The sequence below is a fragment of the Peromyscus leucopus genome, chromosome 14 (genome assembly GCF_004664715.2).
Source record: "Peromyscus leucopus breed LL Stock chromosome 14, UCI_PerLeu_2.1, whole genome shotgun sequence".
In the NCBI taxonomy this organism is placed as follows: domain Eukaryota; kingdom Metazoa; phylum Chordata; class Mammalia; order Rodentia; family Cricetidae; genus Peromyscus; species Peromyscus leucopus.
Genome location: NC_051075.1, coordinates 59,657,593 through 59,729,681, shown reverse-complemented (window position 1 = coordinate 59,729,681; position 72,089 = coordinate 59,657,593).

Genomic DNA, 72,089 nt, shown 5'->3' with positions numbered 1-72,089 from the left:
TGAAGGAGACTGTTTACTCATGAGAGAGTGTGTTAGAGTTTCTGAGAGGTGGGAATATATCTCATTATTTTTGATCTCCCATATGATCGAAGAAAAGCTACTTAATAGATTGTGTAGCACGTACATGGTAATTCATGATCGTGTCAACACCAAGGTAGTTGCATGACATGAGAAAATGTGAGGCATGACATGATAATTGCGTAGATGCCTCGCCTTACCTAAACACGCTCCCATTTTCCTTGGTGTGTGTGTTTGTGTGCTGTGTAATGATTGAAGTTTGTTGACTCTAGAGTAACCGTGAGAAAAAAATCCTAGCACACAAAATTAGCCAGATGAAATTAATCTCTATAACTACATTGGTATCAGAACAAAGTCCATGCTGCTAAATGAATAGCAGCCTATTAAAAACATAACATCAGAGAGCATCTTGAAAAAAATAACGATACCAGCTGTGTCTAGATCGCTAAGATAAAGATATACAGTTAAGTGATTTGACCCAACAACTATATATTAAGAAGGAGCCATGCAATAGAGAACAAAATGAGTAGTACTTCGAGTCTCGATATGTAAGTAGTCTGTTATCTATGCACTATCCTACCATTGAGATCTGAGATTTACACATTATTATTATCTCTGTAGCTAATTGTGAAGATGATGCGTGCTTAGAGGGATATGTTGGTAGTTGCTCTTTATTTGCGATATGCTCTTTATTCTTTTACTTTGTCACTAGTTGTTTAAAAAATCCTTAACACGTACACTCGTGATGTTATATATAAAATTCTACTATAGATTATAGATTTTATAATTCAATAGAATCCCATTCTTTTATCTTCTTCTCCAGGTATTGTCAACATGTTATGTCTGTTAGTCTCTCAAGGGTGTTATCTGGAATAGTTTTTCTTTCCACACCCCCTCTCTGCACCCTTATGATCCATAAGGTTCTTGTCTGATCGCTGCTGATTGAGAGCCAGCCTTCTGTTACAGGACTCGCCTATGAGTGGCAGCAGTATAACAAACGAGTGAACCGTTACAGCAAATGAACCGCAATTTTCTTGATCCTGAGCCCTCTCCCAGGTGAGTGCGAGGCCCACAATGACTTAAGTTTCACCTTTGAGAACGGTCATGCTTTTTGTTGAATTGTAGAAATTGTATAAGAAGCTATGTAGCAAGATCGATTATGTGAGCCCATTCTGGGACATAAATCGCTACGTTCTTGTGAGAACAGGTTGTCGTAATTGGTTCTGACATCATTCAATACTCCAGAGTGGTGCGTAACACACAGGATTGTCCTCCTCATATCTTCTCCACTTAATACCTCAGAACCTAACCTCCTATTGACACATGTTCATACTTTTAACAAGTAATCACTTAATCCGAACAATAAAAAGTATAAACCCTCTTGTTGTTGTGTGATCATATTATTTTCTCATATCGATGATGAAACATATTTGTCAGTATATGAGAAAGTTGTATACTAGTGTATGGAGACAAAATTAGCATTTGGGAAAAACAATTAGTGCTGATGATTTCTCTCAGCTAGCCCATAAAATCTCCTTAACATAAAAATAGTGCATGTGGCAGACCATGATATATTAAGGCAAAATCTAAACAGTTATATCACCGTATCTACGCGTGTCTTCTTGAGTGTGAGAGTGGGATGATTCACCTCCGTCAGATTAGAAGAGTAGAGAGATCCAGAATGTGTAAATGATGTAGCAAATGTGGTTTTTCTTCCTTTGATCTAAATTAAGATGTATGACAAATAGCTATCAATAGATATAATTATTCTCTCAAAATCCACCATCTCGAGTTGCCAGAGTACTAGACAATATGCATGCCTCAATATTTATAATGCCAAAAGACAGAGTATACTGTTTACTACCAATTCCATATGCGCATGTATCCTAGAAGTAGTTTCATGGTGAGTATATTAACGATCTTCGATCCCACCACGTGATTGATCATAAACTAACTAGTCCTAGACATAGTGCAGCACGTGTGCTTTAATACTCAGCTTATGTTAGGCAAAACTGTCGAGTGCCTCACAACTTGAGAGCTAATGAGGAACTATGGATAGCCCAGCCGTCCTCTCCATAGCTATCCTTATCTCACTCCAAGCTATCCCTCCCGAGTTTTGCTCAACATCCTAACTCACAACTTTCTAAGTGACAATTGACCTGCATGTCTCAAATGAACTGAATTAAATTGTCAGAATGTTATTCGTTTGAGCTATTATCATCTGCTATTAGAGAACATGCAGTAATAAAACCAAGTATGCTACTGACAGTGCCTATGATATTCTCTCAGCCATAGATAAATATCGATGTAAACAGGGAATGACTTCATGCTGCGATTAACTAAGCAATATGATGCATACAAATACTGATTCTTCGTAATAGATTATAACAGAAAAACAAACCAACATAAAATGGATTAAACTCGACATCTGTTGTTAGTGTGATAATATTTATCTAGAGCATATCATAAATATATATAAACTGGTGAAATAATGAGTTTCTCTTGTGCGAATGATAATGATATCGAATGGCAAATATTCCCACATACTTACAATTACTGTCTATAGCTAGTTGAAAAGAGAACTAGAGGCTGGTCTCGATTATTATTTAAGTACATTGTTTCTGTGTGAGCAGATTCTTCATACTAATACTAATACATCTAATGAATGAACGTTAATTCTAATTTACCCAGAAATAGTAGGACAATCGAGCGTGTATTAGGATAGGAGAGCTCACATCCTCCGCCTGACCATTTACAAGCACCTCTTCTGTAGCAAAGGAGAATTAATATGACTCATTCTGATACATATCCACAGCAAGAGAGCCTATGGCTCATAGACTCATATATAGGTCTGAGTAAAGTAATGATGATTGATATTATGGAATAGGTAGTCATGAAGGCATCAGACGTGAGTGGATAAGAAGAGTCTCTGACTATGTGAGACAAATAACGAATTAGTTTATGAGAAAGAGTTGTTTATATGAATGATTGTCAGAGCATACTGTCCCAGATAGTTCATTTATTTCGCAATTGAAACAATGTATAGAATTACTTAAGTAACACATCAATCAATTATTAGCACTAGTGTGTCACGTCTGTTTCAAAGCAATATATTTATAATATAGCTTCTTTATCTCTTCTTATATAATCACTTACAAAGATCAGCCTTAACATCTAGTGTGTTAGAAACACCTACGCATTACTGCAAATCATTGCTGTACTGATAATATATCAGAGCATCATGTGTCTAAGTCTTTAAACCTCACTAGCCCTTACATGGCCAACGTAGTGACGCTCATTAATTGAAATAGATATGTAGGTACACAAGCTGACAGAATACACAACTCGTGTCTTCCTGGTACTGATGTTGTTTTGTGCGTTACAACATGGCGTACAGATACATCGCAGTATGGCCAAGGCTCATCCGTAAGTGCTTGTCGCCTAAGAAGAGCTGATATGGCCAGAGAGTCGTCTATGTTTTTTCCTTCAGGTGTCTTATCGGAAATTTGAGATCCTGACCTTTGCAATTACCATGATCCGTAATCAGATCATGCGAATACGTCTAAGTGTTGACAAAATTAACCCGTTTATACTCGTCCAGGTTCTTTGCGTCGCTAATATAGAAGTTCAGATATGGTAACTACAAATAGCCTAGTAGAAATAACAAACCTCTGCAATCAGACACTCATATACTAATATACATCCTTGTGTTATCCCTTCTTCATTCATCCAGTATATTTCTCAATGATATGCTCTCTATGTCCTCTCTGTGTATATCGACTTGCATACTAATGGTCTCACTAAGACTTAGACACATCTGCTCCTATATCATGCGAAAGAAATCAGCAATACTCCCAATCGCAATATCTCTATCATATAGTGTGCAAGTATAAATGCTAATATATCGAATGATTTGTATCACATAATATCCTCTCAGATGTATAGTGAAATAAATGTTAACAAGCAGAGATGTTATGCATTATCGCTTTAAAAGCATGCGCGAACTATATACTAACAGAGATGAAGACTCTCACACATACATTAATATTAGCATCAATTCCTTATTGTTACCACCTCTTATGTTCGATTTCTCTCTCCTCGTTGCTCTCAAATATCTCTTTATATTTATTACACGCACTTCAAAAATCATAACTCGAGTTATTGATCAGGTAACTCATATTCTATAACTGTCCATCAAGATTTTGCAATTCAATATCTCTAGTCACACATTGCTTATTATCCCTGTTGGTGTACTAATCGACAGTCACACAACAAGTATTGAGTCGTGTCCCGAATTACATCCATCTGATAGTAAAGGGCGTCAGAACTAATAAAAAATCTTCTTCTTTTCCACTACTCAAGTAAAGAGATACCCTTCGCAGACAGTAGATGATGCTAAGCTGACTTCATTCAACTTACCTAAGACTCTCTCTATGTAGAATCAATTTGAGATATTGCAAATCTTTCAGGGTACTATGAAACGTGTCTGGTAATTCCTGCCTTTTATTGTTTACACTCGCCATAGACAGAGCTTACTGAACTAACATGGTTTTCTTACATTTAGAATTTGCTGTGACAATATTTTGTTACACTATACAATAGCGCTCATTTACTATGTACTAAATACTAGCACTTACGATCCGATTCTATTGTTTGTGTTAATTTTCTATTAACTCTTCTTGTATGTTTTAACAAGTATTTGTCTTGCCACACCACCAATTTCCGAATGCAGATATTCTATAGAAATTCTCTTGTTATCATTAGAATGGATTTGATTGCCACTCTATATACAGTTGCGAATTGCGCCCATTATATCTACTCGATTGTTATAGATCATTGTACCCTGTTTTCAACTATTTGTTGATCGTATATTCAAGATCTGTTATCATTGCGTCTTTCTGCATGTTTCATCTCAAGATACTTCTTAAAGCATGACCAACGTGAGCGTGTTGTCACACCAGAATAGTCCTTCACAATATATTTCATGACAAGCCCATTCCGACTGCACGTAATGCTATCAAATTTTATACACAGAAAAAATAATTAACTATAACTAACCCTGTTTACTTCCTTGAATTTTGAATTTTCTTGAGTCCAGGCCATACTAATTGAAGTAGAAAGCGGACCCTCATCAGCTCACATGCAGCACGTATCGCAGTATGTTTGAAATAAGGTGAAACATGAGACAAAAAAGTCGTGGCACATGCCTGTATTAAGCAGTCACCTTAAGGCCACCCAGAAGTGTGCGCTATTGACAGATTAATGAGTTTCGAGAGATCTACGGACTCAATTGTAGTGCCTCATCATTGCAAATTTAAGAGAATTCACGCGTCATTTGAACTGATTCTCTTATTTGAATGAACCACTTTGTTATCTGAACAAATAAACATGAGATCGCCAAACTAATATCGATGTAATATCACAGCCATCTTTTGAGTTTTGAACAAATCATTACATCAGCTAGATGGGAACATCACAGCGTATCAACCTCTCATCTCTGGCACTTCTCCCTAATTCCAGCTTGTTATGATGATGGCCCCTGACAGTCCTGTGTTATCAAAGCCATTTCCACATACATCCTCCAGCTTTGAATAGCTTAAAATCAGCAGGGCCTCACATCCATTTCCAAGCAAATGAGACTTTTATAATCTAGATAGTTGGGCTGAGAACTTTTGGGAGTCTACTTAAACTAGATAGCTTAACTTTCTTATAATATTATAGCAACCTTTAACTTTTTCTTATACTTTCTCACATTTTGACACTTTAGTGCTCTATAATTAAAGAAGCCCCAGGTCTAGTCTCAAATCTGCTACCAAATCTGGGCATGTAGCATGTTATTCACTGTCACTGGGACTTAACACAATACTCTGTAAAATAGACTCACTATCATCCCCAGTTTCTTTTATTAAATTTAATATATACACAGGTCAATCCCATGACCACATGAATCTAATTAGCCAACTGTTCTAAATTATTCTTCCTGTCTCCTTTCTTCTCCAATGTATCATCTCTTCAGGACATGGAAATATATGCAGTCAGTTAGTTCTAGAACTTGGAATGCATTTTCCTGTGCCTTGAAAAGGATCCTTTCACAACAGTTTTCCAGAATCTCTTAAGATACTATAAACAACATTTGTAGGTTCCCAATGTGCACAATGCCAGTTATGACATACTCAGCTCTTAAAGCCACATTCTGAGGCCTTTTGACTTCTACTATGGTCCAATTCAAATATTGCCTTGGTGGTTTCAAAAGATTTCCCATTCCTTGCCAGTAATATTTTTTTTTTCTGCACTGTGTGGTCTGTGGTCTATTCCTGTTTAAGTCAAGGGCAAGACTTATACGAATTCTTTAGAAATATTCTGGACATTTTTCTCTGAGAAAGAAGCAACCAAGTGATACAGTGAAAGTACATCTAATCTCTCAGAGCCACACAGCAGACCACAGCCATAATGAGCAACAGAACTGCTTTCCAGGTGCCTCATTTTTACCTTCTATGGCAAAGGCACCACTTTTATGGTACAAAATCACCTATTCAATTTCAAGCACTAATAATTGGAAATGAAATATCCATTCCATACAATCATTGCTGAACCCACTGTACTGTGTCCTGGAGCATAGACCAAAAATGAGTGTATTCTAGCTAGAAACCAATATTCACCTACTGCTTTCCCTATTCATATCTACACAGGCACACAGATCACACACACAGAACACACACACACACACACACACACACACACACACACGAACACGCACACGCACAGGTACACACAAATTCTACATGCATAACACTGGAAAAAATATTTTAATCTTTGTTTTTAAACAGGTGGGTAGAAAGGTTGCTTTTAATTTTGTGCCCATCCAATGACTGAAGTAGAGTATTATATTTCCAGGATAGGTGTTTCTTAAACATATGCTGATCTCAGCTAGCAGAAATGGGGTTAAACAATTTAAAAGCCTGGAGGGTAACTGATAACACCACATGGCATCATTGGATCAGTTCTGAAGTTAGAGACAGGTTCTTGCTTTTGATGTTACAATGTTTTTTAAGTGACTCAAGATAAAATTTTAAGGTTTAGACCCAGATCACCCATTGGGGCTTCTTGCAGGGACAGCATGTTTAGCTTCAGATTAGATAAAAATGATTTTCTAAGAAACATCCTTATTTGCCCACTCATCTAAAATCTGTCTTTTATATTGGAATGTACATAGACACAGATAGGACTCCAGTAACATTGACTGAACAGGTCCAGCCTAGGGCCTGAGATTCTGTGCTTCTAAGAAGTTTCCAAATGACTCAGTTGATGCAGTCTCATGGACCACACTTAGGATGAAGCAGAGCTTACTAACCATCCCTCTCACTCTGATGACTTTGTTTCCTCCATGCAGAAGAAGAAATGGTTTGGTCCGTATAAACACTTTCTATTCCATGAAAATAAACTCTTCATAGAGTGATTTCTGTGTAATTGCCATCTTCCTTTAGGTACAGGCATCAAAACATTGTTTGGGAGATAAATCATGGGCTCTGTGATTATAACATTAAAATACATGATGGATCAATTAAGACCAGACACATGTAGAGACACAAAACTTCACAACAAGAAAGGCCTTCACTTGTTAGATTATGAACAAGGCAGCTGTAGAGAGATGGAAGGTAGAAAAAAAAAGGAGACGTGGTCTGACCTTGTTTATTCACAGCAAGGGGGCAGCTTTGTCACCTACCTGTGTGGATGGACAAAATACCTAGAGACAATGATGAGAGTCGGCCTCTTATAGTGGTAGAAGTGACTTTCTAGTTCACAAGGAAACCTGGGAAATACAATCTTTGAGTAGGCGATGATCACTTGTAATATGTTAAATCACAACTGCCCTCATCAAAGTTCCCAGAAAGAAAAATGACCCAAAGTCTCACTCAGTGGTAGAGCCAAGTCTGAACCCAGTGTTCCTTGGGTCTGCCAAGAAGTGCATGGCTTACTTTCATTCTTGTTTGTTATTAACTAAAAGCAGATAAGGGTACCATAGCAATTTAGTTATTTCCCATCTTCTCACTGTAACTATCTCTGCTCGGAATTCCCTGGGATATGCTCTCACTAAATATACTCCCCTCCCCCATTTTAAAAACTGAGGGGGATGGCAAGGTGGCTCAGCAATTAAGAGCACTTCCCCCTCTTCTTGCAGAAGACCAAGGTCAATTCCTAACATCCACTGTCAGGTAGCTCACAACCACCTATAACTCTAGCTCCAGGGAATCTGGAGAGATGGCTCAGAGGTTAAGAGCACTGCTGTTCTTCCAGAGGTCCTGAGTTCAATTCCCAGCAACCACATGGAGGCTCACAACCATCTGTAATGAGATCTGGTGCCCTCTCCTGGCCTGCAGGGATACATGCAGGCACCACACTGTATACATAATAAGTACATAAATCTTTAAAAAAAAAAAAAGAAAGAAAGAAAGAAAGAAAGAAAGAAAGAAAGAAAGAAAGAAAGAAAGAAAGAAAGAAAGAAAGAAAGAAAGAAAGAAAGAAAGAAAAAAACTGAGGAAACTGGAACTGTAATAGAAAAAAACAAGTGACTTGCTTGGGAACACAGGTACAAAGAGAAGGAAACAGAGGCAGAGAATTACTGAACAAGTATCGTTCATCACTAAGCTAAGTTGGCTCCTAGTATTATGTTTCATATCAACAAAACGTGAAGCAAAGCTCTGTGCTGCGTTTTTCTTTTTGTTTTCTTCCTTTCTAAGTGGGCCAGCATGGAAGCATTGATCTTCTGATACAGTGTTACATTCTTTTTTGTTTGTTTTAATCAAAACAATTACTTGCAGCTCAGAAGATAACAATTTCAGCTGCATATCGCAGAACTGTTTCCTGTCGGTGCTAATGAAGCCAGGCATTGTGGGAAGCTATGACATCAGGGAGAAAGTACATGTTGTAAAGTATAATTGCTTTCAACGAAAAAAAGACCTTCCCCTCTTAATCCATTCTAGGTTAAATGTTGTAGAATGCTCTCTGGTTTTGTTTCTTGACCATTCTTGAAGGATATCACGTGATGTGCATGGCCCACACTTAGATACCAGGCTTAAAGCTATCTTTGTGGATGTTAAGACTGACTGAGGTCAAGAATTAATCTTTGACCTTTTGTTCTTTATCCCAAAGACCATTTTTATATTTCATTTTTTACAGTGTCCTTATCCAGCTCTGACATTCAGCCACTCACCTCCAAATATGCTCAGAGCTTTCCTTCTGTTTCCTGCACACCTTCCTGCTCCACTGCTCTTCCCATGGACCCTTCTCACTCCTGCCAATCATGCTGTGCTTTCGGCCCAAAGAACTCTTCCACCTAACCCCTGCACAATTAATGGAAATATGCCACTTTCTGTTACCCACTAGCTAGCGGGGGGCTTTTTATTCTAATTGGGAAGAAATCCTGAGTATTTGAGGAATCATTTGTCTAGTGTTGGAAGTCCTGAGTCCTTGAGAGCCAACAGTTTATGGACAAGGCTGAAAAATCAGAAGCCTGGAGTTCCAAGTCGTGAAAACTTATAGCCCTAGGCCTTACAAGCTAGAGACATATAGTTCTAGGCACTCTTGTTCGAGACTGCAGGCAGTGGCCCACTACTCAGGAGTCAATGAAATCCTCAGCCTTGGCAGAAACCAATGACAGGAGCAGCCAGCACCAGGCAGCACTCAGTGCTTTGGATGCTGGAATCCTTGGCCTTTGAGACTTAAGAGGGCTCACAGTCTCTCTTGCTGTGTTCATCACAGCTGTCCATCACCAGCAGTCTTGGCTCTCTCTTTGATAGACTTTAACAGCCCTTCACTGGTTCTTCATCCCCCGCTCGGTGCCATTTCTGCCACTTGTCATTCTCTGGAACTGTTCCAGGCATCCTTTCACCGTTGCTGAATCTGCTCTATGGCAGCCGTTACTCCCGTTCATGTTACCAGTACTGCTCACTCTGCTTGTGATTTTAAAAGTCATAAGCAAGAAAAGGCCACTCAGAAGAAGAAGGCTTTTGTTGCAATACCGACAAGGTGCAACACAGAAGGAAAATTTGAAAATGATCGCAGAGAAACTGCAGGTTGATGTAACTTGACTACTTAATATTATGGAAATATAAAATAAATTCAGGAGAGGTGAAGGAGAGATTTTGGAGACACCAAGGGCCAGAGATGTCTAGGAGATATCTGTCAATGTTCAGCAGTCCAGTGCCAGGCAACCTAGGTTCTTAAGAATTAAATGATAGGAAAGCTAAGCATGCATGGGCATTCCATTTGCCATCGTGGAATTTAGGATGCAATGTGGGAGAGAAGTAAAGGAGGAATTAAGATTAGGTTGCTTTTGAGAACTTTACCCATATTTCTCACCCTACTCAGTGAAATAACGGAAACAATGCCACTAAGTCTCTGAAACAAAGACAATTATAGAACTACCTAAAATATAGAAGTATTATGGAACTAAAAGATGAGTGTTATCTTAGTATATTTTACTTTTTTACTATTCCTTAGAAGTCTATTTGTTTTCTAATAATAGACCAAAGGGGAGTGGTTCCAGATGGGAGGGAAGAGGGAGAGTAGTCGGGGAAGGGAAGCCATGATCAGGATTCATTACGTAAGAAGAAAATCTATTTTCAATAAAAGCAAAAAAAAAGAAATCCTCAAAGAATCAATAAAAAAATATAAAATAAAAAGGGAGTCTCAATTACGAAATGTATATATTTACTCATGACTTTGGAAAAACTCAATGCCGGGAAACGTGAAATGAAAATCAGTTTTCTCTGCCATCTCTTGGTGGAGTGTCTCACTGCCATGCCTGAGTGGTCCTCCTTCACTTGGGACACACTAGGATCATGATTGCCCCAGAATTCATAAGGGCCAGATGAAAAAAACCCCAATCTGCAAGATAAACAGCTCAGGCTAGGATTTTATTCTTTCAAAAATGATTGTTAAGGGGCTCCTAGGGAAAAGAAGATAAACCTAACTATGTCAAAGAAAAGTTTTATCACTAAGAAGGCCCAGCAAGCCCTCAGTCAGCACTATGGAAGTGACAAATTTCTAGGGACCCACGTATAAAAAGTATTATGCAATAGATAATTACACTCTAGTGGATGTAACTTAATCATAACATAATTAGAGGCAGAAAAATAAAAAAATATTTCACACCAGCATTAAAATCTGCCAACTTAAACAAATATTGCTCACTGGCACATATCACAAGCAGACACTTAATCATAATACAGTCTTGATTTTGGTCCCCCTAGGAAGCCACAAGTACAGCCTCTTAATTATTATCAATGACCCAGGAGGATTTAGTGGGCAGGTTTGGCTGCAATCCTACCAAAAGTCACATATTTATGATGGCTGATCTCGATTGCTCTGAACAAATGTGCTTGGATTTTGCTGAAGCGATAGAGAAAGAAAAGAACATTCCTGTATTTTAGTTACCCAAATCTTGCGAGAGTTTCCTTTCTTTCCTGAAGTACTGAAAATATTTCATCCACCTTATAAATCCAAGAGTCACTAGCCATGGTTTAGGGAGCTAACAATCCAAAATAAACAACAAAAAAAATGAACAATTTATCCTTTCTGGCTGTGTCTGAGTAATACCAAATTCACTGTAGCCTCAAAAGTCCTCAGTCCATTGTAAGAACCAGCCAAGGTACTTTCCATTCAGAAGACCTAAGACATGGAAATTGAGCGAAGCTTTCTCTCATCTGCTGTTGTTAGGCAAAGGATACAGTTTCCATACCGCTCCTATTGACTTCAGAAGTCTGAATGAAAACTTCAGAGTCCAACTCTGAACAAAGCAAGCATGCTTTATGTTCCTAGAAGCCTTCTCTGTTTGGTGTACTAAAGTTCTTTGGCCTTTCTGTTGTTTACTACAAAGAACAGCAACTGTGACACAGAGGACTACACAGGAAACAGTTGAAACCTTCAGGCAAGGTTAATCTCTGCTACATACTATTCTCTGTTTTGTTTTATTACAGCTATTTAAAATGCAAAAAAAAAAAAATTCTTAGCTTATAAGCCTTATGAAAACATGCCTGAGTCACCCAAGCTCTGACTTATACCCAACAGTGGAATATTTACATTCAAACCAATGTCTCTTGTGGAAGACATCTCAATCCCTGTAAAGAAAATTTACTTCACTACTGAAGCAAAGGTAATAGTTTTAAACATATATTTCTATTATAGTTGTTTGTCTCTGAGCTTGACATAACCATGGCTATTTTGAAGCAGAGGCCATGGCCTACCTACAGAGGTCCTTCATCCAGAGTCAATTATGACAAAATAAACACAATGGAATGACAGTTATCTAAGTCTTAAGTAGTGGTAACACAGGTGATAATACTCCCCTTAGAAGCAGGTGTCTCAACAGATCATCTTTTGCCTCCTCTTCCTCTATTACAACTCCATGGAGTACAGGAAGCTAAAATACTGTCTGAGACATGCAGTAGTATAGCTGCACTGAGTCACCCATGCTCCTGTAAGTTAGTCTAAATAAATGCATCTACTTGTCAATCTGGACTTGACAGGATCTTTGATTGGTCTTTTGGCTCCTCCCCTATTTGTGGTGAATGGCATTTCTTGTCTATTCCCCAGGAAATTCATGAGACAATAGGGTACCAATGTCCCTTCCATCTTGCTTTTGTATTTGATGTAGCCCTAACTCCTATCACTCTGCTTTACACCTAACAGAAACACCTTCAAGGATCATCCTCTACTTATAGGTGTGTCAAGGAACCCAAGTTGAAAAAGGAACAACCAGAAGTAAAACTGGATCCCAAGTTTACCAGTGAAGTTAAGATTCATTTGTGGACTCAGAAAAAAATACACTCATATTAACTGTGTTAATCTGAAATTGACATATAATATTCTTTAAATGTTCATTTTTATATCAGCATATGAATACACTTATATGCAAGGGTAAGCAAGAAATAGCACAGGAGGATTGGTAATTCATTTTCCAGCGAAAACTCTAAACTTAAGCAGGTTAACAAAGACTCAATAGAGCTAGAGTTCTCTGTCATTCCTGGAACTCTTAATTGTTACCAATTGTCCCAAGGATTGCTACCATTCAACAAATTATAGGCAAGGCATTTGTAATTGCTTCCAGGGCTGGATAAGCATGCCAAGAATAAGGGAGCCATTACTAAGGTTTTTGTTTCATCAAAGTACATTTCCATAGACCCATAATTAAACAATACTCCTGAAAGCAAGTCTTCTCATAAAACAGAAAATAGTTTCCTGAAAACTCAGAACACTGGATTAGTTTTACCTAATGAAATCAAAGAAACAAGAAATGGACCTAGAATACCTTCAGAGTATGAAGTAGGCATCTAAGACAAGCACACTAGAGAAGAGGAAGTCTTAAAAAAAAAAATGAGTCAAGGGTTAAATGCTATTTTTGTACTTCACTAACTCTGAGTCCCCTGACCTTGGGAACGGGGAGCCAGGAGGAATATCAATCCAATGCAAACTGCAAGGAACTGAGAAGGTTAGGGGATGATAAGACAAAGACAGAGGCTGAGAGCGTCTCTATTCTTCCACTGGCTGGCTCAAGGAGCTCATCATGGCTTGCAGCAAATCCAGTAGTTCCCACAGACCCTGATGAGAGATAAAGAAAGCCAAACATCATTGAATTGCACATGCAGTAGTATCTTAGTTTATTTTTCTATTGCTGTCATAAAATACCATAACAAAAGCAACTGAAAGGAGGGGGAAGCAACGTAACCTACAGGTGATTTATTCTACCCACTCAAGTTTCACACTAGGAAGGTCAGAGTGACAGGAGCTGGAAGCAGCTGGTCACACAGGAAACAGAGAGAGATGTGTGCATGCTAGTAGCACTCAGCACACTTTCTCCGTTTTCTAAAGTTCAGGATCCTCTGCCCAGGAAATGGCTCCACACACAGTTAAGATGGTTCTTTTCCCATCTATTAATGCAATTAAGATCATGCCCCATAGGCATAGCAAGAGGCCCCTCTCCTAAGGGATTCTAGATTCAGTCAAGTTGATAATTAATAGTAACCATAATAAGTAAGAAAAAAGATAATGCAGTTCATGAAGCTTGTTTGTCCACAGCAGACAGAATATTATAATAGAAGTCAAGTAAGAGGGATTTCCTTACTAATAAAGACCAGCAAGGACCAGAGGTTACCACACTGGCCAAAGATGTCTCTCTCCTCTGTGGCTAAGAGTTACAGCTTCTCCAAGAAACAACGGCACCCAGAAGAAAAGTGTTGAAAAAAAGTGATGTATCAGCAACTTTTAGAACTCAACTTCTCCCTCAACAGAACATAACTGTTAAAATAGAGCTGCTTAGATCTGACTGCAAATTGAACTAGTTAGGACTGAGTATACCAGAACTCCATAAAATACATTGTCTGATCTAGGTTGCTTGGGGGAACTTGAGAACAAAATGGAATTGAGAAAAGTAAAATGTTATGTTTCTATGCCGCGAGTGGTAATGCCTAAGTTTATATGTGATGCACTGAGTGTATTTTCCTTAAGCTGTGTTTGTTCCCCCTCAAGCTGAAGGCATATGTCAAAACACTTTTACCTACTACAGTAAGGAGTACTTGAAATGTTGTCTCAAGATGGAAGAGCTCTTCATAGCAATGTTAGATTCGTTCAGTTATAAACCCAAGCTTTAAAATCAAAGAACTAGAATTCAAGCCATGTGTCAGCTACAGGATCTTGACTCACTTACTACCTACTGAGCTCCACTCAACCTTTATGAAACAGAAATAACACGTACTTTGCAAGTTGGCTGTCAGTTTAACGTGGAAAGATATGCAATATGTTTGCCACAAGGTCTGGCACGTTATAAATCTTGTAAATATATATATAGTAGCTAGAACCATTGCAGAGCCTCATGTTTTTCAGATAAGGCAATACTTGAACCAAACATTTCTGTGGTCCATCTGAAGATATCCAACTTTATTAATGTGAGTTGGATTTTTAGATGTTTAGAATACGTATATAATCAGAGCATTCATTGGTTTTCAGAAAATAGGTCAGAGCTCTGCCATTTTCACTTTTTGTTTTATTTTCATTATCAAGACCACCTCCATCGACAGGAAATCCAACTCATAACCAATAACTAAAAAAGACAGTCAGTTATAGAATACATGTCCTGTGAATATACTCCTTAAGGCCAAGATAAAGACAAAATACTCCACTTTCTATGGAACAATTTTTAGTGACTTTTGTTGAAATTTGGAAATTCTGTTGTTGCTTACACTAATGTAGGCTAAGTTGAATCTCTAGTGTCAAACAGACCTTTAGCCTTTGTCAAGAACAGTAGACCTCCTGAGGACACAGGAGCAGGGGCTACATGGTAGCAACTGTAGTGGCTAACCTGTGTTAACTGTACCTTCTATATAAGATACCATGGTAATCACTTCATCATGCACAAGCTAAACTAAATATAGGCAGACAGACATATAGTAGATAAATAGATTAGGTCTATGAAAGGTGTTTTTGCATCATTTCCATTTTACAACAAAGAGACTCTTAAAGGTAGCTGACTTCTATGGCTACTTTGATATCAAACAAGACTTAGCTCAACGTTGGTCTCAATACCCTTTATGTTCAGATCCTAGGTAATTTTCTGAGAATTTTCTAAGTGCATCAAATGATGACAGCCTTTCTTGTCTTCAAGTCTTTGCTTTTCAGAAGCAATCTGTGTCCTCTTCTCCATGACATCCCATACTGTGTTTCCTATAAATGTTCATGGGTGGATAAATAAAGATGGGCTATAATTTTCTTTAAACAAGAAAAAAAAAAACACAAAACACAGCTACCCTTGACTAGGGCACTGCCAGTTGCAGACTCCTTGAGGTAAGGCTGTTGTAACCACATAGCCTGGAGATGGCAAGGAAGACTGGCGACTAAGTAGCTATTTGCTTTCAAAGACGGACATTTGGCGGGTATTTCTTGCTTGTTTTAGAAGCTATGGGAGCAGAGGGGCAGGAGTGATGGTGAGAGAACTCACAGAACTCCAACCTCTCATCCTTACCTGCAGTTAGATAGCCCTTAGCAAGATGTTCCATTTGCTCATCTGTAAAACGGGCTGGAGAACCTGGGATACTGTATGTTATAAACATGCAGCAGAGTAATGTTTACGGAACAGTATGGCCCCAAATGGATGGATATCCCCAAATGCTCAGAAAATCATCAAAGTGGTTATCATAGGTTGCCAGATTTGTCATTGTGAAGAAATACTATTTTCTAATGTAGGATTTCATTCCAAACAAATGACAAACCATATGTGTGTGTGTGTGTGTGTGTGTGTATCCATATATATATATATATATGGCTAGATACTCAATGGAATTAGCTCTCAAAGCACTTGGCCATCAGTTCTGTTTTCAAATCCTAGATAATTTTTTTAGGATTTTTTTTTTAAGAGTGGTATTGGGGGTTGAACATGGGGCTTCACAAAAGTTAGGCAAGCCACTTCACTACTGAAATCTAGCCCCTATTACCCTTTATATGTTTTATTTTGAAGCAGGGTCCCATTAATTTGCACAGGCGGCCCTTGAGCTAGCTCACCGTGTAATTCCTTCTGGCTTTGAACTTGTCAGCCCCCTGCCTTGGCCTCTTGCAGAGCTGTGATTGCAGACCTGTGACACCAGGCCCTGATCAATCCTGGGGAAGCTGCCTTAGATCAAGCCTAGATAATGGTGATGACATTCTCTGTATTCCTTCAGAAACTTTGTTTTGAGGTGTTTTTTTTTCCCTCTTCTCTAACAATATCATTTTTCTTCTTTTGTTTTTTTTTTCCTATTAGGTCTCGTTGATGCATAATGAACTCTTGACAGAGATGAATGATGCATTGGTACTTATTAGTCATGAAAGAAACACTACTCCTTGTGAGCCAATCTCTCATCCTCTAGATCATTTTCTTCTCAGCATCTTTCAACTTTCTCCTTTTTTAGGATAGATGTCTGTCACACTATGGCTGAGTAGGGAGAAACTGATGAATAGATTCACGGGCCGGGAGAACTAGAAGGAATTTTAGCTGTTGTGGTCTTCACCACTGCTTAAGTCACAATGAGCTTTTAGTCAGCACCAAGCTAGTAGTTTTACTGGCCAATTCATTTAATGGCGTATAACCCTCATAACAATCATGCAAAATACTTTCATCTCCATTTTAGACACAATGGAGCAAACACTTGGGGAGGCTTTTTGCTTGCCAACATGGTGCATACACTGAAGGACCCTCATAGTCAATTAGAGAACCAGAGCAGCTGAGGTACAAAGCACACTGGCCCAGATAAAAGAGCCACGAATATACTGAAAATCAAATAAATATTAACAAAAATATTAGATGTTTAGGCCAATGTTCTTCGAAAAGAAAATTCTAATGTAAAGTAAAAGTGTCTCTTGGTGCACTTGGTTTTTGACACATTTGGGCTTCATTACTAACACACTGAGGGTGGAAAGAAATGTTTCTAGCCAGATATCCTTACAAGAGAATTCACCCGAAGTTGGGTTTTTGCTTGTTTCAATAGTGGGGACAGATCAGATAGGCAAGAGAGGCTAAGAAATAATTTATGAAGAACACTGCTTCGCTGATCAGATTTGGTGATGGAAAAAAAAAGTTCTTTGAAAAACCCATGAGGAACATCCTTAATAGAAATGATCTGCACTTCTCCCGGGTCGCCATTTATTTATTTATTTATTTATTTATTTTTCCTGCTGTTAGTTTGATTCAGGCAGTCTCCGTCCCGCACAAACGCAGCAACAAACGCAAAGGAAAGGCTTTCTACATGATTATTTTCTAAAGTAATAAGACGTGGGGGAGCTGGAAAATCAGCCCCTCTGTCCTGTCAGGGAAGGAGGCAGCTGATGATACTTTAAAAGCTGGCTTGGGCTTCCCGGTGCCGCTCAGCAGCTGGTGCCGGGGTCAAGGGCGGGCCTTTGCTGCCATCTACTGGTCAGCGTCGTAAGAAAATTGCACACTTCTGAACCATCTCCACGGCAAAGGAGAGAACTGAACAGCGAGGTGGGGTGGGGGTGGGGGAAATTCTTTTTACTTTGTATGAAAATCCAAATCCTGTGAAGAGGAATTTTATGGAGAGTCACAGAGCCATCTTGTGCTAGAGAACGTTTGATAGCGACCCTCTTGTGCCATCCAGGAAAGAGCTTTTCTTCCTCATTCCTTGGACCAGTGTTTGAATGCCTCTATATTCATATGCCAGTCTCCTGAAGCTCGAACGGGAGGAGGGACATAAGTAGCAATTTGATTACACAGATTGTTAATATTACTCCTAACTCTTCTTGGCTGCATGAAATTTTGGGCAGATGCTTTAACCCCTTTTCCCCTGTGCAAAATAGGAAACTATGACATTTCTTCATAGCATCATTATTCACATATTTATCCACACACTCACTGAATGCTGCCATGCAGATGAAATGGGGTAGGTGCTTAACTGTTTCTTGCAAGTGCACATGAGCTTTTAATAAAGACCAGCTGTTACCACTTTTGAATGTCATCACTGCTTACTTCCTTTCACATGACAATGACTTTAACAATAACAACAACAATAACAATAATAATTTAAAGTTGTGGCATTGAAGGACAAAACTACCCAGAACAATGATACTATTGAAATGAGCTCCCGTCACATATCAGAATTCCCCTTTGTGGTCCTCCGGGAAAGCCCTGACAGGAAGGAAGATTGGCAGTGACAGATGAGAAAGTTGGATACGTAGATTCACATACTTCTGCACTGGTTTATCTAGAAGAACACTAGAAAAGACTCAGTTACAGCCCAATTATCACAATGGTCTGAAAGACGGGAAATGGATGCCTATGGGTCTGAATAAATGAATACATGTAAAGATTCTAGAGGATTAGACTCAGATCATTGATTCGGTCACACATAGCTGTTCTTTGATTTGAGCAGATGCAGAGAAAACTGAAGACTTCTGTGTTGGAAGGAAAAGAGCAGTAGAAATAGGAGGAATACCCACTAGTGTGTTTCAGCACATGATATGTGTAAGCATGCAAAGGTTTTTAAGCACTTACTTTACAGTCTGCATACAACCACCACTCTTGATTTGGGAAAATGGCTATGCCATATTTTTGAGTCCACGATAAATGCATCTCAACATGCATTTCCAGGAATCTGAGGATAAAAACAACACTTATGCAAGATGCTCAGTTGAGCAGTCATACAATTTAATTTCAAAATCCATAGCAAGTCTGTAACTCTTCAGAGTTTCCTTTAAATCAAAGGCTATTCCACTGCTCAAAAAACACACCGCTAGCAGGGACCGGATACCACATGTCACATTGCAGAGGAACATACAAGATGGGGGAAAAAAAGGACAGTTTCTGAATGTAGACTGCAGGAGTTCAAATCCCAGCTTTCAAAACTCTCTCATCCTCTACCTCCTTGCCTTCAAAGTAGAGGCTAACAATTATGTGAGAGGTTTGGTGGTGTTTTAAGGATCAGTAAACTGGACATGTGCAGGTGATTTAGAACGGTATCCAATTTGTAGTAAGCATCAAGAGCAAGGTATCATTATGGAAACACAGAACCTTTGGAATAAAAATAGTTTTTCTAAAAGGAGGCGAAGGGGTCTGAGGAGGTGATGAGGTAGGTAATAAAGCTTGCTGTGCAGACATAAGGACACAAGCTCAGACCCCAGCACCCAGACAGAGTGCTGGGTGTGGTCATGGAGAATCCATTAAGCAGCCACTGGAAGATGAGAATAGACAACGAAACAGACTTGTGGCCACAGATTAGCCCCAAATGCTGTCAAGACAGTGAGAGACCCTACCTCAAGGGAGTAAGACTCACAAATGAAGGACTCCTTGAGAAACTTCTGTACATAGACCAGTGATTTCCCAAGATTCACTTCCTTTTCAAATTACAAGTCTTTTAAAAAGTGAAATGGTCCCAATTCCTGATGTTTAAGAGACAAGAAGAGTTGAGTTAGCTGAAGCAGGAAGAGAAGTCAGAGCAACTATGACGTCTCCTAGAAGGGTCTTGCTGCACTGTAGATGAACAAAGGCGACCTAGAAAACTGACAGAGCCATGAGAAAACCATTGATTAATTTTACCTCTTTGTTTTTCCATCACAAACTGTTCTGGGAATGAGTTTGGCCCTCCACCAAAGAAAAACCAGTGGGGAAAAAAAGCATAACAAAATAACCAATACCCCAGTGATCATCTCACCTTGTCAGCAATTGGTTATCAAGCCATGGGTGATGAAAAGACTCAGTGCATAAGGTAGTTGCAAGCACTGAGGACATTTGTTATGCTTGACTTTCTACTTCTCAGGCTGTTCATCTAATGGATCCTCCAACCACCAGTGCAGAATGTCCTGTGCACTTATTGAACACTGCAAGATTATTGAGCACTGCAAGATGGCGTAATGAAGCAAAGCCATCCAATTCAGCACAGGTGTTGTGGTAATTGGGACACATTCCACAAGTCTTAGAGTTCAATGGTCCTTAGACCATAAAGTCCTAGCTATGTGAATATAAATTGAGTCAAATAGCTAACCAACAATATATGCCTTAGACTGACAGGCTCAGTCCCTAATGTCCTTCCATGTGCAGACCTGTCTTTACAAGGTGGAGAACATGATACTTGCACTCATTCTGAAGTTAAGGTTGACGGTACTGCTGATGAACTGAAGCCAGAAGCACGGACATTGCTTTAAAAAAAAATACCTATTCAAAGAAATATTTCTTCTAGAATTATTTCTGCATTTGGCAAAAAAAAAGTACTTTTGCATCAGCACTTATAAAGTAGTAACTCATTCTGAGATAGTAGTAAAGTATTAAATGGTATGACATATATGGAAGATTACTCCATAATCTTCTACTGGTCAAAAAGTATTTTTCTTATTGTGTCTGTGGAGGTTCCATCCCAACCTTATATGTTTATTTTTGTGGCTTTTTCAATACAGAAACTATACAAAGTTTGTGGAACATACCACAAGTTATATTTCTGCTTACACTGGGATCCCTTATTTCTAATTTTGTGTGCCTACTTATATTCCTTAATACTGACATGCTTCCCTAAAATATTTTAAATATTCTTCCTTTTTCATGTTATCCAAAAAGTTCAAATATTTTAAATTACCATTTTGACTAGAATATATGAAGCTTTTTAGAATATTTTCTCATCTGCTAGAATGTTTTCCACATTAAATATGAAAATCGTCAAAAGATTAGTATTTATTCAGTGAAAATATTCAGTCCAATATTTCTTTTTGTCTTCTGATGAAGAAAATTGTACATGAAATAATTGGTACTCTTCAAATCGAAATATGGGATATAAAAATTTAGTATGATTAGCTAGATAAAAAACATCCTTATAAATAATATACCAGACATATGAGGCATGTAAATTTTACCATGCCTAACATATGAAGATAGGCATCCATAAACATAAACAAAGTATTTAGACTCTTACAGTTGTAATTCACCTTTTGAGCTTCTCAACTACCAGTATAAGACTTCAGTGGACAGCAAATGACACTTTTAGAAAATGAAACTGCCATTTTTTTCTGTCAGGAATCAGACACTGACCAAAATTCTTCCCATCAGATAAGCACAACACTGGACATGTATTTATGAAATAAAAGAAAATAGACAAGGCATTCTCTTTGCTTGTGACAGCAGATTTTATAGCAGATCAGAATCCATATGAATGAAAAATGCTAGAACTTAGTGTTTCACAGTGTTTACTCAGATATGTTAGAGGCACATTGAAAGACTTTCAGACTGCTTGATCTAGGCTGCTTTCCTCTACTCTCCAAAATCGCTGTGAGCTGCCCATTACACTTGAAATCAACTCCATTTTTACTTAGTGATTCAGGATTCGTTGGTTTCAGTAAAGAGATATAAATTAATTCCCCACTGTCTTTGAACCACAGGGTTGGCATTTACTACATACTCAAGATTTTTCGAATGGTTTTAGTTTTTTCTGTCCCTCATCACCCAGCTCCTAAATATCTTAGAATTTAATCTTCCCTTTTAAAGCAACTAATATCATTTAATTTAATGCCATCTATATAATAGATGTGCCAAATCAAAACTGTCAATTTATCAAAGACAAAAAGTGGAAAATAATTTTCTGAGCACTCTTTGTCATGTCACTCATGAGGACATTTCTTTTCAACACACTGGAGCTGCACAGCAGGTGAATAAAATGAGGTTAACTCAGTCTACATCTACAGTTTTGCCACATATCAAGATGATACACATAAAAGCCAGAGTTACCTCCAGTTCTGCAGTGAGGTCCAACACTGTCACGGAACAGTGTAAGGCAATGGGGTGCCATCACTTCAAACCCCCACACCTAGTAGTCAGCAGTGGTTATCAGTTCTCTTTAGAGGTTTTAACATAAAAAGCAAGTGTTTGATAGGAAACTAGCACAGTAAATTTTATACAAAATGGTGTTGCCTGGGATACCAGCAAGAAAGTTAAAAAAAAAAAAAAAAAAAAAAAAAAAAAAAAAAAAAAAAAAAAAAAAACGGGATAATCAATGACCAGGGCACCATGCAAACAGAAAGGAAAGGAAAGGTCCCAGACAAAACATCTTAATAAAATCAAACTTAGCATGAAGGATGATGTTAATGGTTTGTTTAAACCCAACAGATCTTGAGTCAATAATCTGAGAAGTAAAGGGATTTTGGGGAGGTATTCATGAGTATCTTCTGAATAAATTAATTTTGAACTATTCCATGAGTGACAGTGTTATGATGGCAGATGAACAGATAATCTTTCCCTATACCCTTGAAACTCTATTAGCTGCTTCTGTCCTTCTAAGCTGGTATTCATACCTCTTCTTTCTCATCCCCATATACATAGTCACATGTGATACTGTAGTTGACACACAAATCTCCTAACTTTGAAACAGACACCTTGCAGAAGGTAGATTATGTAGTACTCTATTTGAAATGGATTATCCTAGCATTGCTCTACATTTCAAATAATGACATTCAAGTCTCTCTCCAGTGCTGTGATTCTCCAGGGTGGGATAGTAGCAACAGTTTTAAATGAGGGGTTCTGCAAGGCTCTGCTGTGTGAACCAATGAGGTCAAAGCAGAGAGCAAACTCCACTTCACACATTCAACTGAACAATGATAAACACTGTGTTTTAATTCCCAAAGCATCATCTTTCAAGTAAGCATCCAAAAAAGTAAAAATTGGATATCTCAGCATAAATAATATTCTACTCCACCTGTCACTGATACTTGCTGCTGACAAATTGGTATAAACATTTGAGATGCTGAAAAAAAATTTAAAAAGTGTTGAAGTCATCATGTAGAAATAAGCCAAAACATTTTTGAGGAGAAGAAATGGAGTTTATTTTAACCTGGGGACAGACATGTGGATGCAGAGATTGAGGACAGGACTATTTCTCTCTATGTCTAATCTCCATCAGAAGAAAATAGAAAATTAACACACACATACACACACACACACACACACACACACACACACACACACACACACACACACTGAAACAGGATGAGCATCCTAAAAGAGAAGGTAATGTTTTTGTCTTCTCCTAAGAGCAAATTTCTTCTAAATTATTTGTTTGGACGAATCTTTATGCATCTCAAAAACAGGTTTGATTTTTATTTAGTCTATACACAAAGGGTGCTGTACCCAATATTATTTAACAAATAACAGCCTCATAATGGAATAACTATTTAATGGTGCCCTTTGATGTTCTCAAGTTGGGTGACAGTAATAACAAGCCACGGGATTGTGGGTACAGAAAAAAAATTAAAGAAACTTCACTTTTAGAACCTCTGCCAGAGGAGTCCCAGCATCCTTTCCTTGAGGCTAATATCAAGCACTCACACAGTCCCAGCATCCTTCTTTTCTTGAGGCTAATATTCTGCACTCACACGCGCCTACCTGGGGATGGGATTTTCTTTGTATCCTTTTCGTGACATTTTTGGCAAGAATATTTCAGCAAATAAAAGAACCCATGCATCCAAAAGACCTTCAGTTTTCACACTTAGATAAAGAGGCAACCCCTGGACTCCATTTTCTCATCAGACAGACATCACAAGACCTACTGCAAAAGTTATTTCAGAAATACAGAAAAGAAAACAAAGGCAAAGTAGAGGACAAATACTACAGCATAAAGCATTTGTTCTTGGTAGTACTTTTCTTATTTCCCCTAAACTTATGCCAGTCTGTTTCAGGGTTGGTTTGCTACTGATCAAGATCTGAGTCATGATGCAATGTGACTCTAAGTCAGCTACATTTCCTAAATTAACCGTGTTATGTAATTAGTATCTCTTGATGTATGTATCTGAGGTATTTTTCCCATAATTATCTTTTCCTTCCTCTCTTCAACAACACTACCACCCACATAGTTTTCAAATTATAGCTTTCATAGGCCTAGTTTATACAACTACTCAAGTGTACAGCCTTTTTTTTTTCTTTCTTTTTTTCTACCTAACCACAGTAGCTATGATATGCAATGCATATAAAAAAAAAAAAAATCCTTGGAGACACAACTCTGTTCTTCAATCACAAAGTTACAACCCAGGGCAAAAAGAAGAAAAGAACCACAGTGGTACTTGCCTTGCAACACAGTGAAATATCCTATTTCATCCTCATGCCCAGCTGCTGACTCATCTGTCTTCACTCCACAGGGATGGGTAGATAGTGAAGTGTACCCAAGCCATACTGGCCTTTGAACGAAATGAAAGAGAGCCGCTATGCAGCCAAGCCATGCCCACCACTCACCCCACCAATTCTCCAACCTCACGGACACTCCAGCCCCAGATACTCTGTCAGATTTAGGAAACAAATTCAGTTACAAGTCATGAGAAGCCGGACAACTCAGAAATGAATATAGCTTGCTCTCTCTTCTATGACTATTTGGTTCCTGCCAAGTTCATCAAGGGAAGTAGTGCATAAGGGAAAGCAGAGACTTTTTCTTCATGCCAGCAATGTACCCATTTTTTTTAAAATTTGTTTTTATTATTTTTAGTTACACTTTCACATGTGGGGTGGGTATGTGCACCTAAGTACAGAACCTGTGGAGGTCAGAGGTATTGGTTCCCTCATTCCCCCTGAAGCTGCAATTACAGGCTGCTGTAAGCCACCAGACATGGTGCTAGGAACCAAATTCGGATCCATACTCTCAACAACTGTAGCCATCTCTCCAGCCCAGAAATGTATACTTCCAGCAAGTTACAGAGAGCAGAGGGTGAGCACAGAAGTACTGATATTTGTTATTACTTTGGCTTTTGCAGTGTTCTTTTTCAACTTTGCTTTTTCAATTCTGCTTAAATCTAACTTTACTACAATGAAACCGTCTTACTGAAATTTACCAAGAATATCTATGTCATTGTGAATGAAACTTGTGAGGTTTCTGGTTCTTTCATAAATGCTCATATATATTACTGGATGATGGATTTAATTGATGATGAAGAAATATTTTTGCAGATAGATTATTGCTGTGGGATGTTCTGTATGGCAAATGTGTTGCTCTGATTGGTCAATAAATAAAACACTGATTGGCCAGTGGCTAGGCAGGAAGTATAGGCGGGACTAACAGAGAGGAGAAAAGAAAGAACAGGAAGGCGGAAGGAGTCACTGCCAGCTGCTTCCAGGACAAACAGCATGTGAAGATGCCGGTAAACCATAAACCACGTGGCAAGGTATAGATTTTTGGAAATGGATTAATTTAAGCTATAAGAACAGTTAGCAAGAAGCCTGCCACGGCCATACAGTTTGTAAGCAATATAAGTCTCTGTGTTTACATGGTTGGGTCTAAGTGGCTGTGGGACTGGCGGGTAACAAAGACTTGTCCTGACTGTGGGCAAGGCAGAAAAACCTGGCTACAGATTATCCTAAAGCATTGCTGCCATCAAGAGTGCATTGATATAAATTGTTCTTTCTGTGGACCTGATGCGGGGCTGTAGGGTATGCTGATTCTGTTTTACTTAAGATGGCCTATAAGAGCCGGACGGTGGTGGCGCACGCCTTTAATCCCAGCACTCGGGAGGCAGAGCCAAGCAGATCTCTGTGAGTTCGAGGCCAACCTGGCTACAAGTGAACTCAGAAAGGCAAAGCTACACAGAGAAACCCTGTCTCGAAAAAAAAAAAAAAAAAAAAAAAAAAAAAAAAAAAAGATGCCTATAAGAAAACTCAGTACATAGTTGATCCTTCTCTTCTGTGTAGTGTTGAGGATTTTCAATGCAGAAGTGATTGCTTTCCAAAGAGAGAGAGGGCAGAAGTGAGGGATGGAGAGAGGAAGAGAGGAGGGAGAGGAGAAGAGATCTCCTCAATCTTTTAGACATTGAATGACCATCAACTTTGATGAACTCAATAGTCATGAATGTCAAAATTTCCTTCTCTGTGATGCTACTTTAAAGAAGCACTGAAGACTCACAACTGCATAAGATTAGGAAATTTTAAGTATTCCAGTTATAATAAATTAAAATAGTTCTACAAAACTCTTAATGAACACTTGAATATATTAACTGGGACTGACTAATCATGACAGAGTAATTTTACTTCATGAGCCCAGAGTCCTTGGGAAAGGGTAAAATTGTTTTCTTCATATTTTAGCTGAGGCATCCTCTGAGTTCTGACATGCCCCAGTGTTCGGCAGTATTTCCTAGAATAAACAGAGGAAACTAATCAGGTTCAATTCTTAATCCCTTTACTTAACCATTGGGTTTGTCTTGTTGTCAGTTAAAAAAGCATATCAGTACAAATCACTGACTAATATTTCTAAGGCAGAAACACCCAGGCAAAAATTAATGTAGAAAGGAAGTGATGGAAATGTGAAAAAATAACATCAGACAATGATGAAGTCTATATATCAACTGCCTTTATCCCCTTTCAGTATGAAAAATAACCATGCTGAGAACAGAATAAAGGGCTCTTTGTTTCCGTATGCAGAAGACAAAGCGCAGGCATCTGAGGCTGAGTGTTGTAGCTGCCACCCTCTTCCTGTTTCCCTGCTTGAGGGTCCAATTAAAATAGAAAAGGATGGAGTTTGTGTTTATCTGTTACCAAGAGCTATATATTATTCCCTTTGATTTCTCTAGGCATAAAGACAGTTGGGCTCGTAGGAGGGAAGAAGCAAAGAGACCAGTGACAGCCATCTGCTCAGATCATAAAGGGCAGCCTGTCAACAGCATGCTTAATAAAGCCATTTCTTCCCAGGAATGCTTATCAGCTGTAGAGGTGGAAGGTCACTGAACCCTATGCAGTCAATATGGCCAGAGTTTCAACGATATGCTTTTACATACTGCCTTCTCTGCTGCTATCAGAGTCACAGCTGCCAGTGTTATCTACCAGATATCAAACACCACTCTTATTAAAAGCAGTTCCCTAAAAACAAAAGAAGACAGTACGATATCTAAGTGCTAAATGAATATGCAATGAGCCAACATTTGTATCATGCACTGATTATACAATGCTCATCAAATGGAAGGTACTGTTAAAGTGTGGGTTGTTCTCACGTATACTGTAATACTGAACCACTCTGGGGAAGTTGGCTATATTGAATCTTCAGATAGTGTGGTGTTCCAGGTATTTTCTCACAGCTCTGAGGTCTACAGTGTAACAGCTTGAACTCATATTGTTTTCCTTCTAAGTCTAGCAGGTTTTCTATCATATAAAAGCCAATAAGTATGGAATTTTGCTGTTAGGTAAATGCTTAAAAACAGAGTTGTGCTTATGGTTTGTATAAGCCAGTTTCATGGATGTATTGGTCTAGTGTTGGTTTATTAATCAAATAAGAATAACAGTCAGTGGGCTAGAGAGATGGGTCAGGGGTTAGGAGTGCTTGAGGACCAGAGTTTTGATCCCAGCACACACTTAATATGCCTCCAGTTCCAGGAATCCAAAAATGTCATCTAGCCCATGAGCATACAGGTATGTGCACCTGTATATGAGTGCTTGTGCGCGCGCGCGCGCGCGCGCACGAGTGTGCACGTGTACACACACACACACACACACACACACACACACACACACACACACAAATGAATGAATAAATTTTACTTGTGTCACCATAGAGGTGAAATTCAACATATGGTACTCATGGTGACTTTTTGTTCATGTCATTTTTATACCACCTAGTCAAGAATTTCTTCATATCTGCATAGAACAATCTACTAAAAGCCCCTTATCCTCTGAACTCTTGAAGATACTCTAATGAAAACAACTCTGACATAGTAGAGCATAGTTAATATTGATGGAAGACACTATTTGATTTTCTTTAACCATAGCCTGCTGTCTTGAATCTGCTGCTTTATGATCCTATGCTAATCTGACTGTATTAAAAACTGTCTAGAGTCTGTGTACTTTATTAAAGCCAAGGCCTTCTGGTCTACCTTTTCTTTCCAGGTGAGAATTGACACTTCTGAAATTGGAACAACCACAATGCTAAACCCAGAACTGCCTTGCTTTCCAAATGACTCGCATGTGTTCCAAACTGTTGGTGATCTGGTGCTGAGTGGCTTTTGGATGTCCTTGGGTGGTTAGTCACTGCACTCACAGCTATTGACTTATGGGCAATGTGGTGTGAAGCTTACTTTTCCAATTGGAGTGCTTTCCTCAATTCCAACCGTAGCCAGTGCTGATGGAATGTCATCACCTATAGATTGATTTTTGAACCTACAACGCCACCAAAAAAAAATTTCATCTCAAAGTTTTTCCAAGGAGGTGACCGTCTAGTCTCAAAACCCACTACCAGCAGCGTGGTTCATCAATCAATATGTGCAGCGTTTTCTTTTAAATTTGAAACAAATCCAAGTTCTTTCAATCCCAAATCCAAGACCAGATGCATGGAAAATATTACTGAACCTTCCCCCGACAATTGACTCTATTTTATATACACTTTGTAAAGATTATCGTTTCAGACAAACAAGGTACATGCAGAGATTTCATTTGGTAGCAACCCAAAAACAAAGGAAAATGGCTAGATTTTCTTTTCCTTCCAAAGATCTGTTAGATCTAGATGACTCTGGATAATGACTTTTTTTTGTCGGAGTAAATAAAAGTGAAAACATCCAGAGGCATCTAGCATTAGTGAAATTTAGACAACTTGTATGAAAAGCTATTGCATAGGAAGTGAACTGGGTAACTGATCTCTAGCAAGGGGTGTCTGCCTTTGGAACAAAGATTGCTAACCAAACAATGAACCTACAAACTGAGCTAGGATCTAAGACCACAAAGAGGAGTAGCAGTTGGAAAGGGAGGTTTGCACTTTACATATTCATTTTCAAGTAAAAGCTGTTTAAACAGTGGTATAAGCAACTCTACAGTGTCTATGGAGAATGAAGGAATTTTTTATCATGCTATCAAATTTATGGATCTGCATTTGAAAATGGTTTTAATTCAATTAACTGCAAATATTGGTTGAAGACAATCACAAAGCAAATGCAGAAATTAAGCACTTTATTTACCTTAAATGGATAATAAGAATTTTTGAATAATATTTTATAGAAGCTCATCTTTTTGTTGTTGTTTGCTATTTGGAGTTTGGGGTTTGGGGCTTTTCAAGATTGCACTATGCTATACTATCTAGGCTCATCCCAAATTCACAATCCTTCTGCCTCAGCTTCCACAATTTGATATTATAGAAATATACCACTGTGCATGAGTAGCTAAATTTTCTGGCATGAAACCACATATATTACATCATCCAAGACTCTCAGTTCTAATTTTCTAATAAAAATAATCAGAGCTTAAAAAATCAACAAAGCAATAGCAACAAAACATCTTTCTAGGTATTTTTTTCCCTTCAGTCTCACAAAACCCTAATTTGATTTTATTTTCAGCAATTTATGTTTATTAAATCTTTTACAAATTGTTCAACTTCATAACAAACTTAGACAAGTTTTTTACTGGCTTATATAACATTAAATACATTGCATAATTAGAATGATGGGTAGCACATTAGAATTAGAATGATGGGCAGGATACATAGGAATGTGACTAAAGATAAGTAACTTTCTTTTTTATGTAAAACACAACTATTGAGACAAGACCAGTGAGAGTCAACCAAACACATTTTATACCTTCACTTGTGTCAATTCTACTAGGATCACATTGGTTTAAAAAAAAAAAAAAGTCATATGGCCAATTCTAACCCCATGCACTTGGAAAATAATAGGACATTCCCTTCACCTTGGGCCATGTCAAGGATGTAACTGAAGAATCCATAACATGGGAAGAATTAGGAACAGTAACTCTATCTACTGAAGTCTTTAAACATAATGGAAAAGTAAGATAGTTCATCCAAGGATAATATAATGTCAAGAGAGATTTGGTTATACTTGGGTTAAAATGAAGGAATGAAGATAATGATCTGTGCATTAATTTCTTTTATACTTCATTCACTAATCAGTTCAGTCAGTAAGGCATATTGTTTATTTTATGTTATCTGAAGGAGTCTTATGAAAAAAATAAATTTTAATCAAACTTTCCTGATTCTTGCCTGTTCAACACATTTTCAATGCTAAAGAGTGAAGAAGAATGGTCCAACTAAACAGTTAAGAAGAGAAGTTGTAAATGCCTATACTAAAAACAAATTTATATAAATTTACTAAAAATAGCTCTTCGTGAACAAATATATTATTGGTTATCAACAAAATGCTTGACTATTGTTAACGCAAATAATAAAATTCCATACTGTTTTTTGTTCTCATCCCTTCGTGCTCATAGCAGATACACTAAGTGTGAGAAACTAAAGAAAGGTTAATGCACTCCCAGAGACTAAGATACTCTGATGTACTCTTCAGGAGAATATAAACAACACAAAATCAACAAATTACTATGTGAGTCGCCTTGCCATCATTGTGACAACACACCCAAGAAAAGAGTTTAAGGAAGGAAGGATGTATTTTGGCTCCATGGCTGGCTGCTCCATTGTACTTAGGCCAGTGGCAAGACAGAAATAACAATAGCAGAAGAACAGCCAGGAATCAAGGGTGGGGTTGGGGAAAGGTAATAGGGATAAGATAAGATATACCTTTCAAGGAAAAGCCACCATTTCCTAATAGCTCATTCCAGTATGGAATTATCAATAGATTGGTCCATTGGATAGATTAATGTCTGCATGATCCTATCACTTCTCTGCCACCAGGAACAGGGACCAAGGCTTCAATGCATGAGCCATTGAGGCCACTTATGTCTCAGTCACAATAATATGCATTTAAAATGGAAAAGTTTTGGCAATACAGTAAGAGCACAATTAATGGCAGTCTATAAATATTTACGTGTATCTTACTACCAACAGCCAAATGCAAAGAATATACAGAGAGTTTATATTGGGGAAAAGAAAGAATAATGTGACATCTAGTATTCTTCTATTCTAAATGTTTAAAGTGGGGTGAGAACTTAGCCACTCAGGTGAGAGGCTGACTATGGAATCATAAGGCTTTCTCTGCTGTTAGCTTGTGGTGTCCTGTTGGGCAAATCGCTCAACTCCAGTAAGCATTGTTTCTCTATAAAGCATCCTTGCTTTACCCCTTCCAGTACGGATGCGACTCCCTGATTCTTTTGTATCTTTCACCTATGGCTATGACTTTGTCTGTGGAATTATGTTACAGTTCCTAGGTCTGTATGTACCCCTTATTCTGCTGTGGAATTTGGGGTCAGATTCAGTACCTCTTGTCTTTGACAGAGTGAATCTAGGAACGAAAATAAGACTTTTGAAGTTTGGCTTACAATACAGTTCTACTATAGGCTCCTCAGGCATTGTATGGGAAACTGTTAAATTCATTTTGGCTGAGGAAATTCCAGCATTTCTCTGAACACAAGCTCTACTCTCTGCCCTTAAAGCGTGATAATGTCTACTGTGAGACCTGAATCTAATTGAACAACAGTGCCTTGATACTTTCACATTAAACTTAAATCCTCTCCTAGTTATAAGAATTTGAGAACAGAATGCAAAGCCTTTTATGTGTCATCTTCTGCTCATTAACAATTAATAAGATTCAGGAAGATGAAACCTGGAGATTTCCTGGACTCAGAATAACACCCTTATGAATACATCGGCCTTGTAAGAAGTCACCAGGATGTCCTAGAGAAAATAATCGAGTCTTCATTTAATCCAGGAATCTGTGTTCTGAAGTAGAACAATTTGAGATCCTGGGAAGGAAATTTTCTGTACAAGATATGTATGAGTCTCAAAAATGACATACCCAAGACTAATACCAGAGCTAATGTATATTTTAATGGGATAAATAGTTCAAAAACACTCTATTTCTTACAAATTTGCATGTCAAGCACACCATCTTTTATTTGTTGTGTTGACAAACCTAGCAAATATTTGTCACTCCAGGGCTCTACCTTTATTGATGAAAAGCTGTGGGGGTAATGGGAAAGTCATTTGCCCTCTCTGGTTTCAATTCTAATACAGGATGTGGCTTATACATCTCTCAAGATCTCTTCTATAGACTCCCTGGAAAATAGAAGAAAAAATGGATTGAGTGACATTTGCTAGAAAAAAAAAAAAAAGATAACTATAACGCCAAGATCTTAGACATTGCTGTGGAGATTTATTGTGATGATACTACACTTTGGGTATCAGGACAGACATTCCTATTGCACTTAGACTTTACTGGTGGTGTCTGTCACTGATGCTCACAAAAGAATGACCAAATTCTGTAACCTTGTGCACAAAGAGTAAAAGGACTGAAAGTTACAAGGGTAAAGAGTAAGAAATAAAGAAAGAAAGGGGAAAAGAAGTCACAAATGAGTTTGTGTTTGTGGTATTCATATGTGAGAAGGAGCACATACAAATTAGTCACAGAAAAATTAACAAGCTATGGACTAATGCTTTAATTCATTTAAGTTTTTTTAAAAGCATGAATTTCTGTTGTTGTTAATTCACTTTTGAATTCCTATTGATGATAGTTTACTTTTGTTATAATTCTCATTTGATATTACAATACCAAATATACAATGAAATGAAAAAAATTATATAAGGTGCAATGGTCAGTGGTCTTTTCCTAGTAACACAATAAAATGTTGGTAGATCAATGTCTCTAATCTATTAATCTAATGATAGGAACTTATTCCAAAGACTTATACTCATGCACAAAAGTGGTCAGCATAGCACTCAGTTAAAGGAAGTGCTCAGCTAGACAGGATAGCTCCGTAGCAAAACATTTGCCTAGAATGTGCAAGTCCCTTGCAAAGGGAAGTGTCTTCAATGTCTAAAACAATGGCACAAATGCATGGCCTAAGCACAACTGTCACCTGGCCCCAAGTCCTTAACAGCGGTTTGTCCTTTATTCCAAGCTGCATCCTATCATATGTGTTCTACTCTTTTGCCAATGCCATTTTGAGCTCATCTCCATTTCCTCTCTCTACATTCACTCAGTTTGACCCATTCCAGATGTCCTGGCATGATTGTTACATAATAGAGAAGCTATTCCTCAAATGGCATAGAGGGAAGTCATAGCAAAGATCTTTACTGGATCAACCTACACCTCAGAGCCCTTTGTAGTCACAGCAGACTCAGGAATGGCAGGTCTCACTCCTCCTTGCCTAATTTTATTTTACCATTTTCTTACCAAGCTTTATTACTTTTCAAATTTTTACTGGAAACATTTTCCCTATTAGGACAGTTCCCAGAAGGAAAAACCATCTCACCAATTCAAGATCACATTACAATAGTGCATTCAAACAGATTCTCACAAGCTTGTGGTGGTCAAGGAAATCTGAACTCAGTCTGGGTTTATTTACTTTTTAATCTCTGCATTTTCTCACAAAACAAAGCACAAAGCTTTTCTCAGTTCTGTCTTCTATCTAGCTCCTGGTTCAAGACCAAGCATGCCTTTGAGTAGCTGACATAAACTACTCACTCATGAAGACCTGTTCCATACTTCAACTTCTGAGCAATCATATTTTCTAAGATATTGTCCCACAGAGGGTTAAAGTAAGTATTTTGCATGGCACTCACAGTCTTTTGCAAAGACCAGAAATCATTTCAGGGAATGAGAAAATAATGGAGGACACTCTGGAACTAAGCCACTAAAAGCCATCTTTTGAGGCTAACATGTGCAAATGGGTTGGCTGGGATCTACTGCTTTTAAGGCATAGTAATTTAGAAGCTTGTTTAAATCCTTTTAACTGCATTGGTATTTAAACTGCATTTGTATATCTGAAGACCAGAGGCCCTATTACAAATCTCTTGGAAACCTTCTGCTAATTTATTAAGTAAGAAGTAATAACTGTAGTGGCTGTAAGAATCCACAATATATACGAGCCTGAGAACAGACAAGCAAAATCATCAGAAGCCTAGAGCAGCCTAAAACTAGCCATTCTCACTCTGTAAGAACTTAAAATAAAAACTATCAGCCCTGGAAGCAAGTGATTCCACTTCCTTAAAAGGATGAGTGGTGCAACCCACTCATCTGTCTAAAGTTCTTCCTCCCTGAGTCTTCTTTTATATGTTCTAAACCAGGTTAAGGCCTCTGGGTTATGTACAATCTATAGTGTAACCTGACAGCAACTTAATAAGTGCTCATCACCCGAAAGTCCTCACAATTATCCTGCTTGTTTCTCCAAAGCACCACTATCCATATGGACAGGTGTTTCATAACCCTTCACTGCTTATTACTTCTTCCCAGTATTAAAATATAAAAGCATCCAAAAGGGATGCTTTCTTGGCCATGATAGCTCATTTGAAATGCACTCCATAATTAACAACTTTCAAAGCAAAGAGGTAAATTTTGTCACATGTATTATTAAAGCAGATTTAAGTCCCCCAGGACCAAATTAAGCACTTGATTAAAAATGTCCATGTTAAAAGAAACAAGTAGATAGGGAGTTGAGCTCTCAGCAATTCCAAATTAGTGCACTGATTGAAGTGCCTGTTCAAGCCATGTAGAAAGACATAGATCGTGGACTGCCTTCACTATGAGAACTCAAGTGCCCCAACATGAATGCCAGTCAGCCAGAGTCAAGTTTAATGGTGTCCCTTGAAGAGATAAAAGATGAGGGGTTGTAATGAGAAATCTCACGGGCAGATAATCATAACAAAATAGAAAAATAATAATTGGAAATTTGTAAACTTGGGCTCATTCATTCCTGAATAATTTAACTTTATTTTCAAATACTGGGTTTTATACTAGATTGCAAGTTTATAGTTATCTTTATCTCTCTCATTCCTGACACTGTTTGTCTACACTTGTGACATCTCTGCTCCCATTTGTGTAAATTGAGAAGATAGAAAGAAATGATTCCCCAAATCTCATATGACTCTAGGAAAAATGGGAATACAAACTGTACCTAAACTTTTGTTATGCATCCTGAGAGTGGTATTTTCCTTTTAAAATATTCAAATTGTTTTTTTAGCATTTATAGTCATTGTTTGATAATTTAGTACATCCATATAGTATGTTTGGATCAAGTTTACCCCTCATTCGCATCCCCGTTCCTCCCTTGTCCCTCCCACAACTATTTTCTCCCCGCTTCAAGTGAATTTTTTTGTTCACAAAGTCCCAGTCCTAGAAGAGGAACTGATGGCATGTGGTGGTCTCTGGGGTAGGGAGGCTCAGTGTTCACTAAGGATGTGACTCCTAAGAGGCTACACAAGATTTAATATAAAACCTGACACTCAACACACACTGGCAACACTAAGTGCACTCAGTGGGTTTTTTAAAAAATGAACAAATTGATTTCATACAGGTTTTTTTTTTCAAATTATTCCTTGGCAAACTTCTATAAATATTTGCAATTGTCTCTAAGAAGTACTACATAACCATGAATAGCCAAGCGACCACGACATTGTAGGAGTGATTTAGGATGCAGAAGGCATATAAGATCGCTATCATTTCCAGATCCTTGGGTCCTAGAAAAGGACCAAGGGTACATGGAAAGTGGGAAATATAGAGACTGTTGGCTAAGGAAGCAGTCCCCAAATCAGAAACAAGTCAGAGAGGTGGAAAGATCAGGGTTTCAAAGGCCCTGAACCAAAACAGTTGTGACCCTTAAGGGTTGTTTCCATAGCACTGCCTTCTACCATATTTGCACATCATGTGTGTTCTGTTACTTCCATGCCAGCCTAGTCTGTTGGGGAAGACAGTCAGTCTTCCTGTCAACTGGCTTCTCCCATATGTTCGTCCTGAGCCTCTCTCTCCATCATATTCCTAAGCCACACTGGTACAGTAAGATAGGAATGCCAGCATGTTTTCTTTTTTTCAACAAAAGAAAAAAGCATCAAGTGATACAATAGATGAGGACTGGTGTAGAACACCCTTTAACTTGGTGTTTGCTGCAGACAAGAGAGAATTTGCCAAGCTTGGCAAAGCAGCTCAATGTCATTGTTTCCATTTGAACCTTTGTTGAAGCAGACCTGATGTCAGCTACTTTGCACTTCCTGCTTTTCTTCTAAGCCAGTATCTTTGGTTGAGAGGAAAACGTTCTTCCCTCAATATGTGCAACTACCAAGCTTATACACAATCTACAATTCAATTTATCTTCTTTAAATCTAAAAACAGAATGCATCCACGCTAATGAATTATTCTGCAAACTCTGTCAGAATGACAATGTGGACTGTGGCCAAAACAAAACAGTTGTGTGAATCATAACTCAGAATTTCCTGCTCTGTTTAAAAATCCCCCAGGGCAGAACAGCCACAAAGATCTTTCTTATGCTAGAATTACATTTTTCCAGAGATGAAAGAACAGCTTACCTGTGTGCCCTACCTTAAAGAGAATTAGGAGTCCTTGAACGTGTTGTTTTATCCTTCTGAATCTCTTCAGCTACAGGATGGGTTTTGTTTCTCTTATCTCTATTCTAGCATTGACACTATATGATTCTATTGCAAAAGTGTGACCCAGGAATTAAGCATTATAATAAAATCACACAAGAGGGAGAGAGATACTAGACCACTAAGTAAAGAAAGACACACACACACCTCAGCTGCCCTCCAAAATGTTAAACAATAGGTAGTTTCCTTTGGCTGAATGTACTTTGAGTGGTCAATACCTAATTGTGCTTCTCCCATTGCATTTTTGAAAATAAATTTAAAATGGTTTTAAATTATCCAAATTCTAAACAATGACTTGAAACTCAAGAGGTTAAAATCTGCTTGTGAATAAAAGGTAAAATAAAAAAAAAATGTTGTGCCTTAAAGAATGCAGACTCTGTGGGTACAAAAACACAACTCTCACCTCAAAGAGAATGAGATAGTTTATTCTGAAGCCAAATATGAATGGCCATCATCTGGCAATGAAGATTTGGGTTAGCCCAAACTCTGTGCTCCAACATAGAAACAGTTTCATGAAGTTTGCATACTATCAGAATACATAAAGACACTGTGCAAGTATATTCATGGAAACATCAGAGAGGTGGGTCGCAGTAAAGTGGGGAAGAAACCTGTTATGGGCTTCAGATCTTCAGATGCTATCTGATGACACTCTTGGCTTTTGAGTTGGTGAAAGATAGTTGTCTACTAATGCATTCCAAATGAAAACTGGGCAGGGTAGGAATAGAAGGGATCAGGTTGTGGGGGAGAAATAGAGGGAGAGAGTATAGGGAAAGACAACTGGAATCTGGGGGGCTTTGAGGAATGATGTGGAAATCTAGTGCAGTGGAAACTCCCTGGGATCTATAGCGATAGTCCTAGCAAAGATTCTTAGTAATGAAGCCTAAACAGTCTATCTTCTGTAACTAGGCAAGGTTTCCAATGGTGGGACTGGGACACCAACCCAGCCACAAAACCTTTGACCTACAATTTGTCCTGCCACCAAGAAGTGCTCAGGTAATGGTGGCAGAGAACTTGTGGGATTGGCCAACCAATGACTGGTTTAATTTGAGGCCAAAGAAGGAGCCCAGGGTTGATACTGCCTGGATGACCAGGAATAAGAGGTGGATAGCCCAGAGAACCAAACACTACTGACCAAAATAATAATAATAATAATAATAATAATAATAATAATAATAATAAAATGAAATGATTCCTAATGATGTTCTGCTACATTCATAGATTGGTGCCTAGTCCAATTGTCACCAAAAAGGCTGCCTCTGGCAGCTAATTAGCTGATGCACAGCCAAATATTAGGTGGAGAGAGAGCCCAGGATGGAGGTCTCCATTGTGTCTCTCTCAGTAGAAGTGGGAGAAGAGGAATTGTGGAAGCCAGAAGGGTCAAGGACAACATGATAGCCCAGGGAACCAACTAAGCAGGGTTCATGCGGGTCTCACAGAGACTGAAGCAACAATCACAGAGCCTGTATGGGTCTGAGCAAGACCCTCTGCATGTCTGTTATGGTTGTTGGTTTGGTGTCTTGAGGAGAACTCTTGACAGTGGGAGTGTGTGTGGCGAGGGTCTCTGAATCTTTTGCCTGCTTCCGAGAGCATTTTCCTCCTACTGAGTGGCCTTGCCCGGTTTCTATATGAGGGTTTGTGCCTGGTCTTACTGTATCTTGCTGTTCAATGTTCAATTGATAACCCTGGGAAGGCTACTCTTTTCTGGGAAGAAATGGAGGGGGTCTATGGGGGAGAGGCAAAGTGAGGGGGAACTGGAAGGAGTAGAGGGATGGGAAGGTACAATCAGGATGTATTGTATGAGAGAAGAACAAATAAAAATTTAAAAAAGAAAAAAACTGGGGCTCAGTTGGTACGTTCCAAATGATTTACCTACTAGTTGTAAAACTGTTAGATCAGGTAGAGAGGGGGGCAATAAACGGCTACTATGAGGACTAACAATGGTCTCAGATAATCTGACTCTCGAATTACAACATGCATTGAAGTTCCGATCAGTTAACCAGTCTTGCAGAAGGTTCAGTTTGAAGGTACAGCTTCTTTCCGGAAACTTCTGTTCATACCTCTATGGTCATTTTATGACTATTAAATTTCTTATTGAAAAGTATGGCACATTATAGATTTCATCCACATATGATAACCTATGTTTTGCAGGCAACTTTTATTTATTTAATTAATAAAGCCCTGTTACACGAGGTTAGGCTTCAATGTCACATAAATTATGTGCAAACACTTCCTTTGATAGGTAGGAGAAGTCCAGTTGGTTTCTTTTCTGTCATTTTAATTATTATATTTTTCGTCTCATACTTAAAAACAAACTTTGTCCATGAGAGTAAAACCTGGTCACAATAAAAAGTGAAGAAAGAAAAGGAGAAAGAAGAGAGAGAAAGGGAAAGACCTGGAATGGAAAAGTTCATACAAGGCTGTGGGAATGAGGAGCCCTGAGAAATTCCAGTTTTGTGGTAATTAATGTGGAGCATGATCTTGAATAAATCAAGAGACCTCTCTGATCCTTGAAGCTTCATCTATAGAATGACTTGGCTGGATTACTAATGATTATTAATGGTGTTTACCTTCTCTTCTAACTAAACATGTTATGACTGTAAGCACTTGTAATTAGAAAATACTTACAAGTTGAACACCCAAACAGGAATGCAGAATACATTAAAGTCCCTATTTGTAATCTCATTATGATCAAGAATGTTGGTGCGGGTTTGGGGGAGATTAATGGCTACTTATTTGTTTTTAACCTGTCAGCTCAAGGGTACCCATCTTACCACCAGCACCTCTCCTAAATTCTGAATACATAGGATACCTACAGATCACTGAAGTAGTCTTATTCCTTCCTCAGGGACCCCCAAACTATTATTCAAATGTTTTCACTTAGGCTCAACTGAAGCTGTTCTGGAAGAGCTAAAGGAGTTCATCTAAAGTTCTGTGAACCTAGATGGAGGGGTAATAGGAGCCATTGAAATGGAGATAACACACACAGAGAAGGCTGTTTGGAGCACTTAGAGCATCCACAGTGAAAAGAATCGCATTAGTGCCAATGACTATTATTCTATAAAAGTTCCCTTTGTGATGGATGAGAAGGAGCTGAACCCTTCAAATAAAGCATTTAATTCACACCTGACAGTGATTTTCAGAATAAGGAGCAAGCGATGTTAGTAATTCCATTCTTAGCCCAGGGAAATATTGTGCGGAAGAATACAGCGCAATAAAATAAATGTCTGGGGTTCTTGAGAAAGTAAAATCTAAAGGAAAGGGCCCCTGGCCAAAAAAGAAGAAAAAAGAAAAAGTGAGCTTCCTGTGCCAATCTGAACTCCTCAATTTTCAAATAGCTACTTAAGGAGATTCCAACACTCAATGTTATTTCTGCACACACACACTTACACAAGCATGTTGTCGAATCTTTCCACTTACATATTGAGCATTTTTGTTGACTATTCTCAAGCATTTTCTGAAGATCATTAAACGTGTTAGGCACATTCCTAAAACTCCAGTAAGCATAAAGCTGAGGTGGGACAGTGAGCTGCCCTCAGTTCCTCAGGGTGCCTTCACTATGCTTTGCTCTTCTGTCTGTTTGTGTTAATATCTATGAATCAGAGTGAACAATGGCCTGCCATGAGTGCAGCCTGTAAGCAACTGATGGACTCACAAACTTGGGCTTTGAGGAATCTGCTCCAGCCTGGATCTGAAGCTGGACAATTAAATCCTCTTTTTTCCTCCAAATGTAATATAAAGCAAATGACATAGGCAGACAGAGTTTTGGTATATTTTTGAAAGGCTGAAGGGATGGTTCAAGAACATTTGCTGTTCTTGCAGAGGACTGGAGTTTGTTTCGTAGCACCCATATCCAGTGGCTCACAACCACCAATATATATAGTTCCCACTCTAAGGCATGCAACACCTTCTGGACTCCACAAGTACCAACACACACGTGTGAACACACACACACACACACACACACACACACACACACACACCCAAAAAATAAGTTAATTAATTAGTTAATTAAATCAGAATATTTTTATCAGCATATTAAAACCCACTGTTGCCTATTATCACTCTCGGCAACTTTCTTCATAGAACTAAACATGCCTACACAGTTGTAGTGAAGGAAAATAGCAGGGCCCTTTCAATAGATATATAAAGAGAAAAAAAGTTAACTACTTTATTCAACTTAAGCCTATCCTAGAAAACACAACTTGACATAAACCAAGATGGTTCTTGACAGTTGAGACACAATTTGATGGAGCAGAGATATTGGGGGCTATCTTCAGGTGGCATTTTCTCTAGCTTGACAGTTTTGGAATTCAGGGGCTACAGAAATGGCTCTATGGTTAAAAGCAAGTACTGGTTATGACAGAGGAGCTGGGTTTAGCTCACAACGCCCACAGCACAGTGGGTGGTTTGCAACTGCTGCATTGTCTGCTCCAGGAATTTAGCATCCTCTTCTGTCCTCTGCATGCACGCGGTCCATATACATTCATGCAGCCACATGCACAAGAATTTAAAATAAATAAATCTTTTAATGGACTGAATTCAAGCTGTGTACAGAAATCTAAGAAGTATGTATAGATGTAAGACGGGATTGTGAAGTGCTCTTTGGGGATGTTATTAAAGCTAGTAATTCATTTTGCACAAGGGGTGGGGAAAACATTGAGAGCTAGACCAAGCCAAGGCCTTCTCAGCCTGATGGGAGAACAAGAGGAATCTAGCTCTGCGTCCTTGCCAGGAGTCTGAGCTAGGATCAGGGTCTCCAAGGAGTTAAGGTTTGGGTCTCTGGGAGCTTGGTTTTTCACCCAGAGACTGGAGCTAATTGCCCCAAGGCTGCTGTGTGCTTGTCCTCTGACATTCTTGAGATGCTCTGTGTTTCCCTTGTCCAACCTCGTTGGATTAGCTTCCCACTGACTTAGTCCCATTGCATGATACCTTTCTACTGACATCGCCCCATTTCTCCCTGCAAAGAGTATATAAGATGCTGTCCTTTGTAATAAACTTGCTTGGCATAAGACATGGCTTGGGCAAGACCTCCTAAGCCTACCTGTCCTATCTTCCTTATCTCTGATCTCCTGGGCCTTCCGACTCAGAATGTAGTCACTGAAGAACAACCTGCTGGTCTAGGTTAGGGAAGAGTGTGGGTCAAAGCATACACAGCTGTATAGGCCAGATGTTTTTCTATTTGTTTTTTTTTTTTTTCTTTGGGGAGGGTGTTTTGTTTTTGTTTTTTGAGATATGGCCTCTCACTTGGCCAATTAAACTAGACTGGAGATCTTCTGGCTTCTGCCCCCTGCTCCTCAGCACTAGGATTATAGAATCGAGTCTGCTACAGTTTTGATTTGAATTTTCTGTTTTGTTTTCATGGGCTTGGGGGCATTTTTTTTGAAACGAAAGCTGGGAGATTAACGGAGCCATCTCTACAGCTCAGGAGATTCCATTTGAACAGTTTTTCTTGCTCAGTATTTTATCTGCTTCCTCAAATTTTGCTCTCCACCTTCAACATCTTCCCTTGTTTCCAAGAAAGCTGGCCTTCACAGAAAATATCAGGGACTTCCTAACCCCTTTGTTGACGTGAATTCTGCCAATGAGGACTATTCACTGAAGATCAAAGGACAAGAAAAAGGCTGGGGTCTTTCAGTCCAACTTTGACTTCCAGACTGTAAATTGGTAAGCATACCATAGTTAGCAGATTCTCCTTTCTTACAGCTGTAGCTTCCTCTCCAGGCACCAGTGATATGCAATTGACCCTTCAAGTTTACTGGTGGGGCATTTTGTTGTTAAAGGTACATCACCAACCTGTGCTGCTTTACCACCCATGCCAAAGTCCTCAATGACTTCACCATCCTTCAAGACCTCATTTGTTTATTGATAAGCCTCTGCACTAATGTTCTTAAAAACAACAAAGATTTTTGTGATAACAAATCAGAAAACATAAGTGAGAAAATGCAGTCGGTTAGACTGACTGATGAGAAGCAGCAAGTGTTTTCATTTTGACAAGGAAGCCCCTCTCAACCTTATCCTTCTGTGAGCCTCTGCTGTTTTTGATTCTCTGGAGCATTTGATAAGTAATAATTGATCTACCCAGAAATCATGTGGCTATGAAGCTTTTTCCTGTGCCTCCCAGATCCTGAGCCCAAAGAATTAGTAAATGCAGCTTAGAGCCAATAATGCCCACACACATCGCTTGTTCAAATGAGGAGCTGAATGCATTTTCTTATTGTAGTTAGGATTAGGTTTATCACATTTAGTCACAACAATTTCACCAGGGAAAAAGGAGAGCAAGTCTTTATTATGCACCACTACCTGCCAAAGCTAGACCTTCCTTAAGGAATGCCCAAGCGAGCAATCATGTATTTTTGGAGTTCACACTGCACCAAACATTGGACCAAAGTGAAACACACCTAATAAACAATTGCTTGACTGGTCAGCACAGCTGGACTTACTCAGCTAATGAAGCTAAAGTCTCAGGCTCCCTGACTTACTAAAGCTCCTCACTCAGCTCTGGGAGAAACCTAGTGATGCAGCCACATGGTCAGTATGTGGCTGGAAAATTTGCCAAAAGGAGAATTTTTTATCACAATTAGTTAAGACTGTATCTTCTCGCTTGCTACTTCTACCATCCAGTTCCTTCTGTGTTGATAAGAGTTGCACGTTTTACAATTGAGCTCAGCAGAAGTTCATTCAAGGATGTGTGGAGCTTTGATTTATGTACTATTTATGGCTCTCAGTAACTCCTGCATATTTTAAGTCATAGCCACCAGGAGCATCTTTCCACCTACAGTGCAAACTCAGCAGACACAAGGTGATGAACCTAAGTGTTGTAGATGGACATCAGGGTCATGCTTGTACAGTGTGCACTTACTTATTCTGTGCATGTGTCAGCCTTGAAGGGAAGGAATTTCAAGGCTGATTTTGTTACTATTATTACTATTATTATCATCATTATTTTATCTGTATTGTGTATGCACTTGGGTGCAAGTACCCTCCCAGGCCAGATCAGATGACCCTGGAACAAGAGCTACAAGAGTTTGTGAGCTGCCAAAGGTGGATGTTGAGAACTAAACTCATGTCCTCTGCAAGAGCAGTATGCACTCTTAACCACTGCTCTATTTCCCTAGGCCCTTTTTATGTTAAGCTTGGGGCCTTTAAGCATTGTTTACTCTCCTGCTTCAAAAGTGTTATGATGTGAACATAGTACCCAGTGGTACTACAGGAAAATAGGAGAGAAACATACATGATTTCAAAGGTCTGGAGCCAGAAGCTAATATGTGCAATGGTGTGAATGATTTCACACATCACACTGGTAAAATTTTAAGTAGATCAAGATCTCAAAGTCATAATCAAGTCTTGTCCTACCAGTCTTTACCTTCAGTAAAGGTGTAGGATACAATAACACCATGCATGTCTTTGCATTTTGAATGGAAATTATACAAAATAATTGAACAGAATTATGATGGTTAAATGTCCTATGAACATCTGTATTTGTACTACCAAAAGTACAGAAAAACCATCAACCCTTCTAGAAGACTGAATTATATTTATATTCAGTCAATAAAAACAACATTAAAATGTTGTTGTATGAGGAAGTCATCAAAATTGCATTCAGAATGGATTACAGAGTGGCAGACTGGCAAACAATATGAAAATCATTATTTCTCTGCATTCTTATTATGCTTATGGATGTGTCATCTTTTTAAAAATGTATACTTACAATCTCAGCATTTAAGAGGAAGAAACAAAAGGAACACTGTGAACAAGTGGCCAACCTAGGCTACATAAAGACTTACAGACCAGCCTGAACTAGACACAAAAATCTTGTCACAAAAAATAATTAAGAAAAGTATATACAAATAATGTGGCAATTGTCAACAGGGCAAAACCACAAATTAATTATTCAAGTTTCCCAAGACTATCACCTAGCACTTATATTTTCACCCAGAAAAGGACTTTCAGGATTACACTCATTGTAGGAAAACTAATAGTCCTTAGCTGTAACCTTTCTCTAACCAAAAAGAAGCCAGCAGATTGCTCTGGGCATGGGCTTCTGGGTCAGTCTTCTTTACTATGGACACAGTGTAGCCCAAGGGACATTCCCACCCTGACTCCATTTCCTAAGGCTTCCCAGTGGTTTCTTCTTACATTCTTTTCTCTCTCCAAATTGCTGATACACCAACCTCGTGATTATCCCACTTGTAGCTCACCCCCTGCAGCCTGGGTCCTCTTTCTTTTTTCCAGTTCCTCCCCATTCAGCTAGAACAAGCCCCACTGACTTCATCTAAAAGATCTAGCAAGGATTTGTTTTATCACATAGTTCTTATAAATTATCTTCCTGGTGGAACAAACATTAATTTGAATTACACAACAGACTTTACCATAATTCAAAATCGTCAAACAAGTCCTGCCTAGGACATCCTTCCCCTAACACTATCCATGTCCTTAAGATCCGGGTTTCCTATAGTTAGAGACTTGGTCTCCAGAATCCTAAGCTCCCCGTTTGAATGTTTTCAAGCACTTTCTTAACCCAGCTGACCATTTCAAAATTCCAGGATGTATGTATGTCAGTAGTAAAAATCTGTGTAACAACTGTGAGGCTCTAGGTTCGGTAACCAGCACCACAAAAAGTGGGGAGGGTAGAAAACCAAAACTATCTGACATCACATTCGTATATTCTTCATCCATTCTCCCCATGGAAACAAAACACTACATCACACAGGAATTTGCTTATTTCTATTTCTGTCTTCTATATGTAGAAATGATGAGGAGGAAGAGAGGCATAAACATTATCTTGCTCAAAGACCCAGCTTTCAAAGACACACACCAATAAGAGAATAATAACAGATTATAAGAAATCTTAGAGATCATTATTGTGTGAACCTACCTCAAAAGTAAGAAAAACTTAGACTTCCAGATTTGTCAAGTGTTGACTCTAAAACACAGCTCTTACCTGAAATTAAGCAAGAGATAATTTGTTCTAGGGGGTAAATCAAAAGTGGCCATAGGCCAAGAATGTGCATTCAGGTTAACTCAAATACCATGTTCCAATATGGTAACAGTTTCAGGAAGATTTATAGCCACATATTAAAAGAAAGTCATAAATCAAGGCAGTTCTAAATGCATTTGTGGAGACATCAAGTAGGTGCATTATAGGAAAGTAGAGAAATATCTGCTGTAGCCCTCAGGTGCTATGCAGTGACATTCTTCACCTTCAGGTCGGTAGAAGCTAGTGATCTGGTAGTACATTTCACAGGGGGTTATCTAACAGTCACAAGTCTTAGGTCAAACACAGAGGTGGGCAATGAATGGCTACTAAGAGTGCTGAAGATAGACCAAGCTAATTTGGTTTCAGACCTACAGAATTCCAACTTCCCACAATCACGGAAGTCCCAATAATTTGATCAAACTTATACAATCTTTCATTGGGAATTTTTAGCCTAGAAAATTCACCTGTGTATCAATCTGCTCTCTCAATCTAGGTCATTATCATCTCTAAAATATAATCCATGTACCTGAGTTTAGAATACTAAAAAGTTTTATCTTTAGGTTTCAGTCATTCAAGTATAGACTTTTGGGGGCATGTACCAGTGAACCATCAACTCAAAGTATCAGTCTTATGCTTACAATAATCAACTTGTTATATATTTTTAATGTAAATCTATTTGATATTCTGTCATCGCTCTTGTTCTATTCAGAAAGTGTTGATTATCAGTGAATACCTGATATTATCAGCATTATTCACACATTGGTTAACTGTGAGCTATATATGCCTTATGAGACGGGATTGAACCCTCTGCTTCTTCACAGGTGTTTATCACGAGTTTCAGGCAGCTGGTCAAGGACATTTTTTAATGAAAATGGGGAAAGAATATAATCACTACATGTACTTGCACTATAGCAGATCTCAAAGTCTACATTTCTTCAGTCTGATGCTCTCCTAACTGAGCTATTTCAGCAAAGGCTCAAAGTCTATATTTCTATGGAACTATATCAAACAAGGTCAAGAACCCATTTACAAATTAGGCACAATGGGAACATCATTGGGAGGATCCTGAAGTATCTTGCTTAAGAACTAGAAGGAAAAGAAATGCAGCTGGGCTCAAGGACATCAGTTTCTCATCTCAGCTTCTTTGTGCATTTCTATTTCATCCTTCAAGACTATGTTATACTACAGTGAGGTGCATGACTGCCAACAATTCCCCTACTCTATACTCTAAGCACTCCGAAGCTGTTCAAGCCTTGAAGGTCCCAGGGAAGAGCATAATTAGCCCAGCTTGAGTAGGTACTACTTCCTAGACAACTCAATTGCCATCAGGCGACAGGATACCACAAATTTTTTATCATTTGGAAAAGGAAGTGCTGCTTCCAGCAAAAAGAGAGAGTGCTTGGCAGATTAAAGATTAAAAATAACTTAATATCTACTAAGAATATTTTCAATTAGGAAGGCCATGAGTATATCACTGGAGACAGCAGAATATAAGTAGGGCTGGTCTCTGTTTCCAAATTTAATAGCTCTGGGACCTTGTGCCAGTATCTTAATCCATTAAGCTCCCTTGACCTCAGTAACTAATTCATAAAACAGGAATAAATATTTTAAATCACTGAAGGCAAGAGACTAGAACAGGCATGAGGCAGCAATGAATATACACCTCACAGGTCCTTCCATTGGGAGCAAATTTGACTTAGCTTCTTTGCCTTATAACCCATCACTGCTTGTGCCTAAACAATGACTGAAAACAATGGGGGAAAGGAGATGCATTCTGGGAATGTACCACTCCATTGTCATCCATCATTGGCTTAGAGTATCCCCCACAATCTTGCTGAATCTTTTGTAGACTGTGCAGCCCCCCACAATCTTGCTGAATCTTTTGTAGACTGTGCAGCCCCCCACAATGCTTCAACCCAACTTACCCTCCCCACTTCTCTTGGGGTTGAATTTACATCATGAACCAAGGGATCTTAAAACTCTCTTGGTTTCTTTGTTTCCTTTTGCACAAGCAATTTCTCTTAATAAAACCATTGCACAGTTAGTCCTGTCTTCAAATCTATTTGTTAAATGCTGTAATGGCACATGTTTATAAAAATATACAAGATTATATAAAGTTCCTTTCATGACCTATAAGACAACTTTATTTGTTTTGCCTAGAACAACCATTGCCATGAAGAACTGGAGTAACAGGGAAATTAGGGAAGGAAGAAAAGTACTATTATTACCTTTTCCAGACCTACTACATCAGTCCCCCAAGCCTGTATCAAGATAGAATTCCATAGTTTAAATAAAAAGAAAAGAGACTCCTGATCAGTGTAGACAATAAATTGTAAGTATTTCCTTCAGTCACACTTCCCTTTGAATGCACCCAACAGAATAAATTCTCTGGCTTGCTTATCGTTAAAGGAAGACACATATGAGTCATTTTGATCTATGAGTCTGAGAAATAACAATATACAACACATCCAGGTCAGAAAATTAAATTACCAGTGTGAGATAAATACTACTCTGAACTGGAGACTGTCCATTCACTACTTTTCCCTAAAACCAAAACAAGGCAGGTACAAAGGTAGAACCAAGCATTTAGAATTTTTACACCAATCTAACATTGTTAAGTCATACATATATGTGATCAGTAATTTAATCATATTTTCCAAGAATAGAGAAAATGACAAATTATAAATTACACAAATAAAAATCGGTGTTGCTTTATAGATAGCTGAGCAAGTGTTATTTTAGAACTTTCATTACCTATTGGGACAAAGTGCAATTGGTGTCCTCCCTGTCAAACAGAGTCAGATAATAACTAATAATAATAACTAATAATTACAAGGTCATACAACATTCACTGTGCAAACAACTCTTGTTGAACACAGAAATGTAATCTGAATGAAAACAAAACTTTCATCATGCTAACTTTCTAAGATTTGCAGGTTGTGTCTGCTACAAAATTTAGCCAATTCTGATAGAATTTCATAGTCAGGATGAAAATAGGAAAGAGATTTATATAATTATAGATCAAAAGAACTGGAAATCTAGTGAGTTAAATGTAAAAAGGTGAAATTTAGAATTAAAATCTTTCAATAAAGAGATTTCTTCCCAAATGGGTAGTATTTTCTTTAACTCATTTTCAGTAAGAGAAATTAATCTTCATAAAGAATTCCTTGCTTCAACTATTGGCAAATTGTTCATAAGCACTGAATATCAAGTATGAGCTAATTACTTTATATATTAGCATATTTAAATATAAGAGAAATCCATAAAGAGATTTCTACTTTCATATTAATTAAGAAAATGAGGTCTAGAAAATTTAAGTAACTTGTTTTAGGTCATAAAGTTAATAATAATATGAAGTCAGGTTAAATTTTATGTAATTGTATCCAATGAGCATTATGTTGCCTGTCTTTTTTATTTATTCTGTGTCTTTTACATCATATATCTTGATCCCATTCCTTTTCCCATCCCTTCACAACCACCCTCTGCCCCTACACTCCCACAAAAAAAATAAATAAAACAAATTTTCAGTGAAAAATTCAAAAAGGGGGATTAAAAATCTCATCATGGAAGCTGCAGTGTGACACAGTGGGTCACACAGTAAACAAACCCCTTTGTCCATATATCTTTACTTGCAAGTGTTCGTTGCAAAGAGCAATTGGTCTAGTTTGAGGCCTCTGGTTTCTACTACACTGTCAATGCTGGGCCCTCACTGGGACTCTTTTTGGATATCCTGGCTGTTGACCTGTGTTGTGGAGATCCTTTAGCTTTGGATCTGTGGGTCAGGTCCCTTCACATGCTCCAGCAGGTCATAGATGGGGTGGATGTTGGGGCTGGCAAATCATAATGCTGGTTCTGGGCCTTGGCAGGGATGGTCTGCCCACCACTTTCCCCCTGTTGTCACCACCAGGGTGAGCTCTTCAGCGTTACCTTGGCTATTTAACCTCTTGCAGCAACGAGCAAGGGATGGGACCAGTTCTCCTGCTTTGGCACCCTAGGGTCAGCTTTCCAACCCTTACAGCATCATCAGGGCCCAACTCTATTGTGTTGCCCAGGCAAGGTACAAGGGCCACTCTCTTTTGAGTGCTGCAGCTGGTGAGGGGTAGAGACAACCCTCCCACTCTTATGACCCCAGGACCAGCTCCTCCACCTGTCTCAGATGGAAGGGGCGTGGTGGGAGGAGGTCTCTCTCCTCAGCCCATGCTGCCACATGTCAGATGAGTAATGGAGACAGCTCTCCCTGGGTCACCCTCACCGCCGACCACAGGCAGCTCTGCTAGGCTGCCCAGACGAGGAGGAGGGTCCGCTTTCCTGAGTGTTGTAACTGGTATGGGAGGGTCAGTTTTTGTCTGTGACAGGTGGTGAGGGGCAAGGGGTAAGGGGGGCATCTCTCCATCTTTCCACACCGCTGCCCGACAGGTGAGTAGTAGGGACAGCTCTACCACACTTATAACTTCAGGGCTGGCTCACCTCCACCTCCACCAACAAGGTTGGCTCTTATGTTACCTGTCTTTATCCAGAACTGCGGTAAATCATTGTCTCTTTTGTCTACTAGATCTACGGGATTTAAATAGAGAAGTATTCAATTCAGTGCCTTGGTGAGGGACAGGCATTCAAATACAAAGAGTGAGTAGAAACAGAAAAAAAACTAATAAATGTTGAGTAACTAGTCTAAACATTGTAATTCTTAGTTCCTATAACCTTATTTTACATATAAGAAAATAAGTATTAAAACATCTAATTAATTGTCCTATGGCTCAAATCAGAAGTGGTAATATACTTCTGATTATAGTCACACTGATTATTCTCTTCTAAGAGTACTTTCTTCCAAATAATTGGTAGGGTAGTTATTCTTGCATGCATATGCTTATTCTTTTGGCTCATAGTAATAGTCAGTCCTACCTCAACCTATAATACCGCGTATGTTTTACCATTTTGTCAACACCATTCTGAGCTCATCTCCATTTTCTCTTTCTACATGCAATCAATTTTAGCCATTCCAGATGCCCCAGGCACTATTGTTACATAATGAAACGCCCTAATTCTTAATGATGTGAGCATCCACAAATGTTCATATGCTCGCAGAATCTGAAGTCAGAAACAGAGCACAGCAAAAGAGACCTGCTTCGCAATGTCTAAGATTTCCCAAGAAATCAAGAAAAGTGGGGTGTTAGCTTCAAGAGGATGGAGTGGCTTGACAGTAAGGGTCTAGAATTATCTACAGTCTCAATCATTCAGACCTCTGAGAGTTTATACAGGTTACTTGCTATGTTAGGTCTCTTTGTAGCCTGGATTTTCTCACAGTATGGTGATTGACTTCAAGAATGAACATTCCAGCAGAATAACGACATGCTTATGCCCAGGCCTCAGAAGCTGAGTAGCACCATAGCCTCATCACTTACTTCATTATAAAAAAGATGTAGATGGATCACTCAAGCAAATTATCATCAATATCACATAGTAATGTGTGATGTGAGTACGCCATAATGTCTACCATAATGTCTGGCTTTCTTGCCTTTCCCTGCGCTCTGTCAAATAAATTTATACTTTGTTTCGTTGCTTTCTTCCTTTTACCATGTTCTTCCCTGTTATCCGAGTGCTTGACTCTCTTTTATCTATCAAACCTCTGATCAAACCTCAACTTTTCAAAAGAACCTACCCTTGAGCAATGACAAGAATTCTTTCTGTTACCAAACCTGGTCATGCTTCTCAGCTCTTCTCAACTAGTCCTCAGTCTTGACGCCTCTCGTCCTTTGACCCATCTTCACTAGTTTTACATGTGTCTTCTAAGTCAGTTTTGCTGCAGTCAGTCTTGAGACTTGACCACCCTAGACATGTGATGAAGTTGTTCATGTCGCCTGGCGCTTCACTCTTCACCTCTCTTTTCATCAGGAACCCCAACCACTCGTATCTCCTATTAGAAAATTTCCATCAGATGATCGTTTATTCTGTTTAGTAGCCATGCATCTTTATTCTTGTGGAGTTGTCCAATCTTTCCTATTGTACAACATATTATAATATTCTTGAATAATAACATCTTTATCACTCTAAATAGCAAGATTTTTTTCTGTAGCATGATTCTACTCTCTGATGCAATATAAGCAAATGTTAAGAATTTACAACTCTGTAAACCAAAAGTATTTTTTTTGATACTTTCAATCTCCTCAAGTTATCTTGTTATGCATCAACCAGGTCAAAGGCAAATGCACCTTAACTCAAGGCACAGCTAAGTTTCAACACTATCTAAAATTTAAAACACCTTCAAAATTTTTCCTTACACCAACCTTATCCAATAGTTACATGTCAGTAACCATTAATAGTTTAGACCACTAAACCTAAGAGGTGCATTTCTCTATCTTCTAAATTTTAGGCCTGAGTGTAAAATTTCCCAGACTTGGAAAGTCCACTATTGGTTTTCTAATAGAAAAGAGAAATCCCACCTTGTACAGCTTGCAGTCTCTGCATAATTATTGAGCTATTATCTTAATCAAGCCTATCCGTCCTCTAACCCTCAGAATGACAGAGCACTTACAGAGGTGGCATAGCACTTATAGACTCTTGCTAAGGCCTGGCATTTCCTTCCTGTGTCCTACAATTTCCCTAACAAAGACAGAAGACTTAATTTCATAATTTTAAAACATCTCTACAGATGAAGAGATCACTTTAAAAAGCGAGCTGTGGTTGATGCCTAGATTCCCAGCACTGAGAAGGCATAAACAGTAGGACCACAACTATTATCTTGATGACCAGCCTGGGCAAATTAGTAAGCTCTGGGTTCAGTGAGAAATTCAGTCTCAAAAATATAAGGGGGAGAATAATCGAGAAAACGTGACATCTATCTCTGGACTACACACACACACACACACACACACACACACACACACACCACATATACTTACACACAAATACAGATGTGTTCATATGGTATAGGATTAAAGAGGTTTTAAAAACTGATAAGTAGACTTTCGGGGGAGGCTTTGCCCTGGAGGAGGTGGGAATGGGGCATGGGCTGGGGGGAAGGGGAGGGAGCAGGAAGGGGGAGAACAAGGGAATCTGTGGCTATTACGTAGAACTGAATGGTACTGTAAAATAAAATAAAAGGAAGAAAACTGATAAGTAGGGAAATGATAACTGATCAGGAAACATGGAAGTCAAATAGCGGTTTTCTGAATTAGATTTGTATTTCCGTGATGCATATCACTATGAAAATAACTTGGAGTAAGGGGTTAACTTCATCTTACACATCCAGGTAACAGTCCATCATTGAGGGAAGTCAGGGCAGGAACTCAATTAGGGAGGGAACCTGGAGTCAGGAGCTGAAAGAGAGCTGTGGAGGAGTGTTGATTACTGGCTTCCTCCCCATGGCTTACTCAACCTGGAGTTTTATACAACACAGGACTTCCTGCCTAGGGTTGGCACCACCCACGATGGACTAGGACCTCCTTTATGAACTATTAATTAAAATGATACCCCACAGACTCATCTACAAGCCAATCTCATGAAGGAATTTTCTCAGTTAAGATATATTCTTTCCAGATATTTCTAGGTTCATGTTCATTCAACAGTGTTGGCAGTATAGCAGTTAACAGAGGCAAGAGCTTATTTATAAAATCCCCATTTGTGCCAGTGAATTATCTCCTCCTGCTTCTAATGATGATCATGATAAGAGGAAGGACTTCCATTTGCAAATCACAGTAGAAATTATGAATTAGTATACTGGTATTATGAGTTTTCTTTTATCTCAAGAACTAGATAGCTCTCTTGATATTATAGGTAGCCTACCAAATCAGAGGTTCTAAATAGTCAATAAAACAAAGATATTGAAAAGCTATTTAGCACAGTCAATGGCCAAAAATTTAAAACAATGACAGAAAGAAAGAAATTTGAAAAACCTGAAAAACCACATTTATTGGGATTTATACAGAACAATCGTTAATAAGAATATGTTCAATAGATATATTTACCTTCAAAAGTTCAAATATTAAAGCTTGATTCCCAAAATATGATATTTGGAAATCCCTGTGGATAAATATGTATGAGACTAATGTTAAAAGAGATCCTCTGTTTTCCTGGAAATACTGTCTCCATAAACTAGGAAGCAGGTCTTCACCAGGTCTACATGTCTTCTAGCATCTAGGTCCTATAAATCCAGTTTCCACAATGGTTAGAAATAACTTTCCAATGGTTATATATCCCCTGGTCCATGGTATTCTACTATGAAGACCTGACTAGTTTCTCCACTGTCCAATAAGAGATCTCCAATGACTCGGGAGCTGTAATACTTTTAAACTCTTTGCATCTCCCCTTGTATTCACAGAGCTAAAGATTGCTGCCTTCTCAGCCATGCAGTCGATGGAAGGATACTTCAAAGAAGGTAAAGTGGGGCCAAAAATCAGATGATATTCATTTAGGTGATAGAATCCTCAGAGAAAACTGGGAAAACTCAAGAACTCATTTAGGAAAAGTTCAGTTCATTCCTGAGGCTCCAAGAAGCATGGAATTCTTTTGTAGCACCACAAGTCAGTTTAAGCATAATTTGCACCTAAGCAGCTCTGATAGCTACAATGTGAGTGTGTATAAAAATCTGCACTAACAAGCCTGAGTACTTGATTTCTCCAGCGGGCATTTGTGGTTTCTTTGTAGAATATTATTATGGATTGGATTCACACTTTTCTTGGAATTTGAGATTTTTTTTTCAAATCTATAAATTGGACAAAATTACATTGTGATGGGAAAGATTTGACCGTGAACATAAAATATAATGCTCGGTGGAGGGAGAACATGTTTACCACCAGCCAGCTTTGTGTCATTTTGCAAATAAATTTCATTGTTTCTGATCCATAAATCTCTGATATTTATGGTTCTTTATAATGTCCCCTTGGAGTCTATTATAACATCTGCCTGATTTCTTCCTTAATAAAAAAGGGAAGTAAAATATCACACATATGTTCTTTTGGTATCTACATAAAAATCTTAATTTTATTTTTCATCATCTTTTAAACAAGAGTACTTCCTATGAACATTCACTAAATATTTTCTATCAATGTGTGTTAATTATACACATAATGGATTTCATCATGGTGTTTATTATGTTTCATATGTGCGCACAATGCATTGCAATCATATTCACTCTCTACTACCCTCTCTGTCCCATTACCACTGTCTCTGTCCTCTTCCTAACTGGCTCCCTCTTACTATCGCTTATTTTTTTAATGAACCCATGATTTCCATTAATATTGCATACTTGAAGTAAGACACCCCCCCCCGCTGCCACCACCAGCCTTCTTTCCCAAGCTACCCTACATCCCCCAAATCAAGGTCTCCCATGGGGAGTCAGCAGAGCCCAGCACACTGAGCCTAGGCAGGTCCAAGCCCCTTTCCACTGCACCAAGCCTGTGCTAGGTGTCACACCACAGGCACCAGCCTAGCAAATAACCTAGCTGTCATCATAGAGAGCCTTTGTCCAGTGATAGATGGAGCAGATACAGAGATCCACAGCCAGGTGCCAGGCTGAGCTCCAGGAATCCAGTGATGAGAGAGAAGAGTGATACTGCAGGCGAGGGACGTGGAGACCATGATGGGAGGATGTGCAGAGATGACCGGCCACACTAGTGGAAGCCCATGAACTGTGGACTGGTGGCTGTGGAGCTCCCATGGGACTGGACTAGGCTCTCTGGACAAGGAAGACCTTTTTTATACATGCATAGGCACCTAAGTGCATATTCCAGCTGAGGAAAATGCCTCTCCCTTCCTCATCAACTATGATTGTGTATAAATTCTCAGAGTTGGGTACCATGAATTCTCCCCTCTCCATGACAGGATAGTAATAAACCCAATCTTGTACAGCTTTTGTGCAGTCAATCACAGCTTTTGTGAGTTTGAGAGTGCAACAGTCATACCCCATACCTGGGAGGCAGAATTCCACAGACCTCTTCTTCCTTCCACCCTCCAGCTTTTACATCCTTCTCATTCCTTTTCCCATGATTTTTTCCTAAGTCCTGAGTTGGGACATTAGTAATGATGTCCCATTTATGGCTGAGCATTCCATGGTCACTAACTCTCAGCAAGTTGGCCAGTTAAAGTTGTAAGTCTTTGCAGTCCTTACTACCCACTGCAAAAGCAGCTTATTTGGCCAAAGGTAACAGCATCACTCTTCTGTGGACATAAATGCAGTTATTTAGGAGGCAGTTTGGCAGGCACATCATATCTATTTACAAAAAATTACAGGAGTAGCTCCCCCTCCCCTATCAGAAGCTATGACCTCTCCATACACATGTGCTTGACCTAATTTGTAATACCAAATGTGTGGAACAGGACTCAAATCTATGCTAAATCTTCTAAAGTATCATCTCCTAGGTTCTTCCTGTCAAATAAGGAGTTGGATATGATTGGTATTCCCATTATACAGATCTAAGTAAATAATAATAATAATAATAATAATAATAATAATAATAATAATAATACAATGGTTCAATCAGGCCTGATGATTGTTGCTGAATCCGAAGTTTAATTGAATGTGTAATGTACCTTGATACAGTCCATGATGTATGACCTATGCTTGGTTTTGCCCTGAAACAGCAGAGCTGAAACCAAGACCATTGCGTAAAAGCTCACACACTTGACTAACTCATAAACAGGCTTTGAAGGTCTATAAAAATTACTCAAATTTATCCTGCTAATGGATAACAAAAATATGGACTTCCTACCCCAATTCTACAGAGGTCAGTGGTTCTGTGTTTCATCTGTTCCAAGTCAGTGTTGACTATATGAGATTATTTCAGTCTCTACAAAACATAGACCCTTCTGTTTCTATTTACTCACACACATACTCAAGGGTCATTCTCTCATGATTCAGTACAAAGTAAGTTTTTTAAATAAACATGCCAGAGGACAGAAAATGAAAGAGTTAAGTTGGTGTAAAAGTCATGATGACTGGAAATAAACCTCATTTCCTCAGTAGAGCAAGAGGCCAAGTCATTTACGCACCTGGAGAAGGGAAAAAAGAAGTAAAAGTTCAAAGGGAATGTTGGCACAAAACAACTCTGTGGTTGCCTAAGGGCAGCCAGGCACCAACTCAATACATCTCCACGGTTTCCTCTTGCTTCCCCACTATGTCCGCCTTATTTTTTGCTGTCACGTTGAGAGCAAAATGTGTTGTTACAACAGTAACCTCTTATCAGCCTGTGTCAGCTTCTGCGAGCCTGGTTGCAAACAGCAGGAGCAATTGTTATAACTGAAACTGTTCTGGGCCACGGTGTTTAACAAGCTTCCTGCTATAGCATTGTTCTCAGGCCTTCTTTCCCTTATCTCTCATTCCTGATTCCTGGATAACCCCAATTAGTTTGTGCTTTTAGAGAGAGGGTAAGTTATGACTCAAAGAAAAAAAATATTGTCCGGAATGATAAACAAGGACTGTTCAGCACTTATATATGTTTTAATAATTATCCAGAAACCCACAAAGCAGTGCAAGGGCCAAAGTGTCAATGAACAGGTTAATCAGAATTAAGAAGGGCAATGGAAACCATATAAATGGGATTCCACTTGAAATTCTGCAAACTACTAAGGGTGAAGCGCTCCAGCAATCAATTCACTAACAACTGAAAACAACCCTGAAGGTGAAGGCAGTCTAGTCTTTTCCAAAAGAAAAAACAAATCCACCAAAGAACACTGCCCTCTTCCTATCTCAATCAAATCCTGAAGACACAGACAAATCTCTCCAAATAAGCCAAATAATGAAAATCCCAACCACAGTAAGAAAATTAAGACAAGGACTGCATGGTTACTGTGAGGAAAGCTCATCAGTTTGTGCATGTCAACACTGTGAGATAAATACAGTCGATTCCCATTATTCACAGTGCATAGGTTCTACAAAGTCACCAAAAGAACTGAATTAGCAAATACTGAATCATTGCCCCTAAGGGAAATAGAAGGGCAGAGTCCTGCAAGCACTTTTTGTCAAATGATCAATACAAGCCTTTCTATTATATATATATATCTCTGAATCAGGATACTTAATATATATTGTTGATTCATTACATTGAACACCATGGAAAGCTGCATTATAATTCATGTTTGTTTGAACAAAGCTTATCTAACACATATCCCTCCTCCCACAGGACACATCCCATCTTCCTCATACTTTGAACAGTACAGAACATCTCAGTACTTCATGTGGGGTTATTTCCAACAGTAAAATCACCAACATCATGTGCAAAAATGCAACAAAAAAAGCTGTTAAATAAACCATGAGAAGGACACCTATTTATAGTGTGACAGCTGAAACAAAAAGCAAAGAACCTTCTTATTCCACCTCCATGGAAGACATATATGCTAGGCACATCAATCTTTTGTCTATGCATATTTCAAATAGTCACTGTGGAAACACCTCCAGTACTAATTTTAGAGTTACAAATAACTTTCACCAAACACTTCTATGGGTTAAATGTGTTACCGATTTGCTTAATGATTTTCTATGCTACTTAATAATCAGTATAATTGTATGAAGAAGTAACTTATCAAAAGTAGTTAAGCCATGAAGGCAGTAAGCCCCCATGTATAAGGTTGATCTTTTATGCAACTTATGATAAAGTAAGGGCATGAGAGCTTCACTCTCTGCTGCTCTTCCACCATGTGAGGACTCAGATAGCACTCTCTCTAATGATGTAATAACAAGGCTCCATTCTGAAGACAGAGTAGCCTTCACCAGACACTGAATCTGCTGGCACATTGATCTTGGATGTCTCATCCTCTAAACATTTGAGAAGTAAATTTATATTGTTCATAAATTAGCTAGTTGGTAATATTATATTATGACAACACAACAGGTTAAAAATAGAATGAGACAAGATAAATGGAGTAGCACTGATAAAAATATCTAAAAATGGCTTTCAAGTCTTTGTAGAGAATGTGTTCTGGTACTTCTGTTGAATGCCTGATAGGTGGTACTAAACCCAGTATACATAATTTTTACATACAAATGCAAATTTAATTTGTATTCAATCTTAAACTCTTATAATACACTAGCTAAAACAGCAATGCATGCAACATGTGACTGCTAAACTAATATGATTTCTTTTTCCTTATTCACTGCTTCATACTAGATGGATTTGTTCTTGACATGGATCTTAGCAAACTCGGTGATGAGCTTTTTCTTTCTTTATGACATTGAGAATTTTCATCAGTTTATGTTCGGAATGTACTTTGCACGTTCTTCACGTATTTGGAGAATACATGTCTAATTTTGAGCTCTGCAGCTATTGTTAACTAAAATAAGGATTTATTGAATACAGTGACAGTGGTATTATGACCGTTCATCTGATAAGTAATGAACAGAGGGCTTATACAGTATAGGTCGTCCAGATAAAAGAAAGACCTAGTTCAGGATCAAGACAGAGGCAAGTGGCAAGAAATTCCATCACATTCGTCAGAAGAATGTGCAATTTAAAATTTATAACCTTTCTGTTTCTGACATTTCCTATTCAGCGTGTATGTTCAGATCACAGTTGAACATAGGCAGCTGCAACTGTCGAACACAATAGTGTTGCCTCTCTCATTGCAGTATAAAATATCTGACAACAGGAACTTACAGAAAGGTTTTCTTTGGCTCACAGTTTGGGGCACAGACCGTGGTGATGGAACAAGCATGAAGACAGAAACATGAGGCACCTGGTCACACTGCACTCAAAGTTAGGAAGCAGAGCTGAATGCTCGTGATCAGCTTGCTTTCTCCTTTTCATCCAGTCCAGAACCCCAGTCCAGCAGTGATGACATACAAAATTACAGTATGTCTTCTCATCTCATCTCAAACTCCATCACTGACATGCCCAGAGGTTTGTCTCTTAGCTGATTTTGGATGCTGTCAAGTTGATATCTGTGTTAACCATCATAGTGGACAAATAAATATGTGATAAAATTAATGTGGTTATTAAAAGGCCAAGTAAAGTCCTGTTGATCAAGACAGCAGAATAATTTGTAAGATCTTTGGGACTGACTGTAACTCTCTTCACTGGCCAAGAGTGATAGAACATTGATAGCAGAGCAGTATCAAGGGAGCAGTCTTTGAGTATCTGTGGAAGCTTGGAGGTGTGCTGCTCAGAGCTACCTCAAGTCTTTGTACCCAGCATTCCATCAACATTCTCTTTAACCATTTCAACTATAGCTCAAACAGCTCCATGCACAACTCAAACCTCTGCACCAGAGAATAAAGATAGTGAACTTTGATATCAATCACATAGTGCCTATTCTACAGATGGATGTAGTTTAAGAACTGTGGAAGCCTTGCTATCTCCACCTAGAATCTGAAGGATGGCCCAAAGAGCCTAAGATGATCATGAACAATAGCCATGTGGTGGAGGCCAACTGCGGAGGGTCTACACTAAGGACGTACAAGGCAGAGTCTCCATCCAGAGCTCCCAAAGAGGGACTCCAATTTGTGGATATCTAGTGCAACCATTGGAAGTAGGGAGACCTGAAAATCATCATCATTCAAGAGTGTCCAGAATTCAATTCCAGCCCACTTCCAGTCCCTGACAGCTGTTAAGTTAGCTGTGCACACCAAAGTCATAGGAGTAGCTCCCTCTCTGGACTTGGGAGCTCACTCCTTCCCATTACTATGTCCAGAAAGAAGAATTCAAATCTTCCCAGCCCAAATTTTAATCTGGTTTACCTTCTTGGATGTTGCATTCACTTTGACCTTTTAGTCCTTTACACTTTGCTCTGCTTTTCCACATTGCCCTTCAGAGTGACAGTATCTATCCTCAACCTGCCCTACCACTGTATTTTGGAAGCCTACAATTTATTTGAATACACATATTTGCTGCTGGGAATGAAATTTTCCTCAAACTTGAAGAGGGTCTCAGTTCTATCTGACATACATGGAAGTCTGGAATTGAGACTTTTGAGATAGGGTTGGAACAATGTAGGACTTTGAGGGGACTTGGAATAGAATATGTTTCATGGAAGGAGAGTGTATGAGAAGGCAGGAGAAGAATGATATGGTCTGAATCTGTTTCTCAAAACTCATCTAATGGAATGAATGACTGATGTGGTAGAATTAAGAGATGGACCTTGTAGAAGGTGATTAGAGGATGAGGGAAGATTTCTTTCATATAACTGGGGGACTTATTCTGTCCATGACAGTACTCAAGGTAGTAGGCTCACTCTGTGTTGTTCTTCCCGTATGTTCTTCCCGTATATCCACAGATATAGAGACAAGGTTCCATTTTGGAAGGAAAGAACACAGCTGAACAATGAACATGCCAACACTTTCACCTTACACTTCCCACCTCCAGAACTACAGGAAACATGTCTATTGGTTAGATGCTGGGGCAGGGGCAGCCACTGTCTTTAATTATGTACACACTGATAAGCACATCAACTCATAGTTAAATAGATGGCCCTAGTTAAATCCAGCCAGTCACAAAACTACACAAAGAGATGTGAATGGAGGAAAAGGACTTGTGCGATAGGATAAACCCTGCTGGGGGAATTCAGAGAGGAGAGGGGATAGCAGTAACCAAAATGAACTATACATACATGAAACTATAAAAGAGAAAATTTAAATAAAAATTATTTATGTCAGTTATATATCACCCGATCTGTGTAATAATACAAAAGGAATAAAACAGACAATTTTACAAATATAAAATCTAAATATAGTAAGGGTTGACTGCCTCATTTTCCCTAGTAACATCATAAACAGTAAATAAGACCCTAGGAATAATGCAGACAGATAGGTATTGTGAAAATATGGAAAATAAATATTCCTTAATTTTAAAGACCTCAGACACAGGTATCATACACAGTGATTTCTTCAAGGGGAATGTCAAACTGGACAGTTGGTATGAAAGATTATTGAATGGGAACAATGTTGACTGCTTCATTACCTGGCAGGCATTGTGTGAAACACTGGCTGATCTTGACATCCAGGAAGCTGGCATTGTAATTGATTTTCCAGTTCTCAAAACTTAACACCTAAAATCCAATCTCAAGTAGCCCTAAGGGTTTCTCTGAATGCCCTTCCAAAAAACCTCAGACCTTTGAAACATTGACCTTCAGAACATTAAGGTTTTCTAGGTATAAAACCCTAGTATATAATGAGTTTGTTAAATGCTTGAAGCCATATATATATATATATATATATATATATATATATATATATATATATATTTGAAAAGTATTAGCTATTTTGCATGTTATAGAAAACAAAATAAGCTCCTGTATAAAACTGCCACTAATGTGTACAGCATGTCTTTCCATATTTGAGATTCTGTACTTTAATTGGCTTGGAGCTATTTTATTAACCCTTTCAAGTTATGGATAACTGATAGACATGTAGTCTATCTGCTCTCATAGATTTAATCAACTCTTCTACCCTCTAGAGGAAAAAAAGGAGAGGCTTTACTTCCCTTGGCAATTTATTTCAACATTCCTTTGTTTGCTCAATAAATTTCTCGCTATCCCTGTAGCCTCTGAATCTTCCTTCTTAGGACTGGCAATTTGAGCTAACAAAATACAGTTTAACAGGAGAAATGGCTGACCATTTTTTGTGAATATTTAGGTGCGTGAGAGTACATAGAAAAGAAACAAAATTTAAAGAATAGTTAGACTCATGGGCCTTAAATCTCATTTTACTAAAGAAAAGAGGGCTCGGGTTTCAAAGGATGCCAAGTGTAGGAAAGTGGCTATGAAATACATGAAGGACCTTGAGAATGGTAACGTTTATATATATTTTATATATGTAATATATGTTCATAGCAACCCTGATGTCACTCTTTATGCCCTGCTTCTAGGGACAGAATGAGAAGGCTGAAAATTCTTCCTATTTATTGATTCTCAGTTGACTTCCACACAAAATGTTCTTTTTCCAAAGTACAGTGTTTTGGAGTGACATATCTGATTCCCTTTACATTAATAAGTAGAATAAAATAAGTAGAATAAAATGCTTAACACATGTTGAGATCTTTATATTGCTATCATTTTGCCTTTATTTCTGAAAATTACCTTTAGTGATGTTTACCAGCCACTTACAGAAGTCTACCTATAGTCTTAAGTCCTCTATGCTATGTGAGAAGAACATGAAAAAAAAAAGGAAATGCTGAATCTTAAATGTCAGTTTTGATACTATTTACAAAGCAAATATAGTGTCAGATATACTGCCTTAGTAAAGTTTTGTCATTGGGTGAGAAGAGGGATGAAGGGCTAGGACACTTTGAAGAGTGTTTCTGTGTCTAAAGACGGTTAAAGAAAGATGTCTTCATGCCAACATCAAAGAACAGTGAATAACTTCCTTAAATACTTTACTAGTCTTGAATAACACTCAATCATGTTAGAGTTCTCCGAGAACCTTAAAGATGGCTGTTAGAGAATTGAAACAGTCTCCAAAATCAGGCTGCAAGGTGTCCAAGAATTTTTCTAGCCTATTTAAATTATCAAGAATCCTGGGCACTGAGTTAGGGTGAAGTGCCATAGCCATAATTTAGCTTTCTCTAAAAGGTAAAAATAAGCAAGTGTACATGTCTGAAGGTCTGGGGACGTGTGTGTGTGTGTGTGTGTGTGTGTGTGTGTGTGTGTGTGTGTGTCAGAGAAAGAGAGAGCCTCTATTACTCCATCATCTAAGTAACATTCCAGAAGAATGATTTATAGAAATGTTTGGACCTTATGCTAAGAAGTTTCAATATGATTGCCAATGAAAATGCAGAATTTTGTGGCTTGCTGAACTCCATTAAAAAAAAAAAAAAAACTGAAAACCTTCTTGAGCCAAGGCCTATCATGGTTTCAGTGTCTCATTTCCAAGAACCATGTTTTCACTTTACTCCTAAGTCTACTCTAGTACAAATACCCCTTTTATGGACATGCGGTGGATATTTGTTTATTAGAAGCTATCTAGAGAAAAACCTTCTCTTCCTATTTGTACTTTGATCTCCTTCATAGCTAATTTCTTCTTGATGAGAATTCATGTTGGATAACAGTACTTACTCAGCCAAAGGAGCTATAGGATTATGTTCTCCTTGACCTTACATGTCTGGGCACTGATGAAGTGAGCACATGATTAAGTCTCTGTCGATTAGATATGTGACATGCTTTTGCTTTTGAGAATATTCAGTTCCACAGAATGAAGGAGTGTGTAGTTTATAAATGCAGACAAAACTTTTAAGGTACTTTAAGTGTGGTAGCGAATAACCAAAAGGTTTATTAAATATAGGCAGATCTAACAGGATGTGGGTAAGTGTGAAATGAAAAGCCAGCAAGTAAAGCCAGCAGGGCAGTACACACCTATAATCCTAGAACACGGTAGGTGAAGGCAGGAGGATCAGGAGTCAGCTCCACAGAGATTCCAGGGTTAGCCTACACTACATAAAGCTCCATCAGATGGAGGAGGAGGACAAGGAAAATGAGAAAAAGGAGGATTATGAGAGGGAGGGAAGTAAAGTAACTTAATAATTGTATTTAAGAAGTGTTCACTTATTATTCATTAGCACTACCAATTCAGGTTTCAGATAGCCTCTAAAAACCATGGCTGCTCATTTGGCTAATTGGTGGTTCCAAGCTTTACTGAATTCTGTGAGTCTCCAAGGGAATAAATACGATCCCTTTGTTCCAAGGCAGCATACGTATGCAGATCCCCCATACTAGACACATCTCTTTTCTTGTAATCACACCTCTGGGAAACTATGGCAGAGTGATATTGAGTATACAAACAGTGCATACTCTATGATTCAGGTCTTGTGTTTCTTCCAGGCCATACAAGTGAACTAACTCATTGAATATACACTTCCCTTTGCTCCCCTTTGATAGAGCATGCAATTTGAGCATCTTAATTTGCTCTGTGAATCTTTTGGTTTTATGACTGCTAAGCCGGCTGGTAGCATATCTGAAGGCTCTCACTAGCTACAGTTAATTTTCCTCTGTTCTAGGACTTGGAGTCAAGAGTGTGTGAGGGGAGAGTGCGTATTAACATCTGGAGAGCCAAGCTCTACTTCTGTTGGTGTCTTGTTGTGGCAGTGACATGACTGCAATCTTAAAGAATCCTTGAGATGCCAGTATTTGTGAGTGTGTGTGTGTGTGTGTGTGTGTGTGTGTGTGTGTGTGTGTGTGTGTGTGATGTATTATAATCCAAACAATGACATGGTCTCACTAGTGGCAAGAAAATTAAAATCAGATGTCAGAATCAAATTTTCCTAAGATGGAGTTTTCTGGACCCCATCAGCCTAAAAGACATTTGATGGTATTAGCTACAGTCTGGCATTTCAGTCAATTGATCTTGGTCAACAGTAATATTTGAAGCACAGTTGTTTGAACACTTCATGAGAGGATAAAGGTTGATTTAGCAAGTCCTACCATTTGCTTGCTCTGTTATAGAGTTGTGACTGCAAAGCATAGAAAGAAGCTGTACAGATTCATTGCATGATTCTCCCCCGGAGCACAAAGCACAAGCTGGTGGTGTAGGGCTTGAAGCCAGGGTTCTGACATGATGTGCTACAGTTAAAAAACCCCAAGCCCTAGGATTACAAACCCTGCTGCAATGTCTCATTCTGGCTCTGGGAGATATGTGCCTGTTGTCCGGGAGCCTGCACGTGTGCCACAGATCCTGTCTGCAGGAGTTCTCTCAAATGTTTACTCCAGGAGGAAGGATAGTGTAAAGCTAAGAGGCCATCAGATCCTGGAGAGATGGACCAGTGGTTAAGAGAGCTTGCTGTGCAATCACAGGTATCAGGTTTGGATCCCAGATGACAAACCACATATCATCATGCAAACACTTGTAATTCCAGCTCTGTGAGATCCCATGCCCTTGTGAGGCCTCCATGCAAACACAAATATGGTATGGGACACTCACATACACATGTGTACATACACTTCTTCACACATACACACACACACACACACAAACACACGCACACACACATGTGGTCTTTAGAAAAAAGAAGTTAGAATTTGAGGTAGATATGATCTTGATAGGGAAGTGAAATTGGCACTGATAAGAAAGCAAATGTCTCTGGGCACTGGTGGCGCACGCCTTTAACCCCAGCACTTGGGAGCCAGAGGCAGGTGGATATCTGGGAGTTTGAGGCCAGATGGGTCTACAAAGTGAGTTTCAAGACAGCCAGGACTGTTACACGGAGAAATTCTGTCTCAAAAAAAAAATCAAAAACAAAAACATTTTTAAAAAAGAAAATGAAAGAAAGCAAATGTCTTTTAAGAAATGTAAATAGATAAAGAACAAAAGATAAAATAGCTTGTAACTATCTGCTTAGGTATGATATGGAGACTTCTCATCTCTAGCTATCAGAGTCCATCTTCCTTGGTTGTTCCCTAGTAGGGAATTATGGGAATTATATTCTTTTTGAGGTTTCTTCGGACGTTCTGTTCTGGGCAATTGTAGAAATGCAAATATCTTCATTTGCAATAACTTCTATGACACCATGACATATTCTGGACCCATTATTATGGATCCATCCTATTAATTAATGCCTATTATTGGCATTTCTGGGTCATATTATGTTGTTGTTCAATATTTGGGAGACTCTGCCGAAGAGTTCTTCTAGCTCATGTGCAAATTTGTGTTTCACAGTTGTGGAGTTAGAGCCTCTAATTTCATACCCTCACCTCTTTCCGGTGTTGTTTCATTCGTTAGTATCTTTGCCCTCATGAGAGGACATGGCCTAACAATTGCAATTATACTCTACTTTGATGCTAGTGAGGCTAGAAACCTTCGTGTATTTATCATCCATCCCTCTGTCTCCCCTTTTGTCAAATGTCTGTTCCATTCTTTATACACATGTCTACTTCATTATATAAGTTTTCATATTTGTAGCAGCTCCTTGTACATACTAGATCTCAGCCATTGGTTGTAAAGTGTACCAAATAGCATTTCCTAGCCTATTGTGTCTTTAGAATTCATTGAAAATGGAATTTATTGCATTTTAATTTGTTAGTAGAAAAATATGTCTTTTCCTTTACAGATGGTGTTTTGGATGTCTGGTAAGAAAATCCTTCCCAATGGTGATTTCATGAGGATATTTTTCTGCTATACTAACATCCTATAGTTTTACCTTCCACATTTAAGTTTTTAATCCACTGAGAGTTTTGATGTATGGGATTGTTCAAGCAATGCTTCCCAGCCTCCAGTCCATCTACAAGTCCCCAGTAACTTTACAGTAAATCCTTTTTAGTTTCCAATAGGCAGCGTATGCTTCTTCTGTTTCCAATCAAAATCCCTGGGTGATAAAGTGGACTACTACCTTGGATCCTAATTCTAAAGCCCTGTGTCTTATCCCCAGTTCTGTGCCCTGTGACCAGTTGTAGAATGTTTGTGGTTTGGACTATGCCCAAAGGTCAGTATCCTGTGTGAACTGACGCCTTACCCAGCAGACTACTTCATATTTCAAAACCCACAGCTGGATGGGTTCCACCTGCCTTGTCCCCCTGTCCTGTTCCACTACACGTAAAAAGCCATGCTCCACTAGCTCCCAAGAAACAACATGAAATTGTAAACTAGTCCTTAGACGCCCAGCTGGAAGAGCAAAAGGCCCACAGGAAGGAGCTTATAGAGATAACATTCATCAGTCATCACTAAATGACGTCATCTGCTGAGCCAGACTAGTGAAAGCAGGCTTAACTCCCAGTTGGGGATTTCAGATCTTATTGCCTTTCTTTGTCTCTCCTATCAGGAGACCACGCAGGAAGATTCACACTTTACTTCTTTCTGAGTGGTTTATTGATTTGTGGATTCAGTGAAATGTGCATCAATTGAACTAACTATTCCCTTTAAGTAAGGGGGGGATTTCACACTGTGCTGAAATTAACAAGCGCCACAGCACTGCCTCTTAGGTTCAAGCACATCACAATAGATGTACACAGTGTGAGGGCAATCTGGCGATTAAAAAGCTTCCCTTTATCCCTAGCAATCAAAAGCCAATGTGCTCTTATTTCTCCTTTCATTGTCTCCCTCTTCCCTGCTCTCCCAAACGCACACATTTCAAAAAGGTTGTGTGCACTATTTAACAGAAAATAGAGCTCTTTCCCATCTTCTACTTTTTCTTTATATCCCTGGGTTTTATTTTTCTTCACGACTCTTTTTAAATGTGTGGGAGAACTTTGATTGCTTTCTTCCTGGATAAGTACTTAACTTCACATTTCTGGTAGATTGAGAATGGAAACAATGGCCAAGAAAAGACAGAATGGCAAATATCATTAAATCAGTGATTTTTTTTTTCCTTACAAGAAACAGAAGTGTTGTTGTCACACAGGGGAACATGTAGTTGGACAGATCCATTGTTTTGCTTCTTGATAAGGAATAATTTCTTCCAACCTGTCCTGTCTCAAGATCTTTTGATTAATAATCATATTTCATAATTTTGTGACATTTACAGGCTTCAGATTCCTTTAGTATAATAAATTTATTTTAGCTCAAAACTATGAATAGGTAAGAATAAACCACTATATTCAGCTGACAAATAAGAAAACTGAAACCGAGAGGAATTAGTGAATGATTGAAGCACAGTCAGAACCCGGTTTTCCCTGATCTAAATTTCTCAACAGTGCTGTTTCCAAGATGACTGTCTGGTGTTAAAACGTTCTCTAGGAGTCTATAATAGTTCTTTTATGCAAAACTAATATTGTCAAGAATCAAATCTGTAACACTAAACATGTTCACACCTTTTGCCTTTAATATAATAATTACTCTTCTAGGCTAGGGAGATAGCTCAGTCAGTACAGTGTCTGTTATGCAAGAATGAGACCCTCCAGGACTCATGTAAAAACATCAAGCATGGCAGCCGCTGTTGTAATTCCAGAACTAGAGAGACTAAGAAAGGCAGGTCCTTGGTGTTTGATAGCCAGCCAGCCTAGCCTAACATCCAGGGAGAGATTCTGTCTTAAAGAACAAGGTCGACCTGTTCCTAAGGAATAACATCTACGACTGATCTCCGGCCTTCATATGTAACACCACCAACACACACACACACACACACACACACACACACACACACGCACACGCACACGCACACGCACACGCACACACGCATGCACACGAGCACACACTTGTACAACCATGCACATATTAAATAAACAAATGAGAGTTTATGATGATACACCTTTGTATTCTGACTTGATCGATACAGAATGTTTAAATATATCAAAAATATCCCTATCTTTTCAACCATATGATCTGGTCTCTTGCATAATTATGCTATTATATGAACTGGAAAGACAAATTATAAGGTGGTGTTATTAATAAATTTCCTATGTACTAGAATTTTAGAAAGATTGAATGCAATCTGATTTAAGGTGTATGCTATAATTTCTAGCAACTAAATTATAAATTTTTCTTTGTTACTGAGATTTTTTTAAAAACTGAACTTATTCCAATAGAATGTATTTAAACAAAAAAGGTCAAATTCCAGACTTCTGTCTTAATTAGCATACACATTAAGCAAACCAGCTTTTTGAAAGAATATTTAGGTATGCAGAAGAGGCATAGGATGATTACTGTCAGGGCACAAATCTGATAACACAAATATCACTGCCACCTCTTTAAATGCTTAGCTATTAAATTTTAGGCTGGGTAAAATTTCACTGTTTTAGGATAAGACCTCATTTAAATATGGTTATCCTAAGTCTTCTAAAGAACAAAAGGATGACTTTTTCTTCATGTTATTGTTTACTTGGTTCCATTCACTTGTGACTTTTTTTCTATTATTCACTATTATTGTTATATGATACTAATATTATTATAACTATTGTGTGTTGCTTGCATCAGACCACAGGATATAGCAACGTAGGTGAGAAATATGACTTCAGGGCTGAACAGAGACATGTCCTGACCTCGAATCACAAGGAACCCTTGCCAGAAATGACATTTAATTCAGGAAAGTACATGGGGGCACATGTTCCATTTTGTGCTATAATAAAATTTGAGACATGCTAATTTTTGTCAAACATGCCTTTATTTCCTATAGTTCTTGGGGATGGGAAATCCAAGATTAAAGAGACAAAATGTTTGGAGCCTGGGAATTCAGTCTCTACTCCCAAGATGAATAGTGAATCTCCAGAAATAATAAAATCTGCTCCTCATTAAGCAGTTGAGCCAGAGTTAGAACCTCATGATATAAGCAGTTTCTTAATATTGTCATTAACCCATCCTAAGCATCTCCCTTTAGGTCTCATGTCTTGACATGGTTGCATTTCAGATCAAGTTTCAGACAAATTGAAAAGGAATAAAAAAATCCCATATAACACCTTTATAATAAACCCTTTTTCTTGCATTATTTTATACATTTCAAGGCCTCTCACAGTTAATTTAGCAGGGTATAAAATAAGAGAAGCAAAAGTCTGTTTTTATTATTTCTGACTCGAGGTTCCAACCTCCTACAGTTCGTTCCACAAGCTGGTTTCTATATCTCCAACTGTTTAACATAAATACAACTATTGTTCTTCATTCTTGTGTGCCATTTACTAGACTTTATGACTCACCTTTTATAGCAGTCCTACCCAGAATACAGCAGAAAATAATACTTTGATTAGTCATGAAATCCTCAGCATCATCCATAGAAATCATTACAAACAGATTTATCTTGCCTCAAAGAGTGTTCTTCTTTCTTCCTTATGTTCATTTATTTGTGTGTGGGGGGTGGGGTTGGAGGGTGTGTGCGTGTGCATATATGATGCACACACCTGTGCACTCCACAGTGTACATGGGGAGGAGCTGGTTCTCTCCTTCCATCATGCAGGTCCTGAAGTGTGAACTAAAGGTTGTCAGTCTTGGTGGCAAGTGCCTTTATTCACTTAACCATCTCACTCAGGGTTCCTCTCTTACTAAATATAAACTGATTTTGAATGCTGAGCTTATTTCCTGATCCTTCTGTGGAAACATCTATGAAATATTTCTGCAACATTAGTCTCCCATTTGAAACATCCCACAACTATACATACCCACAAGGTACTTTAAGAGTGAATTGATTTATGTTTAGAAAAGAAGTATTTGTGTATGTGTGTGTAAAAGAGCAGAGGAAAAAAAATCACCTAATCCTCTCTGCAAACTAGATTCTGGCTGCAGCAGATGCTACTCTCCTTGTCTGAGCCAGTGTCTCATCTTAATCATTTGTAAGAAGATGGGGAATAAGGACATACTTCATTATCTATGGCTTGGTGAACACAGAAATAAATTATTGCAGCATTTCTTTGAGGGAAGAGGGAAGCAATTTAAAAGATAAAATACATATTTTTTTTCTAAATCCCAGTGATTAAAACCTTTGAAAAATCACTCTGAAAATCCAGGTACAGATGCTTCTCAACATACAATGAGGATTTGTCCTTACAAACCCATCATAAACTGAAAATATTGCAAGTCAAAAGCACATTTAAGAGGCCTGCCCTGCTAAACATCAGGACTAGCAACCCAGTGCACTGTGGAGAATCAGTTATGTCTCCTTGTGAGCAAATGGCAGGTTGGAAGCAACCCAGCACTGCAAAAGAGTACCAGACCACAGACTACTCACTAGGGGGAAAAAAATCAAAATTCACAATTCAAAGCATGGCTTCTGCTGAATGTCTATGGCTTTCTTGGAATCATAAAGTCAAAACACTCATTCAAAATGCCATAAGGCAGGAACTGCCTATATCAATTGGGGCTCATGGGAAAATTTCAAAAGCTGTGACTTCTTGAAGACCTGGTCAACTCAAAGCACTAAAAGAGTGGAGTGGCATTTATTTCTAGTTCTAGGTATCTGTGTTGATAAAACATGTATAAATCTAGAAAATTTTATGATCAAGAAAAGCTATGTAGCTATTTGCATATATTGAAAAGCATTAAAATAACAAAACATGGGAGAAAAATCTCATGAGTAAATTATGGTGTAGTCACATATTTAATACAGTAATTAAAGACACATTTTAATATTTTATTACCAGGGCTAAGAAGATGGCCCAGTAAGTAGAACACTTGACATGCAGGTGTGTGGAACAAAGTTTAGATCCCCAACACCCACATCAAGGCTGGGCAGGTGTAGGGGCCTCCCTAATATCCCAGAGTTCCAGAGTTGGAGACAAGAAATCCCAGGAGCAAGTTAGGTAAGCAGGTTATCCAAATCAGTAAGCTCTGGGTTCAAGTGACAGACCCTGCCTCAATATCTAATGTGGAGCATGATCAAGCAAGACACCCAACATAAATCTCTGGCCTCCATAGGCATACATGTTAGGATCCTGCCCTCACTCCTCAGGGTCTTTCATCTTATGTCATCAAGGGGTGCTGGTGACTACGTACGTGGTCAGGCAATCTGTGCCTTAAAAAGCTGGATGCAGACCCCCACCCTTTCTCTCTGTTCTCTGCTCTATCTCTGTTTCCTCTCTCTCTG